The sequence below is a fragment of the Phyllostomus discolor genome, chromosome 6 (genome assembly GCF_004126475.2).
Source record: "Phyllostomus discolor isolate MPI-MPIP mPhyDis1 chromosome 6, mPhyDis1.pri.v3, whole genome shotgun sequence".
Taxonomy (NCBI): Eukaryota; Metazoa; Chordata; class Mammalia; order Chiroptera; family Phyllostomidae; genus Phyllostomus; species Phyllostomus discolor.
In genome coordinates this window covers 83,168,771-83,240,859 of record NC_040908.2, presented here as the reverse complement: position 1 = coordinate 83,240,859, position 72,089 = coordinate 83,168,771, and the positions used below count along the sequence as shown (strand labels likewise).

The following is a 72,089-nucleotide window of genomic DNA, read 5'->3' as shown; positions in this document are numbered from 1 at the left end:
GGGGTTTAGACCCTACATATCTCAGGGGGAAGCCCCCAGCCACTGAAATAATCCTCCAGCACTTCAGCTGCTTCCCGTGGGAGGCCAGCCAGTCCTCTTATGTCTCCTCCACACTCCCTACCATCCACGTTGTGCAGAAGGGTTTTCTTCTGTCTGTCCATGGTTGTAAGGCTTTTCTCCAGCTATTGCTCAAGATGATTGTTTAAGGTTTCAAATGTAATTCTCTGGTAGGTGTAATATTGGATATAAACTGTAATTGAAAAAATAAAATAAAAAATAGATTTTTCTATAAATCCTTCATTCAAACAACTATCTATTAGAACATGATATATGTGATGCTATATAATTGTTTTGGCACAACTAAATATATTGTCATTTCCATTGTGTTAATGTACCATAGTTTTTTGATCCATTCATTTACTGATGGGCACTTAGGTTGCTTCCATTACTTGGCTATTATAAATTGTGCTGCTATGTTGTTCTGAAAAATTTTGATAATAGTATATGTGGGCTTCCAGCCTTTTCATATAAATATTAAAGAGCAGTGAGCTTAAACAGCAAAACAAAGTAAAAAATAAGCAAATCAATGAACAAAACAAATGGGTAAGTTTTCTGTCTGGCTCATCCACTTCATTTTAGGTCACTACTTAATGTACCTATATGGGGCATTAGAAGACTGCTGGAACTGAACAGACTTTAAATCAGGGGTACATTTCCTCCAGTCACCTCATTGTCTAGATAAATATAATAGCCTTCATTTGGCCAAATATGTGTCTTAGTACTATTGCTAAGGAACATTGTTCATACCTGATACACTTTTTTTTTCTGCTGTGATGACCAATGAAACACAAAGTAGCGTGACAGGTAATTGTACACATTGCTGGTGGCAATATGAACTCTTATCTTGAGAATGTATTTGACAGTCAAGAATAATAAAAATGTCCATTCTCTTTGACTAATGTATTAGTATTTTCAATAATATATGTACAATTGAGGGACTACCGGTGAAGATGATAGAGGAGATAAATGCTGTGCTCACCTGCTCTTATGATTACATAAAAATTAAACTAAATTATAGAACTATTACCTTTGAGAACCACCTGAACACCAGTCCTATAACTAAGTATATATATATATATATATATATATATATATATATGCCATGTTAAGTGTCCTTTTCCCCTTTTCTTGTCTGATTGCTCTAGGTGGGACTTCCAATACTATGTTGAATAGAAGTGGTGAAAGTGGATATTGACTTTGTATCCCGCTATTTTGCCTAATTCATTTATAAAGTCAAGCAGGTTTTTTTGTGAAGTCTATAGAATTTTCTATGTACACTATCATGTCATCTGAAAACAGTGACAATTTTGTTTCCTTCTTTCCAATTTGTATGCCTTTTATTTCCTTTTCTTGTCTGATCACTGTGGCTAAAACTTTCAATACTATATTGGATAGAAGTGGTGAAAGTGGACAACCTTGTCTTGTTCCCAATCTTAGTAGAAAAGGTTTTAGTATTTTCCCATTGAGTATGATGTTGGCTGTAGGTCACTCACATATGGCCTTTATTATGTTGAGGAATGCTCCCTCTATTCCCACTTTGCTGAGTGTTATTTTCATAAATGAGTGTTGTACCTTATCAAATGCTTTTTCTGCATCTATTGATATGATCACGTGATTTTTGTCTTTGCTTTTGTTTATGTGATGTATTACATTTACTGATTTATGAATATTGAACCATCCCTGCATCCCTGGGATGAATCCCCCTTGGTCATGGTATATGATCTTATTAATGTATTGTTGGATGTGGTTTGCCAATATTTTGTTGAGGATTTTAGCGTCAATGTTCATCAGCGATATTTGCCTGAAGTTTTCTTTCTTTGTTGTGTCTTTATCTGGTTTTGGGATTAGGATGATGTTGGCTTCATAAAAAGAGTTTGGGAGTCTTCCATCTTGGATTTTTTTTTTAAGTCTGTGAAGGATAGGGGTTGTCTCTTCCTTAAATGCCTTGTAGAATTCTCCTGTGAAACCAGCTAGTCCAGAGCTTTTGTGTGTTGGGAGATTTTTGATTACTGCTTCAATTTCATCTGTTCAGCTGTTCTGGCTGTTATTGTTCTGTTCAGGCTTTCTGCTTCTTCTTTACTGAGTTTAGGAGGATTATATTTTTCAAGAAATTTGTCCATTTCACCTAGGTTTTTAAATTTCTTGGCATATATTTCCTTGTAGCAATTTCTTATAATGCTTTGCATTTCTGTGGTTTTGATTGTAATGTCTCCTCTTTTGTTTCCAATTGTATGTATTTGGGTCCTCTCTTTTTTTTTTTCTTGAGCCTGCTTACAGGATTATCAGTTTTGTTTATCTTTTCAAAGAACAAGCTCCTGGATTTATTGATCCTTAAAATAGTCCTTTTAGTCTCTATGTTATTTAATTCTGCTCTGATCTTGGTTATTTCCTTCCTTCTACTTGCTCTGGGCTGTCTTTGTTGTTATTTGAGTTGTTGTAGGTGTAGGATTAGGGTGTTTATTTGAAATGTTTCTATTTTTTTAGGTAGGCCTGTATCTCTACTAACTTCCCTCTCAGGACTGCCTTTGTTGTGTCCCATAAATTTTGGTTTGTTGTGAATTCATTTTCATTTGTTTCCAGAAACTTTTTGATTCCTTCCTTGATCTCATTTTGGCCCATTCATTGTTTAGTAGTATTCAATCTCCATGTGTTTGAGTGTTTTTGAGGGTTGTTTTTTTTTTTTTTTTTTTTGAGGTTGGTTTCTAGTTTCATTCCCCGTGGTCAGAGAAAATGCTTGGTATAATTTCAGTTTTCTTGAATTTGTTGAGGCTTTTTTTGTGTCCTATCATGTGGTCTATCTTTGAAAATATTCCATGTGCATTTGAAAAGAATGTGTATTTAGCTTCTTTGGGATGAATGGCTCTGTATATATCAGTAAAGTTCATTTGATCCATGACATGGTTCAATGCCACAATATCTTTGTTGATATTTTGTTTGGAAGATCTGTCCATTTTTGACAGTGGGGTGTTAAAATCCCCTACTGTAATTGTGTTGTTGTCAATATCTTTCTTGAAGTCCTCTAAGATTTTGTTTATGTATTTGGATGCTCCTATGTTGGGTGCATATATATTTACAATATTTATGTCTTCTTGGTGGATTCTTCCCTTGAGTATTATGAAGTGACCTTCTGGGTCTCTTTTTATGGCCCCCTTTTTTTGAAGCCTATTTTGTGTGATATTAGTTTTGCTACCCTGGCTTTTTGCCCTGTCTGTTTGCTTGGAAAATTTGTTTCCAGCCTTCACTTTTAGTCTATGTACATCTTTTGTCCTGAGGTGGGCCTCTTGTAAGCAGCATATGTGTGGGTCATACTTTCTTATCCATTCAGCTATTCTATGTCTTTTGATTGGAGCATTTAATCCAATTACAATTAAGATTATTATTGATGGGTACTTATTCATTGCCATTTTTTCATACCTGTGTTCCTCTCTCTGTAACTCTTTTCCTTCCTTTTCTTAAAGCAGGGCCTTTTGGCATCTCTTGCAGAGCTGGTTTGGTGAAGGTGTATTGTTTTAGACCTCTTTTGTCTGGGAAGCTCCTTATTTGGCCTTCCATCTTGATTGAGAGCCTCAATGGGTAAAGTAATCTTGGTTGAAGGCCTCTGGTTCTTATTACTTGGAATATTTCTTGCCATTCTCTTCTGCCTTGGAGTGTTTCCATTGAGAAGTCAGCGGAAAGCCTTGTCAGGTCTCCTTTGTATGTTATTTCCTGATTCTCCCTTGTTGCCTTTAAGATTCTCTCTTTGTCTTGGAATTTTGCCATTTTAATTATGATGTGTCTTGAAGTGGAACTCTTTGTGTTTCTCTTGATTGGGACTTTCTGTGTTTCCTGGATTTGTGTGACTTTTTCCCTCATCAAATTAGGGAAAAAGTTTTCTATCATTACTTTTTCAAACAGATTTTCTATTCCTTTCTGATCCTCTTGTTCCTCTGATATCTCTATTACATGGATATTATTATGTTCCATGGTGTCTGCAGCTCCCTTACCACCTCTTCATTCTTTGTGAATATCTTTTTCCTTTCTTTTCTATCTCCTTCTGGGTGTTTTTTTTCTACCTTGTTCTCCAGATTGCTGATTTGATCCTCTGTTCATCCAGTCCTCTTGTAATACCTTCCAATGTGTTTTTTTATTTCTGAGATTTTATTGTTCATTTCTTCATGGTTTTTGTTTATAGTTTCTATTTCCTTTTACATGCAGATGTACTCCTCACTCAGTTCTTTGTAGTTGTCTGTGAATTCTTTGAGCAGCTTTATAACCATTATTTTGAATTCTATATCTGATAGTAGGTTATTGTCTTTTGCCTCCATTTCATTTAGCTCTTTTAGCAGGTGGTCTTCCATTTCTTTTGATTGTATGTTCTTTTTTTGTCTCTCCATTTTAGATGACTCTTTTTGTTTGTTTCTGTGTTTCCTGATATTTCACTTTGCTGGCTGTCTTTGTAGGGTGAACTTCTATGTTAGGAATTCTATGAGGTTCAGTGGTGTGGTCTCTTTGATCTCCTTGTCTGGATTCTCTGGGTTTTCCCTTTCTCCTGTTTGTGTGGGCTGTCTTGTTGTACTTAGGCTTTTACTTTTTGGTGGTTCCTTTGTTGGTGGTTTTTCTCCTCTAGCAGGTATACTGATGTTTGCAGCTCCCACCTATTCTTGCACATGATCAGTGGTAGGGGGTAGGCAAAATGGATTTGGACAGCAGGAGAGTATTTTATGGGATTTAAAATACCAGCAAGTAGAGAAGAGATAGAAGATTCTTTTATTAAGTATAGCATTAACTGTGAGGTTTCACCCAACTAGCCACTTTTTATAAAATGTGAAAGAGAGATAAGACTCTTGTTAAAGGGAGGATGGTTGTGAGCTGAATCTAGAAAACAGAGCACTTGTGCAAGGTTAGATGATGAGACATAGTGAGAGTAAAGGATAGAAAGTAGGCAAAGTGTGAGAAAGAATAGAGTTAACCACAATAATAATAATGCTCAGGAGTGAAACGAATTGGGCTAAGATCAGAGAGGGTTGCTGTATCGTACATACAATTGTATGGAACAACAGTTATTTACAGTAGTACTGGAACAACAATAATACGACAAGAAATATATGATTTGGATAACCAGAATAGAAAGTACCCAATCAAGAGTTGTGTGTTATTGGAACATGGGTGAAGAGAAAGAAGGAAAATTAAAATGCAATAAAGAGAGAATAAGGAAAATCAAACAAACAATGTAATTGAATGGAGAAATAAAATGAGGAAAACTAAACCTAAGGAAGAGAAATAAAAAAATACTAGTAAAGTGGTAAAAGTAATGAAAAGGTAATAATAATACACATAAACAATAAAATGTCAGCTCTATGGATAGCAAAGTGACATTTATCTCAGTTTCTCAGTTTTGGGGGGGTTAGCCTTGTGCTCCCCCTTTCTATCTGTCTCTGAACACTTCATAACTCCATGTCTTATTGTCTCACTTGGAGGAAGAAAAAAAGGGGAAAAAAAGAGAGGATACAAAAAGAAAAAATAATAATAGTACTAAGCCTCCTGCTGACTTAAAACTTTTCAGTGAGTTCTGCTGGTCTTCCTAGATGCCACAGGGGGGCTGGGCTTCGCTTTTCTCCCTTCCTGTGGTTTTGAGAGGATGGGGACTAGGTCTGGGTTGCAATTTCCCAGTCTCCGCTGGCCCAGGTCCTCTGAGAGCTGCCAGGCTCAATGCAGCCACTCTGTCTCCAGGTACCCAGTGTGAGTCAATCTTGGGTGTGGAGTTTGAGACAGGCTGGGCACATGAGGTTCTGCTCAGCTATTTAGTATCCAGGAGTCTCCAGGTGCACAGCATGGGTGAACCTCAGGCACAAAGCCTGAGACAAGCAGGGCATGGAGGTTCTGCTCAGCTATTTAGTCTGTGGGAGTCTCCAGGCACACAGTATGAATGAATCTTGGGTGTGGAGCCTGAGACAGGATGGGTGTGTGAGGTTCTGCTCAGCTATACTGTCAGTCTTCAGGCACACTGAAATCTCCCTCCAGGGGCAACAGCAGCTGCTGAGAGTTTCTTAAAAAGCAGCTGCATGCCATTCTTAACAACTGCATGGCTTTTCACACAGCCCAACTTTCCAGCCTGTCCAGAGACCATCTGAGTCAGGGTCCAACATGGCCCAACTCCTCCCTTCTCCAGATGTTGCCTGGCTCCTCAATTTCTCTGGTGCTGGCATCCACAGTCCCAGCAGATTTGCACCACCTTTGTGTGTCTACCACTTTGTCTCTATTCCCCACAGTGACTTCCAGCATCCAGGTCCCTCCTCATGCCAGGCTGCCCTCCTTGCTCTGGTAGAGGAGGGAGCTGGTTCTCTAACTCTCGTCCCCTGTGCTGCGGTAGGCGCTGGGCCAGGGGCTGCAGCAGCTTTGGTCCCCATGCAGATTCCAGTGCAATCTCCTCGCCATCTGTTTTTCATCATCCTCTGCAATTTTTTTGCCTCCAAACTTCATACAAGCTGGGATTCCATTGGTTGTTCAATCTGTTCCTCAGAAGATCGGCTAGGTGTTCTAGCTCCTCATAGGGAGAACTAGGCTCTGCTCCCACCTACCTCGATGCCATCTTCCCCCCAACCCCATAATGCTTCTCAAGTGGACTATATTCATGGCAATAATCTCCTGATCTTGTTTTACTTACTAATAGATACATTTCCTTCCTGGATTTCTGGCTCTATTTAAACTGTCCAGTTTTTCCCCTACTGCACAGAGGTAGAGATTGTAATCTTCTCACAGGTGATTTAGTATATACATTAGGAATATTTGACTTCACAAGTGAGTCCATATCCAAGAACTCTCTTGGATCCAGGGTCCCTTTGCAGGCCCATGCCAGACTCTAGGACATCTTCCCCCCAACAAGTCCAGAGACTCAGCCTGTTTCCCTTTCATTTGTAACATAGGAAATGCATTTTCCCAGCAGGGTTCTCTCTCCCAATCCTGGCTACAGAATGAGATGCTATCTCCTTGATGAGGTGTATGATGGTTTACACCCACTTACTCAGAGTTAAAGTATTTTTTTAATATAAGAGTTTTCTAGATAATCATGATGGAAAAATATAAACCAGCAGCTACTATATGAGAAGACATTATACAGACAACAGAGTTGTTGATAATTCTTTCATTTTCTGTTATGGTCTAATTATGGGTGCCCTTCTGAAATATAATGTACACATATATACACACATGCATACTCAACTAAGACAAAACACATTGAAATAAATGCATTTATACCATAAGTACATATGTTTTCATTTTACTTTTTTAAAATTTATTTACTTTTTATTGTTGTTGAAGCACAGTTGTCTCCATTTTCCCCCACCCTCCAACCCTCACTCCTACCTCCCCTTGCATTTGTCCATTGGTCCTTTATACTTGTTCCTTGACAACCCTTCCTCTTACTTTCTCCGTTATCATTATTCCCCCTCCCCTCTGGTTACTGTCAGTTGGTTCTTTAAATCAATGCTTCTGGTTATATTTTGCTTGCTTGTTTTGTTTATTAGATTCCACTGATAGGTGAGATCATTTGGTGTTTGTCTTTATCACCTGGCTTATTTCACTTAGCATAATGCTCTCCAGTTCCATCTGTGCTGTCACAAGGGTAGGAGCTCCTTCTTTCTGCTATGTAATATTCCATTGTGTAAATGTACCAGTTTTTGACACACTCATTTACTGATAAGCACTTAGGTTACTTCTAGCACTTGGCTATTGTAAATTGTGCTGCTATGAACATTGGGATGCTAGGTTGTTTTGAATTGGTGTTTCAGGATTCTTAGGCTATAATGCCAGCAGTGGAATTGCTGAGTCAAAAGGTAGTTCCATTTTTAGGGTTTTTTTTTTAGGAAATTCCATACTTTTTTGCACAATAGCTGCACTGGTTTGAAGATGACATGATAGCATACATAGAAAATCCTATAGACTCCATAAAAAAACTACTTGATCTAATAAGTGAATTTAGCAAGAGTGGGATACAAAGTCAATATCCAGAAATCAAAGGCATTTTTGTACACCAATAATGAAATATCAGAAACAGAAGTCAGGAAAAAATCCCATTTGCTATAGCAACAAGGAAAATAAAGTACCTAGGAATAAACCTAACTAAGGAGGTAAAAGGACTGTACTTAGAAAACTACACAACACTGAAGAAAGAAATTAAGAAAGACTCAAATACCACAATATATGTTTCCATTTCATGGATTGAAAGAATTAACATTATCAAAATGTGCACACTACCCCAAGCAATTTATAGTTTCAACACAATTCCTATTAAAATACCAATGACATATTTCACACATATAGAAAAACATTAAAAAATTTATATGGAATCATAAACAACCACAAATAGCCTCAGCAATTTTCAGAAAGAAGAACAAAGTAGGAGAAATCACAATATCTGATACCAAACTATACTACAAGGCCATTGTAATCAAAACAGTCTGGTACAGGCATAAAAACAGAGAGATCAATGGAACAGAATAGAAAGCCCAGAAATAAACCCAAGTCTCTATGGTCAATTAATATTTGATAAATGGGGCAGCAGCATAAAATAGAGTAAAAATATCCTCTTTAACAAATGGTGTTGGGAGATCTGGACAGCCACATGCAAAAAAAAATGAAAATCAACAACTTATACCATACACAAAAATAATCTCATTTTACTTTTAATGTCTCAGCAAAATGTGGCTTTGGTAGCCACATTTACAAATCCAGGTATTGGTCTCTTTTGTCAACTTTAACCTTACCTGGAATAGATGTGGGAGAATAAATGTTTGACCCACTGAGATAAATTTTAATATTGTGCTAAAATAGGTCTGGTATGATCCTCAGTAAACCACTCTGTAATGATCATTATTATTCTCATTTTATATATGTGGATATTTAAGCACAGGCATATTGAGTAGCTTGGCCAAAGTCACATATCTAGTAAGTTGCGGAGTTAGAATTGGAATCCAAAACTACCTTATTATAAAGCCAGTGGGCTACAGCCTTAGCTTAACTTGAGAGCATGTTAAAAATGTTATTGAGGCATGATTGACAAATAAAAATTATATATATTTAAGGTTACAGTGTGATGTTTTGATGTACTTATATATTGAAATGGTTACCACATCATGAAATGGTTACCACATCAAGCTGATTAACAAATCTTCACACAGCATTTGTGTGTGTATTGAGAACACTAAAGATATATTGTCTTAGCAAATATTAAGTATAGACAACATCATTATCTATAGTTATTATGCTCTATATTAGGTTCCCAGATGGTTCAAGATGGTGTATTCATCCACACACCATTTTACTCTGTTTCTATGAGTTTGGCTTTCTGAAATTCAACAACAACAAAAAATAAGATCATGGAGTATTTATCTTTCTGTATCTGGCTTATTTTACTTAGCCTAATGTCCTCCAGGTTTATCCATATTGTCACAAATGGTAAAATTTCCTTCATTTTTAAAGCTGAATAATGTTCTATTTTATATAAACCACATTGTCTTTATCCATTCATCCACTGATGGACACTGTGTTCTTTCCATAATATGGCTATTGTGAATAATGCTGTTATAAACATGGAGGTGCAGATTTCCCTTCAAGCTCCCCAGAACTATTGAAGCAAAGCTCTGGAGATGAGAGGACCAGCAATCTGAGTGATAACAAGCAGTTTAGATCATTCTGATGTATGTTCAAGGTTGAGAAGCACTGGCTTAGGAAAAGGAGAATGAAAGCCTAAATTACTACAGGTGGCAAAGGTGCAGAGCAAGGCATGTTAAAAATATTAGAAGTAAATACAAAGAATATATAGTTTTTGTATATATTTGATTACTTGCACATGGAATGTGAGTGACTCTGGAGCTCTAAATCCTGCCATTAGCAGGAGAACAATTTTCCAGAATTTTAACCCATTTACTTCTCCAAAATGTCATATATAAATCAAAATTTTAAAAATTTGCATAGAAAGTTAAGAGTGGTTTAATCCATCAAAACCAGCAATTCATTCTTACTTTAATATTTAGAAAAATAACAGGCTAACTTATTTTTCCACTTTTTTGAAGGTCCAACATGAGGACTGAATTGATGAAAAACTTGACCTCCACTGAGGTCTTACAATGTAACAGTAGATCTATTGTGCTGTTGCCTGTCATGTTCAAAATGTATCCACTTAAAAGGCAATCTTATGTTAAGAGATATTTCTTTGACATATTAACCATTTTCATATCTCATTTCCTGGGACAAATAGTATCAATCATTTTGGGCTTTACAGAAGAGATGTTATTCTTGGAAATTCTTTTCATATCACTTTAAAACTGTTTTTGACCTGAGTCAGATATAAAAGTCCAGGCAACCCTTAATTTCAGCTACTTACTATCAAAATGTACAGGTTATTTGTATTAAAACTTGAGGTTTGTTTCTGAAAAGCCAATAATTGGGTACTGGTACTGTGTGAAAATGTTTCAGATAGATTACAGAGTTATGTGGTGTTTTCTAATGTCTTTCAGCCAAACCATCTCAGTCCAAGTTCTGAACTAGCACTTGCTATGATTTTTTTTTCAATTTTACCACATAAACTTCAGTGGTCAATACAAAGCTATCTTACTCATAAAAGTGATGTTTCTGCCCTACCAGAATTAAAGTGAATTCTAGAAAAGCAAAAGACTTCTGTTACAACAGTCAACAGTGTATACATTTACTCTTTTCATGCGTTCACCAAATGTTTATTGAGGATCTGCTCTAGGCAGAGAATTTTGCAAAACCCTGTGTAGAACATAGATATAAACAGATTATGAACCCAGTATAAAGCTCATAGTCAATGGAAAAGTCAGTTTTTTTTTCTGCCATGGCAACCATAATCCATGCCAAACATTGACACCAAAGAAAGTTCTTAAGATTCTTGAGACAACTTGAATCATCTTAATACCTGGTTTCTGTCTTGCCTGGACAATAATTTCTAGTAACGTAGGCCAATGGTCCCCAACCATTTTGGCACCAGGGATCAGTTATGTGGAAGATAATTTTTCCATGGATGGAGATAGGAGGATGGTTTCAAGATGGTTCAAGGGCATTACATTCAAGCTCATCTCCTGTTGTGTGGCCCAGTTCCTAACAGGCCCGGGCCAGTACCAGTCTGGGACCTGGGGGTTGGGAACCCCTGATGTAGGCAATTTCTTAGAGGATAGTGCCAGACTATTATTTTTCAGAACAATTTATAAACCTGGTATAATGCAAAATGGATAAATTTAAATTCCTAAACTTATACCCCATATCCCAACAATCTAGGTAGATAACAAAGAAGTCGTGGTTTTAAAATGGCACAAATATAAAATGGGCCAGGTCTTACCTGGTTGACATCTTGGTATGAATCAGGAAGTATAGCTTAAGCTCCTTTTATAGGAGAATTTGGAATAAGGAGGTAATGGTCCTCCCTTTTTGCTGCACTAATCAGACCACACTGAGAATATGTTATGTTCAGTTCTTGGCACAACAATGAAACATTTAAGGAATTTTAAAATTAACCAGAGAACATGATTCTGGTACACACAAAATAAAATATGTATGACACTTATATCATAAATGTGTTTGAGTTTTCTTCATGGCTAAGTAGTTTGGGGAGGAGGAGATTTACAATTCAGCAAGGCCAATGTCATCGGAATAATATTCAGCTGGGACAAAGAGTCCTGCTGTTTTGTGGTCATACATTTCCTCCTCATTGGGCTGGCTGTCTCACAGTTGAGTGGCCTTGGGGACAAGGTGGAGCCCAAGGAAACATTGTGAATAAGCAAGAGAAAACATATCCACACTCCAGGAAAAACTATTCAGAAAGAACTTTTATTCTTCCCTTTGATGTGATGTTAAATAAACATTTGTGGAAGAGAAGAGGACAGAAATAGAGAAGGTGGAGGGAAAAGAGGTAAAGGAGGGAGAAAATGAGGAAGGTGTTCCCATAATTATTTGTGGCAATAAAAATTACATACTGTGGGAATTTTTATTGCCAGAGTCAGAACATAGAAAAAAAATGTGAGGTTACAATGAAGACATATTTTCCCAGTGGTTATACTGTGGAAAATGTGGACTACAGCATTTTGCAAACAGATTGAGTTAAATGAATTAAAAATACAAATATCTGCTTGAAGGGAGTTACCTCATGGGAAATTTAATGTGGCATCAGTGGATTAACTACTTACATAAACTTCTGAAAAGTATGTATGTAATTTTATTTTCAAACTGAGTTGAATTTTGAGGTTGTTTTGACAATAATTAGAATTCTTTGCTTTCCTTTTCTGATGTTTGCTTTGTTAAATTTGCCAAACATTTGGATTTGGCCTTTTAATAAGTTATTTTTTTATTCACAAATATTAATATTTTTCTTTTTCATCTTATATTCTCATAAAGAGTTCAAAATTTTGTTAAGATTTTAATGTATCTGGTAAAGATCACTACCTCCCATAGACACCAATGCTATCATAGCTAGAAGTAATCTTGGATGGAATTTTATAAATGTCATGTGCATTTAAAAATTTTATCATCATTTTCTTTTTGTTAAAAGATTTGTCAATTTGTTTACCACCAGTCTTAAAATATTTTGATCATCATGGAACTGAGATCTTTAAAACACATATTTGATTCAGTGGAAAAAGCATGGTCATCCATGTACTGCCACAAATCTCAGTGAAAGATGTGAACTATATCTACAAGAAATTGATCAAGTATCAGGAGACAGTGACACAGCCATTGTCATTATCTTTGGGCAGCACTTCAGAACCTTTCTCATCAACATTTCATCTGTAGGGCCATCAATGTTCAAAAAGCCATTGAATGTCTGTTCTTGTGAAGCCCAAAGACCAAGGTGATCCTTAAAACTGAAAACACCAGGGAGGTTTATCTAAATGCAAAGATGTTGAGTGATTTTCATAGCTATATTCAGAATCTTATTGTGAGGGATATTTATGTGGATCTCAGAGTGAGTATTATTGATGCCTGGGACATGACTATTGCATATGGTATTAATAATGCCCATCCACTTGATTATGTGATTGGAAATCAGCTTAACATGTTTTTTAAAAAATATTTTTTAATTTATTCTTAGAGAGAGAGGAAGGGAGGGAGAAAGAGAAGGAAAGAAGCATCAATGTGTGGTTGCCTCTCACATGGCCCCCACAGGGGACCTGGCATGCAACCCAGGCATGTGCCCTGACTGGAAATGAAACTGGTGACCTTTTTGTTCACAGCCTGCACACAATTCACTGAGCTACACCAGACAGGGCAGATTAACATGTTTTTAAACTATATTTGCTAGAGCAAAAATACAAAAAAAATCAGCCCCAGCCATTCTTTATAGATGACCTCACTTACATTGCAAAGGTAGTTTAATGCAATCCAAGGTAGGAGCAAATAAAATTTAATAATGTTTTTATTCTAGTAAAATATGCATAACATAAAATTTGCCATTTAAACCATTTTAAATGTATAATGTGGCAATATGTACATTCACAGTGTTGTGTAATCATCACCACAATCCATCCTCAGAATATTTTCATCATTCTAAACAAAAATTCTGTGCCATTTAAACAATAACTCCCCATTCTCCATTTCTTTCAGTCCCTGACAACCACCACTCTACTTTCTGTCTCTGTGAATTAGACTATTATAGATAGCTCATATTAATGGAATTATACAGTATTTATCCTTTGTATTGGCTTATTTCACTTAGTATAGTATCTTTAAATTTCACACATGTTGTAGCATGTATCAGAATTTCCTTCCTCTAAAGACTGAATATTATTTCATTGTATGTATATAGCACATTTTGTTTATCTATTTATCTGCTGATGGATACTTGGGTTGTTTTTGTCTTTTGCACACTGTGAATAATGTTGCTATAAAGAGGAAACCAAATTTAAAGGAATGTCTCCAGGGCTGACTATGATAATAGAAGAGCAAAATGGCTTTATTCATAATTTAAATAAGTGTACAGACCAGAAAGTAATCTAACTGATTCATTTTCAGAGAAAATGTGATCTGCAGGAGACAACTAATCAGAATTGTAATAGTAGTTTTCTTGCTTACCAAAATTACTTGGAATTTATTCTCCAGGTTCCAGTGAGAATCAAGGATCACAGTCCAAAACTCACAAGCTCATTGAAAGAAACCAATTCAGTATTATGTCAATGTACAGACCCTGAAACCCTCATTCTTACTGATCCTAAAAATATGAGATGAGATCTCATCCAGAGGACCTCAAATTATTTTATAAGTTTGTCTCTAAATCTTTCCCTCAAAATAAAAGTATCTGCCCTTTACATTAACATGCCTGAGGTCTCAAGAGTGTAAATATTATTACTCAAGGATGATTCCCTTTGGGATGATACCCAAGAATGTTTGCAATGCATTTTTTAGTGAGTGGGAGTGAAATTATAATATGATAACATTAGTACAAAGACCAGGTTCCACAGTTTAGGACTGGGCTCTCTAAATAGGGAATGCACATTAGAAATCCCTTCCTTGTATCAAGCTACTCATTGATTCCAATTCTTCCTATATGGAACTTTCAAATTAAATCTAATTATTTTTCCAACCATTGCATTCCTAAGTGCTTACATGAGTTATCATTTTTCTCACCAAGGAACCATGTCAAATTCCTTTAACTTAGTTCTAATATAATGAACTTTCTAGATTTTTTTTATTGCACTTCTCCAAAAGCACTGAAATTAGTCTGTGTCACTCTTCAACATGCCTTGTACCCCATTTCTCACTGCAACAAATTGAACACCTAACTCAAATGTGATCAGTCAGCATGGAATAGTGAGAGTTTATTAATTCTCTTGTTCTAGAGCTTCACTGTACTATATAACAGAAGTTAGTCACATGTAGATATTTAAATTACAATTAAATTACATTAAATATTGGTGCCTTGGATGTATCAATCACATTTCAAGTGTTCGATAGCCACATGTGGCTAGTGGCATTGTACTAACAGTGCAATGCTTGTGTTTGTCTCTGGAGAGTATTTTTAATGTTTTGTTTTAGAATGTGTATGTTTCCAAAAATAATATTTTATGATTTTTTATAGTGAGTTAAAAAATCATGGAAGTTGCTAAGTGTCAAACTCTTGAGTTTTAAGCCATTTATTTCTGGTTTGGTCTTTTAAGAAATCTCAGTGCCCAAATGAGTAAATCAAAAAACTATGCTACATTTACACAATGGAATTCTATGCAGCAGAGAGAAAGAAGGAGCTTATACCTTGCATGCAAAGCAACAGCATTTATGGAACTGGAGAGCATTATGCTAAGTGAAATAAGCCAGGTGGTGAGGGACAAATACCATATAATCTGGAACACCTTTAACTGGAACATAATCAACAAAAGAAAAAAAGCAAACAAAATATAACCAGAGTCATTGAAATTAAGAACAATCTAACAATAGCCAGAGGGAAGCAGGGAGGGGACAGTGGGGAGAAGGGTTTTCAGGAACTACTATAAAGGACACATGGACAAAACCAAGGGAGAGGGTGGAAGCAAGGGAGGGAGGTGGGTTTGGAGGGGGTTGGGGGGAGGGGTGGGGAGAAAACACATACAACTGTAATTGAACAACAATAAAATAATTTAAATTAAAAATAAAACTAAAATAAAAAAGAAATTTTAGTATCTCTATATTTCATAAAGTTTTAACCTTGAAGTGATACTTTCAGGGTATTGCAGATATTCACTTTATTGTTAATAAGAGGTTTACAGCTGTGAGTACACAAAACAGAGTTTATCCTTGTATCATTATTTATCAATTATTGTACTATTTTCCATACAAAACACTGTAAATCTACTTTTGCCTACTCATGTATAAGTCTTGAGCAAGCAATTTGAAATTGTAGGGATGTACTTGACTGGTATTATCAAGCCTTTTTCAAAATCCCATATATACATAATAGCAGAAGAAAAACAGGAAAATTGACCAATATGTGGAAATTAAACCATGTACTCTTAAATAATTAATACACCAAAGAAGAAATGACATGGGAATTTAGAAAATACTTGGGGAAAAATTAAAACAAAAAAACAACATATTAAAATTTGTAGAATGATTGTTCTATATCTGTGAAATATGTCATTGGTATTTTAATAGGGAGTGTGTTGAACCTATAAGTTGCTTTGGGTAGAACAAACATTTCAAAAATTTATATGGAGACTTCTGACCAAGATGGAGGCATAGGTAGATACACTTTGCCTCCTCACACAGCCATGAGAAGGACAACAAATTTAAAAACAAGAAATAATCAGAACTTCTAGAAAATTGAACTGTGTGGAAGTCAGACAACCAAATAGTTAAAGAAGAAACATTCATCCAGGCCAGTAGGAGAGGTGGAGATGGACAACCGGGGTGGAGAGGGCTTGTGGCAAGACTGAGGCAGGAGGACCAGGTGGTCCTACATTTGTGTACAGATGAAATGGGAGGGACAACTGGGGACTATGACAGACCACGCAACCCAGGGTTTTAGCAAGGGGGAAAAAGCCTCAAAACCTCTGACTGTAAAAATCTGTGGGGGTTTCAAGGCAGAAGAAACTTTCATCCTCAAAGGAGAGTTCACTGGAGAGACCCACAGGGTCCTAGAATATAGACAAAACCACCTGCCCAGGAATCAGCACCAGAAGGGCCCAATTTACTTGTGAGTAGTGGGGGGAGTGACTGAAAGACCTCCAGGAGCCCAGCAAGCATCTTTGTTCCCTCTAAGACCCCTTCTCCATGTACAGCACCACAACGCAGCCAAGTGGGTTGACCCACCCTGGTGAAGACCTAAGGCTCTGCCCCTTACTACTTAACAGGTGGGCTGACTCTAAAAAAGATGGCCCAAATGAAAACAACAGATCAAAGCTCCAAAAATAGAACTAAGCAGTGAAGAGATACACAACCTACCAGATGCAGAGTTCAAAACACTGGAAAGTAGGATGCTCACAGAAATGGTTGAATATGGTCACAAAATAGAGGAAGAACTGTAGGCCATGAAAAGTGAAATAAAGGAAAATGTACAGGGAACCAACAGTGAAGGGAAGGAAATCAGGACTCAAATCAACAATATGGACCAAAAGGAAGAAATAAACATTCAACCAGAAAAGAATGAAGGAGCTCATATCCTTTGCAACAGCATGGATGGAGCTGGAAAGCATTATGCTAAGTGAAACAAGCCAGGCAGTGAAAGACAAATACCACATGATACCACCTTTAACAGGAATCTAAACAACAAAACAAAACAAAACAAAAAACTAGCAAAATATAACCAAAGACACTGAAATAGGGGATAGTCTGACAGTGGCCAGAGGGGAGAGAAGAGGGAATTTCAGGGGGGAATGGGTAGGGATTACAGGAACAAATTTGGAGGACACATGGACAAAAACTAAGGGTGGGGGGTAATGGGGGGAAGGGGGGAGGGTTGGGTGGAGGGGCTGGAACGGGAGTAGGGGGGAGAAAACTGTACTTGAACAATGATTGAAAAAAAAAAAAAGAAAAGAAAAGAATGAAAACAAGATCCAAAAATTGAGGAGAGGCTTAGGAAACTTAGGGACAACTTTAAAGGTTACAACATATGAATGATAGGGGTGACAGAAGGAGAAGAGGAAGAGCAAGAAATTGAAAAATTATTTGAACAAATAATGAAGGAAAACTTCCCCAGTCTGGTGAAGGAAAGAGACATGCAAGTCCAGGAAGCTCAGAGAATCCCAAACAAGTTGGATCCAAGAAGAAACACACCAAGGCACATAATTACATTAGCCAAGATTAAAGATAAGGAAAGAATCTTAAAAGCACAAGGGAAAAGGAGACAGTTACCTACAAAGGAGTTCCCATAAGACTCAACTGATTTCTCAAAAGAAACTTTACAGGCAAGAAGGGGCTGGAAAGAAGTATTCAAAGTCATGAAAGGCAGGGACCTACATCCAAGATTATTCTATACAGCAAAGTTATCATTTAGAATAGAAGGGCTGATAAAATGCCTCCCAGATAAGGTCAGGCTAAAGGAGTTTGTCATCATCAAGCACTTAGTATATGAAATGTTACAGGGAATTATCTAAGAAAAGGAAGAAGATAAAAATATGAACAGTAAAATGAAAACAAACTCACAACTATCAATAACTGAACCTAAAAATAAAAACAAACTAAGTGAACAACCAGAACAGGAATAGAATCACAGAAATGGTGGGTTATCAGCAGGGAGGGGGAAATACTATAGGAAATGGAGAAGCCAAAGAACTTAGATTTATGACTGATGGATGTGAATGAAAGAGGGGGGATATGGGTGGGAAGGAGGAGGTACAGGGCAGAGTAGAATAAAGGGGAGGAAAAAATGGGACAGCTGTAATAGCATAATCAAAAATATATTTTAAAACAAGAATAATAAGAATTATAAGCTCTACCTTAAATGTCAGATGCAGGTTTCATACGCTATAACTTTGATAAACTACTAATTAAAACAAATTATATGGGACCATAAATGACCCTGAATAGCCTCAGAAATTTTGAGAAACAAGAGCAAACAAGGGGGTTCACAATACCTGATATCACCCTATATTATAAAATGCCATTGTAATCATAACAGCCAGGTATTGGCATAAGAGCAGACACATAGGTCAGTGGAAGAGAATAGACAGCCTAGAAGTAGGCCAATGTCTCTATGGTCAATTAATATTTGACAAAGGGAGCAGAAGCACAAAATAGAGTAAAAATAGCCTCTTCATCAAATGGTGCTGGGAGATCTGGACAGCTACATGTAAAAAAATGAAACTCGAGCACCAACTTACACCTTATACAAAAATAAATTCAAGGTGAATAAAAGACTTAAATATAAACTGTGACAACATTAAAGTCCTAGAGAAGGACATAGGCAGGAAAATCTCAGATATTTCATGCAGCAACATTTTCACCTATATGTCCCCTAGAGCAAAGGACATAAAAAGAAGAATTAGCAAATGGGACTGCATCTAAATAAAAAAGCTTCTGCAAAACTACAGAAAACATCAGCAAAATGAAAAGGGAACCAATAGTGTGGGAAAATATATTTGTCAGTGGCACCTCAGACAAGGGTTTGATCTCCAAAATATATAAAGAACTCACATGACTCCACTCCAGGAAGACAAACAATCCAATTAAAAAATGGTCAAAGGACTTGAACAGACACTTCTCCAAAAAGGACACACAGAGGGCCCAGAGACATATGAAAGGAAGCTCAGCATCACTAGCCATCAGAGAGATGCAAATTAAAACCACAATGAGATACCACTTCACATCAGTCAGAGTGGCCATCATAAACAAATGAGCAATCAACAAGTACTGTTGAGGTTGTGGAGAAAATGGAACTCTAGTACATTGCTGGTGGGAATGAAGACTGGTGCATCCACTTTGGAAAACAGTATGGAATTACCTCAAAAAACTAAAAATGGAACTGTCTTTTGACCTGGCAATTCCATTGTTGGGATTACACCCCAAGAATCCTGAAACAGCAATTCCAAAGAATCTATGCACCCAAATGTTCATAGCAGCACAATTTACAATAGCTAGGTGCTGAAAGCAACCTAGATGCCCATCAGAAAATGAATGGATCTAAAAACTGTGGTACATTTACACAATGGAGTACTATGTATGCATCAGAAAGAAAGAAGGAGCTCCTACTCTTTGCAACAGCATGTATGGAACTGGAGGGCATTATGCTAAGTGAAATAAACCGGGAGGTGAAAGACAAATACCATATGATCTCACCTATAAGGGGTACCTAATCAACAAAACAAACAAGCAAGAAAAACATATCCAGAGACATTGAAATAAAGAACAAACTGGCAGTAACCAGAGGGGCGGTGGGAGGGAAAAATGAGGAGGGAAGGGAGAAGGGTTTTCAGGAACAATTATAGAAGACACACAGAAAAAACCAAGGTGGGTGGGAAGTGAGGATGGCTGGGGTGGGAGGAGTGGTTGGGGGAAATTCCAGACACCTGTACTTTAACAACAATAAAAAAAGTGAATATATATAAAGTAATAAAATATATATAAAAGAAAAGAAGGATGCCTCAAGAAAGCACTATTTAAAATAGCACAGAATTAGAAACAATATAAATGGCCACACTATTGAAATTTTTTAGGAAACTACTTGATACAACTATTTTATAGAGTATTCCAGTGCCATATAAAAGTATGTTTTTGAAGAAAACAGTGGTTTATAGTGATGCTATATGGGAAAAGAGACATTAAAAGCTATATCCATCACTATAAAATTTTGTTAAAATATACATGTTGACAAACAACAGAAAAAAACTTCAAATGCACTAAAGAGCATGTACGAATTACCCATGTACATGGACAACAGTGTGGGAATTGACTGTGGGGGTGTTGTGTAGGATGTGCAGAGGAGGGAAGAGGGGGAAAATTGGGACAATGGTAACAGAATAACAATAAAAAATATTAAATTTTTTTAAAAACCCAAAATTTGTTGAGTGAATTAAAAGCAATATTAAGACAGAAGCTTATAGTGGTAAATGCTGACATGAAAAAAGAAAAAAATATGTGAAATCAATATCCTAACTTCACACCGAAGGAACTAGGAAAAAAAGTAAAACTAAACACTAAGTAAGGAAAACTTACCCAAAGTAAGAAAAACAAACTAAATCCAACAAAAGGAAAACATGAAGATAAGAGCAAAGATAAATATAATAGAGAATAGGAAAACAGTAGGGAAAAAATCCACAAAACCAAGAGCTAGTTTTTCTTGTCAAGATCACAAAAATTGACAAGTCCTTACCTAGACTACTTAGGGAAATGAGAGAAGAATCAAAGAGATAAAGTTAGAAAGGAAATAAGAAATATTACAACTGATTTTATAGAAATAAAAAAGATTATTAGAGGCTGCTATGAACAATTATATATCAATAAGCTGGACAACCTAGAAGAAATGGATAAATTCCTGGAAATATACACCCTATCATGACTGAATCATGAAGAAATAATAAATCTGGACAGACTCATTGCTATATTGAATACAATGAGAACATGGAAGCAGTAATCAAAAACCTTCCAACATAAAAAAGCCCAAGACCAGGTGACTTCACTGTAAAATTCTACCAAACATTTGAAGAAAATGCATGCCAATCCTTAAACTACTCCAAAGAGCAGAAAGGATGCTTCCAAAACTCATTCTGTGAGGCCAGCATTATTACCTTGATACCAAAGACACAACAAGAAATTAAAAACCAATATCCCTGATGAATATTGATGCAAAATCCTAAACAAAATACTAGCAGACCAAACTCAGCATCATGTTAAAAAGATCATACCTCAGATCAAGTGGAATTTATATCTCGAAACAAGGATAGTTCAACATACAAAAAATCTATCAATGTAATGCACCACATTGACAAAATGAAGGACAAAAACTACATGATCATCTCAAATGATGCAGACTCAACACAGCCCTTATAAAAATTCCAGTGGCACTTTGTGCAAAAATGGATAAAGATCCTAAAATTCACACAGAATCTTAAGGGACTCTGATTTAAACAATCTTGAAAGAGAATGAAGTTGAAGAATCCAGAGTGCCTGATTTCAAAATGATACTACAAAACAACAGTAAGGTGGAAAACTGTACTTGAAAAGCAATTTTTAAAAATTGTAAAAACAAACAGAACAAAACATAAAAACAAACAAAAAGATATTGTGGCACTGGTATAATGATAGATATATAGACCAATAGGAGAGGATAGAGAGCCCAAAAATAACCCCTTGCATATATGACCAAATGATTTTTAATAAGGGTGCCAAGCCTACACAATGGAAAAGGACAGTTTCTTCAACAAATGGTGTTAGGAAAATTGGATATCTACATGTAAAAGAATGAAGTTGGACCCTTACCTCATACCATTTATGAAAATTAACTCAGAATAAATTAAAAACTTAAACATAATACTAAAACTATGAAACTTTTAGAAGAAAACATAAGGAAACATCTTCAGAACATTAGATTTGGCAATGAATTCTTTGATATAACACTAAAAGCATAGGCAATGGTATAAAAAATAGACAAATAGGGCTATACCAAACTTAAAACTTTGTATGTCAAAGGAAACAGTCAATAGAGTGAAAAGACAAATTGCAGAATGGGAGAAAATTATTACAAATCATATATGTGATGAGGGTAATATCCAGAATATATAAGAAACCCCTACAACTCAACAGCATCAACAAAACAACTTGATTTAAAAATGAGCAAAGGACTTAATAGACATTTTTACAAAGAACATATATGAAAGGTTAACAGATACATGAAAAGATATTCAACATCACTAATCATTAGGGGAATGCAAGTCATAACCACAATCAGATTATTACCTACAACCTTCAGTATGGTGACTACCAAAAGGACAAGAAATATCAAGTGCTGGTGAGGTTGTGGAGAAGTTGAAACCCTTGTGCAGTGTTGGTGGGAATGTAAAATGGTGCAGCTATTTGGGAAAACAGTATGGAGATTCCTCAAAAAAAAAAAAATAGAACTATAATATGACACAACAATCCTGCTTCTGGGTATATATCGAGGACTAAAATCAGAACATCAAGGACAAAATATGCACTCCCTTGTTCACTGCAGCATTATTCACAATAGTGAAGACATGGAAACAGCCCAAATGTCCATTGACAAATGAAAAAAATGTGGTGTATACATAAAATGAAATATAGTGCAGTCTTTAAAAAGAAGAAAGTCTTGTTACATGCTACAGCATGGATGAAACTTGAGGGTTTTATCCTAAGCAAAGTAAGCCAGTAACAAAAGGACAAATGTTATATGATACTCTTCACATGAAGAATCTGAAGTAGTCAAAATTATAGAAACAAAATTGGTTGTCAAGGGCTGGAGTAGTCCTTGGTGGGTTTAGAGTTTTAGTGTTGCAATGTGAAAGTTTTAGAGATCTATTGCATAACAATGTGAATATAGTTAATGCTACTGAACTGTACATTTAAAAATGGTTAAAATAATAAATTTATGTGTTTATTCACCACACACACACACAACCTGATGTATGTTTTTTCCCTTTCATAGCAAGTAAACTTCAATGCAGAGAACAAGAACATGTCATTTCTTTGCCCAACCTTCTGAGAGGTGAGGAGAGCCTAGAAGAGGCTGGAATTTTTTTTCCATAATGAGTCATATCGTTTTCAAAAACCTGTTTGTTCCCTGTTAATAAAGCAGTATGTGAACTGGCTTCAGGTATAAGTGGAGAATTAATAGTATTTAATTATAATACTACTATATTATACCTGAATTAATTCAGGTATAAATGGAGAATTGTCTCCTGATACCCGGCAGTATATTTTTCCCCTTCCCCTGCACTTTTGTAATTTAATTTGAATAATTTTATGAGTACCATTTCCTCTTCATATTTTACTTTTGTCTGGAGAATCTTTAAAGTACTTCAGAGGAATCCCACACTTTGAAAATCACGACTCCAGTCCAAATGTGTACTCTATAATAAGGAAACTGAGGCGCAAAGAGGTTAAGTGGTTTGTGCAGGTCGCAGCTATTTAAATGTCAACTCCAGGTAATGAAATTACAATCAAAGCAATGCTAGATGACAGCCAAAATATCCTTTTCTTTAATCTAGAAATAGATTGTTTAAAATGTATAAGAGCAAAGACCTTGCCAGGGCATCTCAATTTGGGTTTCCCAATAAGCAATCTCTGAGATAAGAATTGGAGTACAAGAAGCTTATTCGGAAAGGAATCCCAGGAAACATCATTAGGGGAATAGGAAGACAATACAAGATAGCTGCTGTGTTGGTAGGAATAACCCCAATGCTTTCTTCCATTCCATACCATAGCTCACCAAATAACTTACATGAACATTCTTCCTCACAGGGATATTAAACCTTTTGGTGTCTCTGAGCCACACTGGAGTAAGAAGAGTTATCTTGAGCTACACATTAAATAAACAAACACTAATGAAAACTGATGAGAAAAAAAAGGGTTTTAAGTAAATTTACAATTTTGTATCAGGCCTCATTCATAACCATTCTGGGCCACATGTGGCCTGCAGGCTATGGGTTGGACACCCCTGCCTACAGCGAGTTTTCAATGACAACCGGAAGCAAAAAATCAAGTGCTTCAGTCTCTTATAAATGCTGCACAGCTGCAAAGAGCTTATTCATATTCTGCATAACAATCACTTTGACCTACTAGAAAGCAAAAGGTGTTCAAGAACACACCTTTCAAGTCATATTTATGTTAATGACATTGTGTTTATACAGCAGTATCATTTAATAAAGGAGTTTTGCCAACAATTGTTCTTGATTTGACACTAACTATATTTGTCATTAAATATGGTAGTTGCCTTGTTAGCTTTATAAACTTCTCATCAGTGGTTGACTTGTAACTTTTTTTATTATGAGGAATGCAATGCTGAGTGGTACATTGGAAATCTTGGTCTTTATTCATAGAATTCATAAAGTTTATACTGGAAGGTCATATTTTTTCTTGCCCTGAAAAAAAGCAGATTGCTTTAGCAGAATGTTGACTGTACCTTGCCTGACAATTATATAAAATCTCTTTGTTAGACAGGGCTTTAATACAGGTGGTAGAAATCCACTTCAAATTAGCCTAAGGAGGGGTGGGAAGGAATATATTAATTCATAACTGAAATTGCAAAGAGGGCAGAAAAGTTGAAGGATGTCTCATCCAGATGCTTAAAGAACATTGTCAGGCCTCCATCTCTCCCTTGCCACCTCTTGTGTCTGTGTTTTTCTGTTTGTTTCATTTTCAGGCAGGTTCTTTACATATGACAGCTGAAAGGTTGCATCATTCTTATGACTTGTGATCCCAGAGAAACAGAACCTTCTAGTAGTGTCTATAGATAAAGACATGGAAAGGACTCTGTCCCAGTTTGGGTCATGTGCCCATGTTGGAACCAATAACAGTGGCCAGGAAGATAGATGATTTTGATTATGAAGTTTAGACCATATGCTCACTTCTGTGGCCAAGATCCCATTGCCCCAAGTGAAGGAAAGAATATAGACATAAAATATTTTTCTTCTGCTGTAGATGTATTTAGCAAAATCTCATAAAGAGGCAAATAGATTACTGATCCCATAAAATTTAATTACTTGAGATTCAATGTTGTATTCTTTTTTATACTTTATTTTTTACTTAATGGTATAAAATCACATTTACAGATATTTGAAAAGTTCTTTACTTTGTGTTTTAAAATTAATTTGTGTTAAAGTATTTGTTATTGATTTTATCACTCCTCTCCAATAGTCAACTCTTAAGCCTTTGATTAATTTATTTTGTGGTGAAGATATAAAATCATATAATAGAGACCAATAAAATGTAAATTTAACCCATATAAACAAAACTTGTATGATGTAAAAATATGTTCACAGAGACCAAACTGTTCCATGTTAACTGAATACTAGTCAAGATTAATTGACCAAATATAGAGAAAGTTTGGGAAAATCATAATTTTATCTAACAATTATCAAAAGCCTTTTATGGCTTGAGTTCTTCATGTTAGAAAAGACTTTTTTTTCAGTAGATAGAAATGTACCTCAAAATAGCTTAACGAGAGGTTTTCATTTTAAATTTATGAAATATAAGTAAACAAAATATTTAAGTGTTTTTCTTTGTGAACTACCAAAGTACCTCCTGACCCCTTGATAAACTACTGCAGGCCATGCTGTGAGAACTAGCACATTCTCCCACAAGGACATTTTCAGAGTCAGCTTCCCCCATGAGCCAGAGCACCACACAAGTTGGGAAGACTTTTCAAAAGATGGATTGCCCGCCTAACTTCTGATGAATCAAGTAAGATAAGAATTTTTCCAGGTGATGCCCAGGAATCTTCTTTTTTTTAGTATTTCAGTGCAATTTGAGTACATATATCCTGGCATCTCGCAATAGGATTCATTTAGGAATCACACCGTAAACTCTCCCCTCCCCTCTATATTCCCTGAGGTCAAACAGCTTATCATGTCTATTTTCCTTGTTCATATCCCTCCTGAGTTCTCACACAGAATGCTGTTGGAAGCAGAGGGAAGCAGCTCCCAAGATAGGAACTCATAACTTCCTGAGCAATACAGCTCTGACTGTTGGGGACCGCACTGCCTGGTATCAGAAGCTGTAACCCCCTGCCAAGGCTAAGGCTGATGAAGTGACCTTGGACCATAAGCCAGCAAGAAAACAAAAGCTTATCTCCCTGGCAGGAGCACTGCTTCATTCATAACTGACCCCCAATGCTTGGTCGGTTAGCCAATGACGGGTAAGATTCCCCAAGGGGGGAATGATCTAAGACAGGCACGATCATGTGGGAGGCCCCCAAGAAAGGACTTTGGGGGCTACAGCAAAAGGGGGTGATGGACCCTTGCTCCTCGGCTTTGACATAGCCTGAGTCCTCATGTCTGGGAGGAAATCTCCTTATCTCTTGGCTGTCTTACTTCCCTTGCTCCACCTAAGCCTGAAACAATAACAGGGTGGTGTAGCTCTGTGCTGAAAAGGGCGGGTTCCCTGGGTGATCAGGCCTAAGAAAGAATATGTAAAATCCTGTGAAACCTGCTTTGTTTAGAATGCTCTGTTAAATAAAAAGGGTCCAAGGAAGAAGTAAGTTTGTTCCTTAAAGTTTTATAGCTCTTTGATCCTGACTCAAAATAACCCCTCAGACTTCCTTGTTATCTATTATTTGATCCTTACTTCCTTGCAATGAGTAATGAGCTTTTACCTGAATTCTTATTCAAACAAAACCAATAAAAAGCCTCTCCAGAGGGGGAATGGGGTGCTCTCCCCACCAGAGAGAGTGGCTATTCTGTTCCTACTTCCCCACAGGACCTGGTTGTCTCTGTGTATGTTTTTCTTGTGTGTTGACGAGCCATCCACAGCATTCTGTGATCACTGCAGGCAGGTGAGCATGCGTCATCTGACCCCCAAAGCTGCATATCCTAAGCCAAATAAAAGCCTGTGATTGAAAAGACCTTCTATACACAGAAGGCAATTTTGTATTAGGTGATTGTCACCTGATTATACCCTTTAGAGGGTAGACCAGTTGTATTTCAGTGTTCTATACTCTAAGCAGTGGCTGAAAGTATTCACAAAGAGCATATTCTTGAAGAATAATTGGTGCTAGTTTCTAGCAAGGGTCAGCAAACTAATGGCTGCCAGCCAAATTCACCCTATGGCATGCTTTTATACTATCTCTGAGCTAAGAATGGTTTTTTAAAAAATGTTTTTAAAAGTTTGTAAAAATAAAATAAAGAAGAACCTGTGGCCATCAAAGCCTAAGATAGTCACCATCTGGCCTTTTATAGAAAAAATTTGCTGATCTTTGGCTTAGAGTCCATTTAGACTGGTGCACCTGGTTACTACGTGGCTGTCCCTCCTCTTAAAGTAACTCATTCAGGTGAAGGTTTCTTATTCCTTCCATTTTCTCATCTGCTTTCTCTGCTTAATCTAGGACTGGATGTGGCCAAGTGGATTTTCCCTCTGAGTCTGTTGTGGAGCTGAGGGTCACCAGAGGTGTTTGGACCCCAGAAAATATTTGAAGTCTGAGAGTGTTGGCTGGGGCCTTAGGAACAAACTCAGAACCTTGGGAGGGTGGCCCTGAGAATAAGTCTGTCCAAGGAGAAAATTTTCACTAGGTGCTACTTTAAGGGCTGAGTTATAGACTTATTTTTACTGTATCTACAATGCTTGGATAATTATATGGGATTTAGGAGCCATTGAATATGAGAGGGGACCTCCAAAAAACAAAATTTATTTATAAAAAATTGTGTATTTATTCTTATATGTTTCAACTTCAGTCACCTTCAAAGTACTCTCTGTTTCATGCAATACCATCTATTGAGACTTTTTTCCATTGCTCAAAACAGTTTTTGAACTCATCAGTTTTGATGCCTTTTAGAGCTTCTGCCATTTTTTAAAATTCTTCCACATTGGCAAAGCATTTCTCTTTGAGGACTATTTTCATCTGGGTAAACAAACAAAAAAGTCACTCAGGGTGATATCAGGTGAATAGGAAGAGTGGGACATGGGGGTCATGCCATTACTGGTAAAAAACTTCTCAACACTCAGCACAGTGTGGGTGGGTGTACTCATAAATCACCCATCATGAAATGGGCAAACTTGTTGAAAGAGTCTTCAAAGAAATTCACTGAAGTAGAAGGCAGCCTCTCACAACAATGCCAGCTGGTATACTGATACAGATGGGTTCCTAGAATACTCAACTAGCAGGGAAGCCTATATTACAAGGGCCCCACCCTTCAGAAGAAGATAATTCTGTTTTATGGGGGGTCCCCCCTCTATATAATTGCTGTATGAATGAATGAATGATGAATGTATATGCTAATAAATGGATGCAATCATGATCAAATAGTGATTAAGATAATGGGTTCTGACAGCCTGAATTTGAATCTTAGCTTTGTTTCTTATTAGTAGGACAACTTATTTAACCTCTCTGTACCCAACTTTCATTATCTGTAAAATGGGTAAAAATAGTGTCCATATCACTGGATTGATTTAAAGTACTTAGTAAAATAAGACTGGGACAATGTAAGTATGTAATAACATAAGCTACTATTATTTTTATCATTAAGGTCAACATTAACAGTGGACCCTCATTGATGTCTACCATGCATTATGTTCTTTTTCTAATCTATCACTTGGATCATCATTTCAAGGAAAGAAAGCACACCACAGTATAATAGTTCCACTTTAATATGTCAAGATGCCTACATTTAATAACCCAGCTTCATGGTAGGGAAATAGTTCTATTCTTTTGGTCCCTTGTGTTCATCAGATTAAAGGGGAAAAGACTGCAGTGCAATCAAGTCAAGTCTGAATTATAGTAGGAAAGGAAGATCTTAAATCTTCAAGGCCTACTCTTGCCTCTGAAATGTTCTCTGCCTCAGTCACATTCACTCCTACTTGTGCTTAATTCTTAGATTTTATAAGATATATGATGAGAAATAACGGTTTAGAAATGTAATGTTTTGATGTAAATATTATATTGGGTCAATTTGATCCTTTCTGGAAGTGGTGGTATGGGGTAGATTCAACTTTTGTCTTTATTTTTTCCAGCAACTGATGTGAAAAATGAGTACTGTCACAGCACTGCCAGCCTTCTCTCTTGAACATAATCTCATTCTTGAGCCTTGCCCACGTATTTAGATGGTGCCAACTTTGCTGTGGGCAATTTTATAGGGAACCGTTCCTCATGGCAGTGGCAAATGTAGCCCAGCCCCTGATTCAGAAAACCAGCAGAGTGATTCGGTGCACAGCAACTGAGCCCACAGATCAGTTTTCCTGTGGGGAATCAGGCTTGCATGGTACCTAGGCTGCTTTGAGGCTTGCTTTTTGCTAAAGCTCCCTCACCCTGAATTGAGGCAGCAAATGTTTACTGCATATCTTTAAAGTAGCTTTCTAAAATCTGTGCTAAACCTCCCAAGTATGAAGTGTAACAAATTTGACCACTTTTCCCCTTGATTTGCAAACATCCTTTTCTTTGAAGTAATTAGCAACATTCTCTCTGTTGTTATCTGTAAAAGTAATCACCTAAAGCGAAACTGTGCATACTAAATGAGGACCATCCTTGATGTAATGCTCCCAGAAAAGCAATAAAACCCTGTCCAATCAGGGGTTGGGGCCCTCTATCACTTGGAGAGTGGCCATGCCATCCCTTTTTCTCCACAGGACTTCTGTAGTTTGTGTGAATTTGTTCATCGCAGCCACAACACACGGACCCCGAGGGCCAGAGTCCACATCACAATTTGCTGCTAAACCCTGCAGTTAAATTTTGGTTTTACAGTTAGGTAAGTAGATTTAGATCCTGGCTTAAGTGTGTGGCTTTATTGCTCTTGAGTTGAGCTGTACTTTGTGTAACAACTGTCATCATAAAATACCTAATTTTTGGACTTCCGGCAAGATGGAGGCATAAGTGGATGCACCATACCTCCACACACAACCAAGATTAGAACAACAATTTAGAGGCAGAATAACACCCAGAACTGACAGAGAATTTATCTGAATGGAAGTCGGACAGCCAAGAAGTTGAAGTAGACCTGTTCATCCAGACCGATAGGAGGGTTAGGGTAAGCCATCTGGGGTGTGCAAGATCACAGTGGGTGGACCATGAGTACGCAAGTGGCAATTGGCAGACCCAGTGAGGCTGCGACTGTGAACCAGGGCAGAGCGCACAACCCAGGATCCCAGGGAAGGGACTGAGATCCCAGGAGAATGGAGCTGTGGCCATTGTTCCCTCCTGCCCCAGCTCCCACATACAACACCACAATCTAGCCACTGGGGTGCCCAGCCCCGGGGAACACCTAAGGCTCCATCCCTTACTGTAACAGGAGTGACCAGACCCCCCCCCCCACCAAAGAGAGAGAGAGAGAGAGAGAGAGAGAGATGTCTCAAACAGAAAAACAGATCAATGCCCCAAGGCTCATCCTTTTGAGTGACCAAGAGATAGCCAATCTATCAGTTCAAAACACTGGTGATCAGGAAGCTCACAGAATTGGTTGATTTTGGGCTCAAATTACATGAAAAAATGCAGGTTACCATAAAAGAGATGAAGGAAGATGCACGGAGAACCAATAGTGATGGGAAGGAAACTGGGACTCAAAACAATAGAGTGGACCAGAAGGAAGAAAAAAAACAAACAAACAAACAGGAAAGAATGAAGAAATAAGAATTCAAAAAACAAGGAGAAGCTTAGGAACCTCCAGGACATCTTTAAATGTTCCAACATCCGAATTATAGGAGTACCAGAAAGGGAAGAGGAAAAGCAACAAATTGAGCACGTATTTGAACAAATAATAAAGGAGAACTTCCCCATTCTGGCAAAGGAAACAGACTTCCAGGAAATCCAGGAAGCTCAGAGAGCCCCAAGGAAGTTGGACCCAAGAAGAAACACACCAAGGCACATCATAATTACATTAGCCAAGGTAAAAACGAAGGAGAGAATCCTAGAAGCAGTAAGAGATAAGGGGACAGTAACCTACAAAGGAGTTCCCATCCGACTGTCAGCTGATTTCTCAAAAGAGACCTTACAGGCAAGAAGCGGCTGGAAAGAAATATTCCAAGTCATGAAAGACAAGGACCTACATCCCAGATTGCTCTATCCAGCAAAGCTCTCATTTAGAATGGAAGGGCAGATAAAGTGCTTCTCAGATAAGGTCAAGTTAAAGGAGTTCATCATCACCAAGTCCTTATTTTATGAAATGTTAGAGGGACTTATCTAAGAAAAGAAGATAAAGAAAAAACATGTATAGTAAAAGGACAGCAAACTCACAGTTATTAACAACCACACCTAAAGCAAAACCAAAAGAAACTAAGCAAACAACTAGAACAGGAACAGAACCACAGAAATGGAGGGCACATGGAGGGTAAGCAACAGAGGAGTGGGAGGAGGAGAGAGGGGAAAAGGGTACAGAGAATAAGTAGCATAGATTGTAGGTTGAAAATAGATAGGGGGAGGGTAAGAATAGTATGGGAAATGTAGAAGCTAAAGAACTTATAAGTATGACTCATGCACATGAATAAAGGGGGGGGATATGGGTGGGAGAGGGGGTACAGGATAGAGGGGAGTGAAGAGGAAAATGGGACAACTGTAATAACATAATAAATAAAATATATTAAAAAATAAAATAAAATAAAATACCTAATTTTCTGAATGACTTGGACTTGGGAGAATTGTCTGCTCTGTTAGCAAAACAGTAGACAATATTCTGGGAAACATGGCATAATTCCTTAAATTTTCATCTCACCAAATAGAAGAAATAATCTTTATTAAATAAAATTAATGAAAAATAGAAAAGAAGTCAAAAGCCATTCCAAAATTAAGAAACAAATCAGGAGTCAGACATGGAGCAAAAATAAGGGCAAGGCAACTCTCAGAGGTAGTACTCACAGGTGCGATTCAGCTGATGGGTGGACTTGGCGGCATTGTGCTCATACCTCAATGTTTTTGGAAGAACCAAACCACTCTTTCTCTCTCTTTGGCTCTCTTTCTATTTCTCTCTCCCTGCTCCTCTTTTCTTTTGTTAGAGGGTGGATAGATTATATATAAATATCAAAATGTAGCCTAAAGACATATGCATCAATATTTCATTGTAAAAGTGATCCTGAGGTTATATGTCTGCCTTTTGATTTACTTATATCCAATTCTTTTCCACTCCCATAATGTCTAACTGACATTTCTACATTTTTTTTCCTAGTCCCCTACCCTCAGATTCACAGAATTCTTTTTCTTTTTTACATTGGAAGGTAATTCTGAGTTCACTGCTTTTATTTTTTTTTTTCTGGCTTCTAGCAGCCGTGGATGAAGTTTCACGTGTAACATTTAGTCTTTCTGCAAACAGAAATTGTGGGATAAAAGCAGAGGTCTCCTTGCATTTGGGGGTCAGGAAGTAACTCAAGGGGGCTTTCACTGGTCAAATATGGACACTTTGAGCACTTGAAATAATGATTGAGATTGTTTGGAATACATTAAATGTATGAAAGTCCTCGAGTTTATGGGAAAAGGAGAGAGCAAATCTCACCATCATTGAAGGTAGTTAGTACATAAATACCTTACTCTAAAAATTGATAATTAAGGCAAAATTATTCATCAGTATTCACCTCACTTTTCCTGTGTGAGCTGTATTTTGAGAAGCCAAAGATCTCAATTGATGGAAGTGAGCTCTTCTTAACAGCTAATAAATGTTTAAAGAATTAGAAAACTGCCAGTTTTTAAACTCCTATTGAATTTATCTATTTATAAAGTAGTTATTAGTAGTTGCTAAGGCAATTATAGGCATTCACAAGATGCCCAAATATCACCACCTGGCTGTAAGAGGAAATTGTGTCTACAATGGGGACATTGGCCTGCCACCACCTAAACCCACTCAGCATCAATAAAATTGAGACAATTCATACTACATGTCTTCTGATGTGATGTAATATGAGGTATTTTTTCCAAAATGTTGTAACAGGATCTAATAGAGACTTCAAATTTAATTTCTAGTTTAAATGAAAAATAGAAACAAAGGAACAAATTAAATAACATCATGTGGAAGAAATAATAAAACTTCAGAAAATGAAGTATTCTGTAAAATATTTATTCTACATTCATGCCTTGTTTATTCAGCAAGCCAATATCAAGGAAAAAGGGGAGTTGGGAGATGACTCTTCTAGATTAAGAGATTTAAGAAGTAGAATGGTGGTTGCTAAGGTGGGGGGGGTGAGGAAATCAGGAGTTGTTCAATAGATGTACATTTTCAGTTATGCTAGATGAGTAAATTCTAGAAAACTTCTGTGCAACATTGTGCCTATAGTTAACAAGACTGTATTGTGCACAAATTGTTAAGAAAGTAAGTTGATGTCATGTTGAGTGTTCTTGCCACACACAAAAAAAAACCCACCAAAGAAAAATACTTCCCATTAAGATGAAGGCATAGGGAGACACAGCTCTTCGCACAATCACATCAAAATTACAACTAAAATATAGAACAAATATCAGTCAGAACCATCAGAAATTGAGTTGAATAGAAGTCTGACAACAAGGGAATTAAAGAAACCACATCCATCGAGACTGAACCAGCAAGCTAGTGCCATATGTGAGACTCCATCAACCTGGCAAATACTGTTTGACCCACCTTGGAGATCCCCAGAGACTACATCCCACCCAACTTATGGCCCCAGCCAAACTGCTTTTCCACATGAATGGCTGGTCTTGGATCATGCTTCCCAACTTTCTAAATCCTCTCAAACAAGCAACAGCTGGCCTCAGTGAGCCCCAGGCCCTGCACTAGTGGCAGCCAGCCTAGATTCACAGCTTGGCTTCACCTGGGGCTCTCTCCAAGCCCAGTACAAGTAGCAGCCATCTCAGCTTGCTTTATGGCTCAAGCAGGGTGGCCCTGGGCAAAACACAGGTGGGAGCAGACCTTGGCTTTTATCACCTGGGAAACCCCAGGGCCAGTGCACCCAGAGGGCAGCTACAGACCATTTCAGACTCCACTACCACCCTGCCCCTGCACAGCTGATCCTCCATGGAGGGCAGAAGTTGGTGGTAAGTGGTCACAGCCAGTCCTTGAAGCTGTCTGGTCTAGGTAAATCCCTCCCATTGATCTGACAACAGCAACCAAGGCTCAACTACAAGAGGAGTGTGTACTCAAACCACACAAAGGATGCACCTCCAGTACCATCTTTGGTGAGAGGAAAGGAGTGCCACCATCCACTACAGGACACCTACTACATTCGGCCATACTACCAAGACACAGAGTCAAAGCAGCTCTGGCTGATACATAGAAACAAACATAGGGCGGCTGCCAAAATGAGGAGACAAAGAAACAGGGCCCAAACGAAAGAACACATCAAAACTCCAGAAAAAGATCTAAATGAAATGGAGATAAGTTATCTATTGGAAGCAGAGTATAAAAGTGGGTTCCAAGGATGCTCAAGGAGCTTAGTGAGGACCTCATCAACATAAAAAATTACAGTCAGAAATGAAGGATACACTAAGTGAAATAAAAAACAAGTTACAGGGAAACAACAGTAGAGTGGATGAAGCCGAGATTTAAATGAATGATGTGAAACATCAGGAAACAAAAAACAACCAATCAGAACAACAAGAATCAAAAAAAAAATGAGGATGGTATAAGTAGCCTCTGGGACAACTTTAAGCATTAAAACATTTGCATCATTGGGGTACCAGAAGAAGAGAAAGAGCGAGAAACTGGAAATCTACTTGAAAAAATAATGAAAGAAAACTTCCCTAATTTGGTGAAGGAAATAGACATACAAGTCCAGGAAACACAGAGAGCCCCAAACAAAATGGATGCAAAGGGGCCCCTTCCAAGACACATCATAATTAAAATGCCAAAGGATAAAGATAAAGAGAGAATCTTACAGCAAGAGAAAAGAAGTCAGTTACTACAGGGGAGTTCCCATAAGACTGTCGGCTGATTTCCCAAAAGAAACTTTTGAGATACAAGAGATTGGCAAGAGATATTCAAAGTCATGAAAAGCAGGAACCTACAGCCAAGATAGCTCTATCCAGCAAAGCTATCTTTTAGAATCAAAGGGCTGATAGAGAGATTCCCAGACAAGAAAAAACGGAAGGAATTCATCATCACCAAATCATTATTATATGAAATGTTAAAGGGACTTTTTTTTAAAAAAAATATTTTAATCATTGTTCAAGTACAGTTTTCTCCCTTTCACAGGCAATCCAGCCAACCATCCCAACCGTCCCCACTTCCCTCCCATTACCACCCTCCCCCTAGTTTTTGTCCATGTGTCCTTTAAATTTGTTCCCGTGAACCCTTTCCATTGTCCCCTGAAATTCCCTCTTCTCTCCCCTGTGGTCACTGTCAGCCTGTCCTCTATTTCAGTGTCTTTGGTTATATTTTGTTTGTTTCTTTGTTTTGTTGTTTAGGTTCCTGTTAAAGGTGAGATCATATGGTATTTGTCTTTCACTGCCTGGCTTGTTTCACTTAGCATAATGCTTTCCAGCTCCATCCACGCTGTTGCAAAGGATAGGAGCTCCTTCTTTCTTTCTGCTACATAGAATTCCATTGTGTAAATGTACCATAGTTTTTTGATCCATTCATTTACTGATGGGCATCTAGGTTGCTTCCAGCAAATAGCTACTGTAAATTGTGCTGCTATGAACATTGGGGTACATAGGATCTTTTGGGTTGGTGTTTTAGTATTCTTAGGATAGAGTCTCAGCAGTGAAATTGCAGAGTCAAAAGGCAGATCCATTTTTAGTTTTCTGAGGAACTTCCATACTGTTTTCCATAGTGGTTGTACCAGTCTGCAGTCTCACCAACAGTGCACTAGGGTCCCCTATTCTCCACAACCTCTCCAACACTTGTTTGTTGCTTTGTTTATGATGGCCATTCTGACTGGTGTGAAGTGGTCTCTCATTGTGGTTTTAATTTGCATCTCTCTGATAGCTAGCGATATTGAACATCTTTTCATGTGTCTCTGGATCCTCTGTATGTCGTCCTTGGAGAAGTGTCTGTTCAAGTCCTTTGCCCATTTTTAGTCCGTTGCTGGTTTTCTTAGAATGGAGTCATGTGAATTCTTTATATATTTTGGAGATTAAACCCTTGTCTGAGGTATCATTGGCAAATATGTTTTCCCATACAGTTGGTTCTGTTTTTATTTTGATACTGTTTTCTTTAGCTGTGCAGAAGCTTTTAATTTTGATGAGGTCCCATTTGTTTATTCTTTCCTTTATGTCCCTTGCTCTAGGGTACAAGTCAGTAAAAAAAGTTTCTGCATGAAATATTTGAGATTTCCCTTCCTATGTTCTCCTCTAGGACATTATTGGTGTCACATTTTATATTTAAGTCTTTCATCCACGTTGAATTTATTTTTGTGTATGGTGCAAGTTGGTGCTCAAGTTTCATTTTTTGCATGTGGCTGTCCAGTTCTCCCAACACCATTTGTTGAAGAGACTGTTTTTACTCCATTTTATGTTGCTGCCTCCTTTGTCAAATATTAATTGACCATAGAGACTTGGACTTATTTCTGGGCTCTCTGTTCTGTTCCATTGGTCCATGTGCCTGTTTTTATGCCAGTACCAGGCTGTTTTGATTACAGTGGCCTTGTAGTATAGTTTACTGTCAGGTATTGTGATCCCTCCTACTTCACTCTTCTTTCTCAAAATTGCAGCTGCTATTTGGGTTGTTTATAATTCCATATAAATTTTTGAGAGTGTTTGTTCTATGTCTGTGAAATAAGCCATTGGTACTTTAATAGGAATTGCACTGAATGTGTAAATTGCTTTGGGTAGTATGGACATTTTGATGATATTAATTCTTCCAATCCATGAACACGGTATATGTTTCCATTTGTTTGTGTCTTCCTTGATTTCTTTCCTCAGTGTTATGTAGTTTTCTAAATACAGGTCTTTTACCTCTTTGGTTAGGTTTATTCCTAGATATTTTATTTTTCTTTTTGCAATTTCAAATGGGATTTTTTCTTTGATCTCTGCTTCTGCTGTTTCATTGTTGGTGTACAGAAATGCCTTTGATTTCTGGATATTGACTTTGTATCCCGCTGTTTTGCCAAATTCATTTATTAGGTGAAGCAGGGTTTTTGTGGAGTCTATAGGACTTTCTATGTACATTATCATGTCATCTGCAAACAGTGACAGTTTCGTTTCCTCCTTTCCAGTTTGGATGCCTTTTATTCCTTTTCCTGTCTGATCACTGTGGCTAAAACTTCCAGTAATACATTGAACAGAAGTGGTGAAAGTGGACAGCCTTGTGTTGTTCCTGATCTTAGTGGAAAAGATTTTAGTTTTTGCCTATTGAGTATGATGTTGGCTGTAGGTCTCTCATACTTGGCCTATATCATGTTGAGGAATGCTCCCTCTATTCCCACTTTGCTGAGTGTTTTTATCATAAATGGGTGCTGTACCTTATCAAATGCTTTGTCGGCATGTATTGATATAATCACGTGGTTTTTGTCTTTGCTTTTGTTTACATGATGTATTACATTTACTGATTTGCGAATATTGTAGCATCCTTGCACCCCTGGAATGAATCCCCCTTGGTCATGGTGTATGATAATTTTAATGCATTGTTGGATGCGGTTTTCCAGTATTTTGTTGAGGATTTTAGCGTCAATGTTCATCAGCAATGTTGGCCTGAAGTTTTCTTTCTTTGTTGTGTCTTTATCTGGTTTTGGAATTAGGATGATATTGGGGTCATAAAAAGAGTTTGGCAGTCTCCCATCTTTTTGGAAGTTTTGGAATAGTCTGTGAAGGATAGGGGTTAGCTCTTCCTTAAATGCTTTGTAGAATTCTCCTGTGAAACCGTCTGGCCCAGGGCTTTTGTGTATTGTGAGTTTTTTGATTACTGCTTCAATTTCTTTTGCTGTTATTGTTCTGTTCAGGCTTTCTGCTTTTTTTATTGAGTTTTGGAAGATTATATTTTTCTAGAAATTTGTCCATTTCACCTAGGTTTTCAAATTTCTTGGCATACAGTTCTTTGTAGTAATTTATTACAATCCTTTGTATTTCTGTGGTATCTGTTGTAATCTCTACTCTTTCATTTCTGGTTGTGTTTATTTGGGTCTTCTCACTTTTTTTCTTGACGAGTTTGCTTAAAAGATGGTCAATTTTGTGTATCTTTTCAAAGAACCAGCTCTTGGCTTCATTGATCCTTAGAATTGTGCTTTTAGTCTCTATGCCATTTAATTCTGCTCTGATCTTGGTTATTTCCTTCCTTCTGCTTGCTCTGGGCTGTCTTTGTTGTTGTTCCTTGAGTTCTTGTAGACATAGGGTTAGGTTGTTTGTTTGGAATGATTCTAACTTTTTTAGGTGGCCCTGTATCGCTATGAACTTTCCTCTCAGGACTGCCTTGTCTGTGTCCCATAAGTTTTGGGTTGTTGTGAGTTCATTTTCATTTGTTTCCAGAAACCTTTTGATTTCTTCCCTAATTTCATTCTTCACCCATTCATTGTGTAAGAGCATGCTATTTAATCTCCATGATTTTGAGCGTTTGGGGTTTTTTTCCTTGGGGTTGGTTTCTAGCTTCAGTCTGTTTTGGTCTGAGAAAATGCTTGGTATGATTTCAATTTTCTTGAAATTCTTGAGGCTTGTTTTGTGTCCTATCACGTGGTAAATCTTTGAAAATGTTCTGTGTACATTTGAAAAGAATGTGTATTTAGCTTCTTTTGGATGGAGGGCTCTGTATATATCAGTAAACTCCATTTCATCAAGGTAATTGTTCAATGCCACAATATCTTTGTTGATATTTTGTTTGGGAGATCTGTCCATTTTTGATAGTGGGGTGTTAAAATCCCCCACTATATTTGTGTTGCTGTTCATATCTTTCTTGAAGTCCTCTAAGATTTTCTTTATGTATTTGGGTGTTCCTATGTTGGGTGCATATATATTTACAATATTTATGTCTTCTTGGTGGATTCTTCCCTTTAGTATTATGAAGTGACCTTCTGGGTCTCTCTTTATGGACCTTTTTTGGAAGTCTATTTTGTCAGATATGAGTATTGCTACCCCAGCTTTTTTCCCTGTCCAGTTGCTTGGAAGATTTGTTTCCAGGGCTTCACTTTCAGCCTGTGTAGGTCTTTAATCCTGAGGTGGGTCTCTTGCAGGCAGCATATATGTGGGTCATTTTTTCTTATCCATTCAGCTATTCTATGTCTTTTGATTGGAGCATTTAATCCATTTATGTTTAAGGTTATTATTAATAGGTACTTATTCATTGTCTTTTATATACATGTGTTCCTCTCTTTCTCTCTTTTCCTGCCCTTCCTTAAAGCAGTCCCTTAAGAATCTCTTGCAGAGCTGGTTTGGTGGAGGTGTATTCTTTTAGACTTCTTTTGTCTGAGAAGCTTCTCATTTGGCCTTCTATCTTGATTGAGAGCCTTTCTGGGTAAAGTAGCCTTGGTTGCAGACCTCTGGTTCTCATTACTTGGAATATTTCTTGCCATTCTCTTCTGGCTTGAAGTGTTTCCATTGAGAAGTCAGCTGTTAGCCTTATTGGGGCTCCCTTGTATGTTACCTCCTGTTTTTCCATTGCTGCCTTTAATGATCTCTCTTTGTCTTGAAATTTTGCCATTTTAATTATGATGTGTCTTGATGTGGCTCTTTGGGTTCCTCTTGATTGGGACTCTCTGTGTTTCCTGGATTTGTGTGACTTTTTCTCTCATCAAATTAGGGAAGTTTTCCTTCATTACTTTTTCAACTAGGTTTTCAATCCCTTGTTCTTCTTCTCCTCCTTCTAGTATCCCTATTATATGGATATTATCATGTTTCATATTGTCTTGCATTTCTCTTAATCCCTCTTCATTCTTTCTGAGCTTCTTTTCCTTTTCTTGCTCTTTTTGGGTGTTTTCTTCTACTTTGTCCTGTAGCTCACTATTCTGATCTTCTGCTTCATCAATCCTGCTTTTCATTCCTTCTACTGTGTTCTTCAGTTCAGAAATGACATTCTTCATTTCCTCTTGACCTTTGTTGAGAGTTTCTATTTCCTTTTTCATGTTTATATAGTTTGCAGTGAGATTGTTGTAGCTTCTCTCTAGTTTCTGATACCTCATTGTGAGTTCATTGAACTTCCTGATAATCATTGTTCTGAACTCAGTATCTGATAATTGAGTTGCCTCTATTTCATTTATCATTTTTCCTGAGGCTTCCTCCTTTCTCTTCAATTGTGGATTGTTTCTTTGTTTTCTCATTGTTCGTGGGTTTCTTTTTGTTAGCCTCTGTTTCTTAAATTGATCTGTTCTGGTTCCCTGTAATTATGGTGTGAACTTCTGTGGTAGAATACTTTTGAGATTCAGTGGTGCAGTCTCCTTCATGTATCCTGGTGTTCACAGCTTCCCCCTACTCTTTTTTGTGATCAGTTGGAGGAGTAAAGCAAAATGGTTTAAGACAGCAAGACAGTATACTATGATATTTACATTAGCAGGCAGTAGAGAAGGGATAGGTTATCCTTGGGCTCCTTATAGTGTTAACCGTGATCCTCCACCCCACTATCCGTGTTTTAGAAAGGATGGAAAGAAGGTAAGATTCTTATTTGGGATGAAAGAATTGTTAGTTGGATTTAGGAAGCTGTGAGGCTGTGGGAGGTCAGATTCTAAGGTAGGATTGGAATAAAGATTAGTAAATAGGAGTTGTGTGTAAAGGAACAGAGACAACCCCCCCCCCAATAGTATAGTTCAGGAAATTGCAAAGTGGGCTGAGATCAGGTAGGGGTGTTGAGTAGTATTTACAATTGTATTAACAAGGTCTTATTTACAGTAATAGTAAAGCAACAGTCTTGTGGAAGAATCGATGAGGTCTAGATAACAAGAATAAGGAGTATAGAACCTTGAGAGGTGTATTAATGGAACACAATTGAAGGATAGTAACTTATCAACACATTGTGACTGAGATACCAGGGGAAACCTATCAAATGACAGTATAACCATCCAAGCAAAGAAGATAATACAGAAAGAAAAAGAATACCAAAATACCATTAAAATAAAAAATGTCAGAAAAGTGAGAAAAAGATAATACAAATTTGCCATAACTTGCAAGCTAAAAAAAAAAAAAGGAAAAAAAAGCAGAAGATGGAGTGTAGGAGAGATAAATTTGGAGTGGAAGGAATAATACTAGGATGAATGGAAGAGAAACATAAGGGATTTAGAGATATAAATATAATAAAAATTGAAAAACAAAATATCACTTAAAACACAAGATAAAATCAATCAACCAACAACAGCCAAAAAAAAAAACAAACCAAACAAAAAAAATCTCTTGTTGGTTTCTAACTGGCCAGACCAGTTTTTCTGATCTTGCTGGCTTCAGCTGGCTGAGGGACATTTGAAATGCTTACCACTCTTTCCAACCAAATCTCAGTGAGCCTCTCAGGTTCCATCCCCAGGACCAATCTGACTTTCCCATACAGGACCCTTGGCGCTCCCAAGCAGGCTTGCTCTCCAGAGCTCACTGTCATGGTCTCCTGGGATCTGGGGGCCCCCCGCAGGGCTCTTGAGACTTTTCAGTTTCAGGATGCAAGCTCCCAGGTCTTGCTCTTCCCCCAAATTACACCACAGCGAGCTCTATGATATCAGGAATCACCGGCAACATTTTGGGATTCACTGTGCCATCTCTGGGGGATTGTAAAAGGACACAACCACCCACCAAATTTTTGAGTTTCAGGCTCTAGGAATGCACTAAGTGCCACATTCTTTCTGAATTCACAGCATGAGAGTTAGGATTCCCAAGGGGGTGCGCGCTTCCACAGTGCAGCACCACAGGCTCCAGCAACCTGAGAATGTCCTCACCCTCTCCTGGATCAGGGCTGCGATGTCTGGGTTTTCCACCCACCCACACTCCCACTGGGCTGGGGGTGCGGGCACACTTGCAGGCTGCCCCTGATTGTGCTGGCTAGAGGCACTCACTCCTCCCAGGGCTATAGGTGGGTGCTCACAGTCCCTGGGCGATTTTCTCCCATTCCAACTGGCCTCTCTGTGCCTTCAAGCAACAAGGTCTTCCCTGGTGTTGCTCAACCCCCATAGTCCAGGGAGGGAGCAGTGACTCCCCTTTCCCGAGAGCCCTGAGGTAGACCCAGGAGCACCGGGCCTGGGGACTATTCCCCACGCTGATCCCTGGGTCCCTTTTGTCCTGAAGCAGTCTCCTTACCATCTGGTTTTTCAATGATCGCTATAATTTTTGATGTCCTGTTTTCAAAAATGTTTCAGTAATCTAGGTCACTTGCTCTGTTCCTTCACCAATCTGCAAGTTTCCCTCCTCACAGAAGCCCAGAATCACACTGCCTAGAGTAAAGCCACCATCTTTCCTCCCAAATGTTAAAGGGACTTATTTAAGAAAAAGAATATTATCAAAACTATGAACAATAAAAACTATGGCAATAAATGCATACCTATCAATAATTGAATCTAAAAAACAAACTAAGCAAACAAGAACAGAGACAGAATCATGGATACAGAGAGCATTTTGATGGTTGCCAGATGGGAGCAGTGTGTGGGACAATAGGTAAAGAGGCGAGGAAATTAAGAAGTACAAATTGGTAGTTACAGAATAGCCATGAGGTTGTAAAGTACAGTATAGGAAATGGAGTAGCCAAAGAACTTATATGTGTGATCCTGGATGTGAACAATGGTGTGGAGATTGTCTGAGGGAATAGGTGGGTGCTGGGTGAAAGAGTCAGTAAGGGGAAAAATCAGGACAACTGTAATAGCATAATCAATATAATATTTTAAAGAAAAGAAAACCAAACAAAAACAAAAATAAAGGGCACAAGTAAACTTTTGGAAGTAATGAATATGTTTATTACCTTGACTGCGATGATGATTTCATAGGTGTAGGCATATGTCCAAACTCATAAAATTGTATACATTAAACATGTGCTATTTCTTTGTATATCAAGTATACCTTAGTAAAGTTGTTTAAAGAGAGAGACAAGACAATATCAAATTATCAAAATGTGCAATCATTTATTGGATCCTGTCTCTCTTGCCTCTATTCTTTCTCTTTTTCCCTCTTCAGTATTATCCTTTACAGTGTAAAAGATATGGGGGAGAAGACAATTGGGGAATGTTGAATATGAACAGGTTATTAGATGAAATGAAGACATTATTATACAGCTAGTTAGAAAAGATAATGGCATTGTCCTTGTGTAAGAAAGGCCCTCCTGTTTAAAAGAGTGACTCATGAAGGAAGGTGGCAGAGGAGTGAGTGAATGGAAGTCACACTGACCTCCTCTCAGGGCCAGCTTGGAATTACAACTCAGTTGTGGAGAAACCACCTAAAATAAAAACTGAGCGATAGCCAGAGAGAAGCATGTAACTTTGGACATACAGAACCAGCTTTGGTACAACCAGTCTAGTTAGGAGTGCATTGGAGACTCGGGAGGGCTGGCTGGGTGTCCATGGGAGGCAGAGCCAGTGGGACAATTAAGCAGCTGGTTGGATCCCCTAGAGAAGATTGGGGCCTAAACCTTAAGCTAGGATTCCAAGCCTAGAACACCAGAGCCCAAAAAGGACACAGATAACGACCAGTGGAAAAAGCATCAGAGTTGGTCTCTGCCAGAGATAGACAGTTGGAGACACAAGGGCCATTTAAAGGGCCAACACACACATTTTCATTTGCAGCCACTTACCCAGGGCTCAGGCAAAGGCAGGGGCAGTGTGGACTAGAGATGCTTGAGGGGAGACTGGGTGCAGAGGCTTTGGGGAGAGAACCGAGAGAGGAGCCTCTGGGATCCTGGTGCTGAGTCATCCCCCAGACAGCAGCTGCCTCTGTGCTCAGGCAGACCATTCCCCACTGAGAGGCAGTAGCCTGAGGGGAAGAAATAGCCCCTACCCAAGGAGAGTCTCTGCCCTGGCCCTTTGGTGCTTAAACCTGCTGCTGAGTTCTAGTGACCAGATAAGCAACTTAAGGAGACAGCCAGAGACAGTAGATCACTGGCAAAGGAGGCATAGAGTAAACTAGAGAGACTTGAGGAGAGACTGGGGGTGGAGGCTTTGGGGAGAGAAATGAAAAAGTAGCCACCAGGATCCAGTGCTGAGTCAACACCCATACACAGCAATCATCCTGCTCAGGCAGACTACTCCCCTCCAAGCAGTAGCTACCTGAGGGGAAACTATAGCCCCCATTGCAGGAGGGATTCAGCCCACCCTACGGTGCTTAAACCTGACTGCTGAGTGCAGAGGGACCACATTAACAATGGAAAGAGAGCCAGTGACAGCAGATCACTGTAAGTATCAGACAGGGTGTCTAAGATCAGACAAGGTCAACATCTGACATCACCAGAGGTAGATCCAGAAAGAAAAAAAAAAACAGTGGTAAATACAAAAGACTACTGATATGAAAGCCACTGTGGTTTCCTTCATGATTTGTGATATTTTTTTCCTGCATAGCTTTATAACATTCATTTCTTGTCCAACGAATTTGTATAGAATAAGTCACTAGATTTTATACTATAGTGTATTTCAATCCACATAGTTTCCCCTCCTTTCTCTTAGCTTATCTTCTGTTCTTTCCTAGCAGTATTCTCATTTCAAATTTGGTTTTATCTCCAGCTACAACTTGTTTCCATTCCATACTCTTACTGTTTCTGGACTATTATTGTCCAGATACTGAAAATGAATTCTCTTACCAAGGGTCATTTCATATGCTTTTGTCCAGCTATTAAAATACCATGTTCTCTCTCTACACCTGTAACAAACTTTGCTAGTTGGTTGTGGGTAGGGTAGTTGTTGCATTATTTTTTCAAGGTTATCTCTAGAGCTTCACTAATTCTGTATTTCAAATAACAAATTTTACTGGATTCCTCTTCTACTCTCTTTCTCTCTCCCTTTTTTTGACACAAATTTTTATAATGCCGTCTTAGCCTTTTTTTCTTTTTCTTCTTTGTCTTTCTTCTATTTCTCTTTCATCCTGCCCTTTTACTTTTCTTTATTCTCCTCTTTTTAAATTATCTTTCGCATCCCAAATTTTAATTTTTCCCTCGCTTAGTCAAGTTTTTGTCTCTCACTCTTAGTAGTCCCTCTCCCTCTATCATTACAAAATCATTTCCCATTCCTCTAAACATCTCTTACACTTTACTTTCTTGCTTTTTTCCCTTCATACTCCCATACCACCTATATTAATTTTAGCTTATTTGCAAGGATCTTTCTTCCCAAATTGGCTCCTACATTTTTATTCATTATTTAATATTTTTTTCCTTTTTCTTTCCCTCTCTCACTTTATTTTATTTTATACTATTTTAATTTCTGTTTAAATCTAATATTACATGCTTCCCTTCTCATACTCCATTCCACATTCTTCATTCCTTCTTTTTAAAAAATATATTTTATTGATTATGCTATTACAGTTGTCCCATTTTACCCCCTTCATTCCCCTCCACCCTTCACACCCTCTCCCACCCACATTCCCCCGATTTAGTTCATGTCCATGTGTCATCAGTTCTTTAGCTTCTACATTTCCCATACTACTCTTGCCCATCCCCTATTTTCTACCTACCATCTATGCTACTTATCCTCTGTAACTTTTTCCCCTCTCTCCTCCTCCCAATCCCCTGTTGCTAACCCTCCATGTGAACTCCATTTTGTGGGTCTTTTCCTGTTCTAGTTGTTTGCTTAGTCTGTTTTTATTTTCATTTTAGGTGTGGTTGTTAATAATTGTGAGTTTGCTGTCCTTTTACTATACATGTTTTTTATCTTCTTTTTTTTAGATAAGTCCCTTTAACATTTTATAAAATAAGGGCTTGGTGATAATGAACTCTTTTAACTTTATCTGCCTTTCCATTCTAAATGAAAGCTTTGTTGGATAGAGTAATCTTGGATGTAGGTCCTTGCCTTTCATGACTTGGAATACTTCTTTCCATCCCCTTCTTGCCTGCAAGATCTCTTTTGAGAAATCAACTGACAGTCTGATGGGAACTCCTTTGTAGGTAACCGTCTCCTTATCTCTTGCTGCTTCTAGGATTATCTCCTTCATTTTTACCTTGGCTAATGTAATTATGATGTGCCTTGGTGTGTTCCTTCTTGGGTCCAGCTTCTTTGGGACTCTCTGAGCTTCCTGGACTTCCTGGAAGTCTATTTACTTTGCCAGATTGGGGAAGTTCTTTATTATTTGTTCAAATAATTTTTTCACTTGTTACTCTTCCTCTTCCCCTTTTGGTACCCCTATGATTCGGATGTTGGAACATTTAAAGATGTCCTGGAGGTTCCTAAGCTTCTCCTCATTTTTTTTTTTGAATTCTTATTTCTTCATTCTTTTCTGTTGGGTTGTTTCTTTCTTCCTTCTGGCCCACTCCATTGATTTGAGGCCAACTTTTCTTCCCATCACCGTTGGTTCCCTGTGCATTTTCCTTCATTTTCACTGCATTTAGCCTTCATTTTTTCATCTAATTTGAGACCAAATTCAACCAGTTCTATGAGCATCCTGATCACCAGTGCTTTGAACTGTGTATCTGATAGGTTGGCTATCTCTTGGTCACTTAGTTGTATTTGCTGTGGAGCTTTCATCTGTTCTTCCATTTGGGCCACTTTTTTTGTCTTGTCATGCCTGATATGTATGAGGGGCAGAGCCTTAGGTGTTCACTAGGGCAGGGCAATTCAGTCACTGGGTTGTGACATTGTATGTGGGAGCAGGATCCAAGTGGGAACAATGGCACTTGCTCCACTCTCTGTTGGATTTCAGTCACTTCCGCTGCTTCCCCCAAGCAAACTGAGCCTTTCTGGGGCTAACTCCCATATGGGTGGGCTTGTGCACATTCTAGGACTCTGTTAGTCTCTCCAAAGAACTCTCCTATGAGGCTAAGAGTCTCCCGGCACCTCAACCCCCACAGGTGTTTTCAATAAGTGCCCCAGGCTCTATTTCCTGGCACTGGGACCCTGGGTTGTGTAGTCTTTCTCGCTCCCCAGTTTCACCTGGTTTATCTGTGCAAGAATGTAGGACCACCCAGTCAGCCTTGCATGCAGTGCCTCACTTCACAATCGCCACCTTGCTTGATCTGCCCATAGCCACCCCGTGCCTGGGGTCTGCCAGCCACTACCTTCACACCCAGTGTCTGCCCGCTGTGATCTTGCGCAGTTGGGATGCCTTATGCACCCAATGCCACTGCTTTTTGTGTTGTGACCCCTCTTTGCCCAGCTGCTCGACTCCACCCTTCCTATTGGTCCAGATGAATGTGTCCATTTTAACTCCTTGGTTGTCAGACTTCCATAAAATTCAATGTTTCTGTCAGTTCTGATTGTCATTTTGTTTCTAAATTGTTGTTGTTCTTATTTTGGTTGTGCAAGGAGGCACAGTGTGTCTACCTACACCTCCATCTTGGCTGGGAGTCCTCATTCTCTTTCTTTATTCAAGAGGTAAACTTAACCTTCTCTCCTTCCATTGCTCCAACTTCCAGCTCTTATTAGTGGTCCTCCCTCTACCCTCTCAATATCACTTGTCTTTCAGTAGCTCATCTCATATATACTCTCTTTTCTTATAATAGTCTTAATCTCATTACACAATTATTAATTCTGGTTAATTGCTATTGATAGTCAGATCTTTGGGGGAGCTATATTTGTGGGTGTGGGTTTGTTTCTTGGGCTCTGTTGTTTTGTTCAGGCAGTGCCTGCACTACAGCATATGAGGCATGGTGGGCTAAGTGAGCCTCAGTCAACCAGCGATGGGGGAGGACTGACAAAAGAATGACCCAACAATAATCAAAACCCAATTACACCTGAAAAACCAGCATAAAAGCCATAAGGGACATCCCAAGAACATCAAGTTTAGGTAATCAAGGAGACTGCACGACTGTATCTCACAGGCCTCTGACCACAGAAGTTCACACCAGAAAGTCAGAAAGGCAAAACAGATCAATCTAAGAAAGAGAAGCAAATTAGAAGAGTCCCACAAACAATGGGAAGACAAAGAAACAAGCCCAAATCTAAAGGAAAGGAGGAATCCTCTGAAAGAATGCTAAATGAAATAGAGGCAAGTCAACTGTCAGATATTGAGCTCAAAACAATGGTTACAAGGAAGCTCAATGAACTCAGTGCAAACTACCAAAAACTACAGGGAAATTATGAGGAACTTACTGCAAATTATATCAGCATAAAAAGGAAAAAGAAATAATCAACAAGGGCCAAGAACAAATAAAGGATACAATTTGAAAATTAAAGAACATAGTAAAAAAAATCAAAAGCATGCTTGATGAAGCAGAGGATCCAGTCAGTGAGCTGGAGGACAAAATAGAAAAAATCTCCCAGTAAGAGCAAGAAAAGAAAAAAGACTGAAAAAAAATGAGGAGGGGCTAGGGGAAATGCAGGACAACATGAAATGGAATCTTATTAGTGTAATAGGGATAACTTTACACAGAAGAAGAGGAGGAAGGGATAGAAAACCTATTTGAAAAAATAATGGTGAAAAACTTCACTAATATGATGAGAGAAATAGTCACACAAATCCAGGAAACACAGAGACCCCCAATCAAGAGGAACCCAAAGAGTCCCACTTCAAGACATATAATTAAAATGGTAAAATTCCAAGACAAAGAGAGAATCTTAAAAGCAGCAAGGGAAAAACAGGAAGTAACATACAAGGCAGCTGTGATAAGGCTAGCAGCTGACTTCTAAACAGAAACATTACAAGCCAGAAGGGAATAGCAGGAAATATTCCAAGTAATGAAAAACAAAGGCCTGCAAGTGAGGCTACTCTATCCAGCAAGGCTCTCAATTAAAATGGAAGGTCAAATAAGGAGATTTCCAGACAAAAAAGAAAACCTCAAAGAATACACCTCCACCAAACAAGCACTACATGAGATGCTAAAGGTAATGCTTTAAGAAGAGGAAGAAAAACAGTGAGAAAGGAAAAAGGGCTCAAAGGGAAAAAAATGGCAATAAATAAGTACCTATCAATAACAACCTTAAATGTAAATGAATTAAATGCTCCAATCAAAAGACATAGGGTAGCTGAATGGATAAGAAAATATGACCCACACATATGCTGCCTACAAGAGACACACCTCAGAACAAAAGAAACACACAGACTTAAAGTGAAAGGCCAGAAAAAAAAAATCCGTACAAATGGATAGGAAAAAAACCCAGGGTAGCAATACTCATATCTGACAAAAAATAGACTTCAAAAAAATGGGGGTCCATAAAAGAGACCCAGAAGGACACTTCGTAATACTCAAGGGAAGAATACATCAAGAAGACATAAATATTATAAGTACATATGCACCCAACATAGGAGCACACATGTAAGGAAAATCTTGGAGGATTTCAAGAAAGATATAGACAGCAACACAATTATAGTAGGGGATTTTAACACCCAACAGTTAAAAGTGGATAGATCTTCCAAGCAAAATATCAACAAAGATATTGTGGCATTGAACAAGGTCCTAGTTCAAATGGACTTAACTGATATATACATATATATAACCTTTTATCTCAAAGAAGCAAAATACACATTCTTTTCCAATGCACATGGAACATTTTCAAAGATAGACCACATGATAGGACACAAAACAAGCCACAAGAAATTCAAGAAAATTGCAATCATAGAAAGCATCTTCTTAGACCAGAGGGCCTGAAACTGAAAACCAAGTGCAAGGAAAAAACTAAAAACACTCAAACTCATGAAGACTGAATACCATCTACTAAACAATCAGTGGGTTGAGAATGAGATCAAGAAAGAAATAAAAAAGTTTCTAGGAATAAATGAAAATGAACTCACAACAGTCCAAAACTTATGGGACACTGTGAAGGCAGTCCTGAGAGGGAACTTCATAGTGATAAAGGCCTACCTCAAAAAAAAAAAAAATAGAAACATTTCAAATACATGAACTAACTCTACATCTACAAAAACTGGTGGAACAACAACAAAGAAAGGCCAGAGCAAGTAGAAAGAAGGAAATAACCAAGATCAGAGCAGAATTAAACAACATAGAGACTAAAGAAACAATTCTAAGGATCAATAAATTCAGGAGCTCATTCTTTGAAAAGATAAAATCAACAAGCCTTTAAGCAGACTCATCAAGAAAAAAAGAGAGAGGGCCCATATAAACACAATCAGAAATGAAAGAAGAGAAATGACAACTGACACCATAGAAATACAAAGGATTGCAAGAAATTACTATGAAGTACTATATGCCAAGAAAATTGGAAACCTAGGTGAAATGGACAAATTTCTAAAAAATTATAATCTCCCAACACTGAATGAAGAAGAAGTAGAAGGCCTGAACAGAACAATAACAGCTGACAAAATCAAAGCAGTTATCAAAAAACTCCCATTACACAAAGGCCCTGGACCGGACAGTATCACAGTAGAATTTTACAAAACATTTAAGGAAGAGCTAACCCCCTATCCTTCACAGACTTTTAAAAAAATATCCAAGAAGAGGGAAGACTCCCAAATTCTTTTTATGAAGCCAGCATCATCCTAATCCCAAAACCAGATAAAGACACAACAAAGAAAGAAAACTTCAGGCCAATATCGCTGATGAACATAGATGCTAAAATCCTCCACAAAATATTGGCAAACTGAATCCTGCAATACATTAAAACGATCATACACCATGACCAAGTGGGATTCATCCCAGGGATGCAAGGATGGTATGATATTTACAAATCAATAAACATAGTATATCACATGAACAAAAGGAAAGACAAAAATCACATGATCATATCAATTGATGCAGAAAAGCATTTGATAAGGTACAGCACACATTTATGATAAAAACACTTGACAAATGTGGAATAGAGGGAGCATTCCTCAACATAATAAAGGTCGTATATGAGAGACCTACAGCCAACATCATACTCAGTGGGCAAAAACTAAAAGCTTTCCCACTAAGATCAGGAACAAGATGATGTCCTCTTTCACCACTTCTATTCAACATAGTATTAGAAATCCTAGCAACAGCAATCAGACAAGAAAAGGGGGAAAAGGGCATCCAAATTTAAAAAGAGGAAGTAAAACTGTCATTGTTTGCAGATAACATGATAGTGTACATAGAAAACGCTATAGACTCCACCAAACAACTGCTTGACCTAATAAATGAATTTCGCAAAAACAGCAGGATACAAAGTTGATATTCAGAAATCAAAGGCATTTTTGTACACCAACAAAGAAACGTCAGAAACAGAAATCAGGAAAAAAAAATCCCATTGCTATAGCAACAAGAAAATAAAATACCTTGGAATAAACCTAACTGAGGAGGTAGAAAACCTGTACTCAGAAAACTACACAACACTGAAGAAAGAAAACAATGAAGAAACAAACAAATGGAAGCATGTACCACGCCCATGGATTGGAATAATTGGCATTATCAAAATGTCTATACTACCCAAAGCAACTTATAGATTAAACACAATCCCTATTAAAATTCCAATGACATATTTCACAGATATAGAACAAACACTTCAAAAATTTATATAGAACCATGAACGACCCCCAATAGCTGCAGTAATTTTGAGAAAAAAGAACAAAGTAGGTGGGATCACCATACCTCACATCAAACTATATTACAAGGCCACGGTAATCAAAACGGTCTGGCACTGGCACATAAGAACAGACAGTCTATTGATCTATTGATTAATAGAACAGAATAGAGAGCTCAGAAATAAACCCAAGTCTCTATGATAAATTAATATTTGACAAAGAAGGCAGAAACATAAAATGGATCAAAATAGCCTCTTCAACAAATGGTGTTGGGAGATCTGGAGAACTACATGCAAAAAAAAATGCTTCTCGACCACCAACTTACACCATACACAAAAATAAGCTCAAGATGGCTAAGAGACTTAAATATAAGTCATGAAACCATAAACGTACTGGAGGAGGCAATAGGCAGGAAAATCTCAGATATTCCATGAGGTGATATTTTCACCTATATGTACCCTAGAGCAAGGGACATAAAAGGAAGAATTAGCAAATGGGACTACATCTAAATAAAAAGCTTCTGCAAAACTACAGAAAACATCAGCAAAATGAAAAGGGAACCAACTGTATGGGAACACATATTTGTCAATGATATCTCAGACAAGGGTTTGATCTCCATATTATATAAAGAATTCACCCAACTCCACTCCAGAAAGACAAACAATCCAATAAAAAATGGTCAAAAGACCTGAAGAGACACTTCTCCAAGGAGGATATACAGAGGGCCCAGAGAGGTATGAAAAGATGCTCAGCATCACTAGGCATCAGAGAGATGCAATTTAAAACCACAGTGAAATACCACTTCACACTGGTCAGAATGACCATCATAAACAAATCAACAAACAATAAGTGCTGGAGGTGTTGTGGAGAAAAGGGAACCCTAGAGCACTGTTGATGATAATGCAAACTAGTGCAGCCTCTGTGGAAAACAGTATGGAATTTCCTCATGATACTAAAGATGAAATTGCTCTTTGATCCAGCAATTCTACTGCTGGGATTATACCCTAAGAATCCTGAAACACTAATTCAAAAGAATCTATGTACCCCAATGTACATAGCAGCACAATTTATAATAGCCAAGTGCTGGAAGCAGCTTAGGTGCCCATTGGTAAATGAGTGGATCAATAAACTATGGTATATTTATACACTGGAATACTATGCAACAGAAAGAAAGGAGCTCCTACCCTTTGCAACAACATGGATGGAACTGGAAAGTATTATGCTAAGCAAAGTAAGCCAAACAGTGAAAGACAAATACCATATCATCTCACCTATAAGTGGAACCTAATTAACAAAACAAACTGGCAAAATATAACTAGAGACATTAAAATTGACAATGAACTGACAGTAACCAGAGTAGAGGAGAAAGGGAAAAACATGGGTAAGAAAGAAAAGGGATGTAAATGAACATTAATGAGGGACCCATGGATGGAACCAAGATGGGTGGGATTAAGGGTGGGAGGTGGGCATGGGTAGGGCAGGGGATAATGGTTGTAGGAAAATGAAGACAACTGTATTTGAACATCAATAAAAAAAGGAAGAGGGCTAAGATGGTGTTGGAGTAGGAAGGAGCAGATTCGGCTTCCCTCTGCTCAGGGGAGAAAATCCTGACTGATCTATGGAGTAGAGAAGCAAGCAACCAACATACTTCAGCATATGTGGAAATAGAGGACCAAGGATTGTGGCAGAATGAAAAAACCAGCCCCTAAGAAGAGTGCTGCAACAAGGTAGGGCCCCAGGGACCAGCATGTGGTCCCGGGGCTGCAGCCCTAAGCCCAGCACCTGCTGCTGGGTTTGCCACAGAGTCCTTGGGAGAGAGCCGGGACAACTGCTTCCTTCCCAGCCAAACAACATCTGTGTGGCACTGGGAGGAATCCAGGTGCTAGCAAACGCAAGGGCTGTGAGCACCCTGAGGCTGTGGACACCGGAGGGGCTGGGTCACACTGCGGGCCCTGATCCCCATAGTCACTGGTCTGGCTGGAGACTTTGGCTGTAAGAAGCCAGGCCATTGTGTGGAGCGGCAGGCTTGAACAGCAGGAATTTCTCAAGAGGAAGGAGTGAAAAAACAGACACTGGGGAATTTTCCTAAAGTGATCAATCGCTCCAGCCTCCCTGCCACCCACCCAAGGGTGCATAGGCATGTGTGCAACACGGTGGGAGAGCATCCCCACACCCCAGTCCACAGCAGTAACCCTGAGAAAAGTCCTAATTCCCACACCCAGGGCACAAGGCTGAGGAGCTATGTTAGCTTCTCAGACAGTGCTGGAGCCAGTGCGCGCACAGCTGACCCAGGAAGAAAAACCATACCAATCACCCCTCAGCCTGCTGCAGCCAGCAACAGAAGAAAAACCGGTTTGGCCACTTTGAAGCCAAGAGACTTTTTAATTTTATTCTATTTTATTCTAATTAAATTCTTATTTTTAAATTTTATTCTTTTTATTCTATTTTAATTTCTTTTTCCTCTCTTTCCTGCTTTCTTGTTTTATTCCTTCCTCCTTCCTTTCCTCCAATTTTATCTCTTTTTCCTTCCTTCGTCTGCCTTTTCTATTTTTATTTTTTAAAATTTTTTCTAAATACCTACAAGGGAGACAAAATCCTGGATCTGTGAAAAGACCAAAGTTGAACCCAAAGAAGGGGCATCACAAAAGCTGGAACAGTGAGACAAATTTCACTCTGCTATTACCGAGAACCAGCAAGTTATTGCATATTTATATTATTATTATTTTTCCAGTATTCTTACATTTTTTAAATAGTATTTTTGTATCCCTCTTCTTTTTGTATAGTCTGCTTTGCTAGGCTGGTTATATTGTATCATTTGCAGGTTTCCCTGATACCTCTTTCATAGTGTATTGCTAATCTACTGTCCTTTAACTCACCCATGTCCCATTAGCACACTACTCGAGGTTCTGTACTCCCTATTCTTGTTACCTAGATCTCATAGATTCCGTCATATGATTGTTGCTATAATATTTTTGTAAATAACTGCTGTTCCATGCAATTGTAATTACTTCACAACACCGCCCCCCCCCCCCGCCAGATCTTAGCCCATTTCAAAGTTTCCTGAACTCTATCACTACAGTGGTTAACTCTATTCTCTCAAACACTACACCTAATTACTATCCTTTACTCTCACCTTACCTCAGAATCTGACCTCCCACAACCACACTGCTTCATAGATCCAACTCACAATCCTTCCTTCCCCCCAAAGAGTCTTATCTTCTTTCCATCCTTTCTAAAAATCAGCTAGCTGGGTGGAAGATCACAGTTAACACTATACATAGTCAAAGGATCTCCTATCTCTTCCCTATTTGCTGCTACTGTAAATATCATAGAATTCTCTGTTGCTGTCTTAAACCATTTTGCCTTCCCCCTCCAAGTGATCACAAAAAAGAGTAGGTGGAAGTTGTGAACACCAGGATACCCACTGGAAGAAGGAACCCAACAACAAAGGAACCACTAACAGATAACAACAGAAGAAGGTGAAGGAGGGAGTGGTAACCACACAAACCTCAATCCAGGACCTATTTGTAAATACACCTAAACAGCAGAGACAGTACCCAATACAAACAACTAAATAAGAGCAAGAGAGAATTCTTAAAACCTTATACACACAAAAGAGCCAGCTTCAACACAACCTGCCTTCACCAGCACAACAAAATACAGGAGGTGGTGGACAGACTGACCCTCATTTAAGCAGATGGTGGGAAGGAATGACCAAAGAAAGACCCAACAACAATCAAAACCCAAAGCCAAACACAAAGCCAACTTAAATGACAGCCCAAGACAAGTGAGCTTGGGAGATCAGGGAAACTGCACCACTGAAACTCACTGCTATTCTACTAAAGAAGTTCACACCACAAACCCAAAGAGCCAGAACAGATCAATTTAAGAAGCTGAGGCTAACAAGAAGAGTCTCAGAAACAATGGGAAGACAAAGAAACAATCCCCAAATGAAGGGAAAGGAGGAAGCCTCACAAAGAATGCTAAATGAAATAGAGGCAATTCAACTATCAGATATTGACTTCAAAGCAATGATCATCAGGAAACTCAATGAGCTCACAACGAGTTAGCAGAAACTACAGGGAAGCTTGAATGAACTCACTGATCAACTCATGTTGATGTAGTTTTCATCAACATGAAAAAGGAAATGGAAACTCTCAACAAGGGCCAAGAGGAAATGAAGAATGCCATTTCTGAACTGAAGAACACAGTAGAAGGAATGAAAAACAGGATGGATGAAGCAGAAGATTGGATCAGTGAGCTAGAGGAAAAAGGAGAAGAAAACAACTAGAAAGAGCAAGAAAAGAAAAAGAGGCTCAGAAAGAATGAAGACAGATTAAGAGAAATGCAAGACATTATAAAACATAATAATATTCATATAATAGGGATACCAGAAGGAGAAGAAGAAGAGCAAGGGATAGAACACCTATTTGAAAAAGTAATGATGGAAAACTTCCCTAATTTGATGAGAGAAAAGATCACACAAATCCAGGAAACACAGAAAGTCCCAATCAAGAGGAACCCAAAGAGGGTGACGTCAAGACATATCATAATTAAAATGGCAAAATACCAAGTCAAAGAGAGAATCTTAAAAGCAGCAAGGGAGAAACAGGAAGTAACATAAAAGGGAGCCCCAATAAGGCTAACAGCTGACTTCTCAACAGAAGCACTCCAAGCCAGAAGAGATTGGCAAGAAATATTCCAAGTAATGAGAACCAGAGGTCTACTTCACCCAGCAAGGCTCTCAATCAAGATAGAAGGCCAAATAAGAAGCTTCCTAGACAAAAGAAGTCTAAAAGAATACACCTCCACCAAACCAGCACTGTAAGAGATGCTAAAGGGACTGCTTTAAGGAAAAGAAGGGAGAGAGGGAGAGAGAGAGAGAGAGAGAGAGAGAGAGAGAGAGAAACAGTTACAAAAATGGCAATAAATAAGTACCTATCAGTAATAACCTTACACGTAAATGGATTAAATGCTCCAAATAAAGACAAAGAATAGCTAAATGGATAAGAAAGCATGACCCACACATATGTTGCCTACAAGAGACCCACCTCAGGACAGAAGATCTACACAGACTAAAAGTGAAGGGCTGGGAACAAATTTTCCAAGCAAACAGACAGGGAAAAAAGGCAGGGTAGCAAAACTAATAGCACACAAAGTAGACTTCAAAAAAAGGGGACCATAAAAAGAGACCCAGAAGGTCATTTCATAATACTCAAGGGAAGAATCCACCAAGAAGACATAAATATTGTAAATATATATGCACCCAACATAGGAACACCCAAATACATAAAGAAAATCTTAGAGGACTGTAAGAAGGATATTGACAGCAACACAATTATAGTAGGGGATTTTAACACCCCACTATCAAAAATGGATAGATCTTCCAAACAAAATATCAACAAAGATATTGTGGCATTGAACAATGCCCTATAGGAAATGGACTTAACTGATTTATATAGAGCCCTTCATCCCAAAGAAGCTAAATACACATTCTTTTCAAACACACATGGACCATTTTCAAAGATAGACCACGTGATAGGACACAAAACAAGCCTCAAGAACTTCAAGAAAATTGAAATCATACCGAGCATTTTCTCGGACCACAAGGGACTGAAGCTAGAAACCAACCCCAAGAGAAGAAACCCAAAACACTCAAAATCATGGAGATTGAATAGCATGCTATTAAACCATGGATGGGTCAAGAATGAAATAAAGGAAGAAATTAAAAAGTTTCTGGAAACAGGGGATGGAAGATGGCGGCTTTACTCTAGGCAGCATTTTTCACGGCTCCTGTGAAGAGGAGGGAAACTCGCGGATCGGTGGAGAAACAGAGTAAGTGGACTAGGTTACCGAATCACTTTTGAAAGCAGGACATCAAAAATTATTGCAATCACTGAAAAACCAGATTGTAAGGAGACTGCTTCAGGACAAAAGGGGCCCAGGGATCAGCGCGGGGTCTAGGGGTATGCAGCCCCCAGGCCCAGTGCTCCCGGGTCTGCCTCAGGGCTCCCGGGAGAGGAAAGTCACTGCTCCCTCCCCCGAATACGGGAGGTGAGCAACTCCAGGGGAGAACGTGTTGCTAGAAGGAACAGATTGGCGAGTTGGACTGGGAAAAAATCGCCCAGGGACTATGAACACCCGCCCAGAGACCTGGGAGAAGTGAGGGCCACTAGCTGACATGACCAGGGGCAGCCTGGAAGAGCGCCCGCACTCCTAGCCCGGTGGAAATGCAGATCGGTGGAGAGCACAGAGCTGGGCCGCGCTCAGCTCGCGCCCCATAGGGAGGCCTGAATTGCATGCTGTGACCCTGGAAGGGAGGTGGCACTTGGTGCGTTCCTACAGTAGTGGCTCAGAAATTTCCAGCCAGCCCTACTGGGGGAGCTGGGAAAGGCACCAACACCCGGTCAGAGTGCAGTTTGGCAGGGAACATGGAGCTGGAAAGGGCTTGGCTCGCACACCATCGGGCACGCTGTGAACCCGGAAGGGTCACGACAAGGCGCTTAGGGCAATCCTAGACCCCAAATCTCAAAAGTTTGGGGGAGGGGCGCACCCTTTTATGATTCCCAGGGAGGGCGCAGGGAATCCCAAAATGTCGTAGGTGCCTCCTGAGATCATAGAGCTGGAACCCTGCAGGACCCCGGAGTCTGGAAGATTGTGGAAGTCAGATCCAGAGAGCCAGTGTGCTCAGAAGCGCCCAGGGTACCTGACAGATGTGCTGAGATCTGGCTGGGAGAGAGAGAAGCATTTCAAAGATCCCTTAGCCAGCTGAAGCCAGCAAGATCAGAAAAACTGGTCTGGCCAGTTAGAAACCAACAAGAGGTTTTTTTTTATTTTGTTTGGTTTGGTTTGGTTTGGTTTGGTTTTTGTGGCTGTTGTTGGTTGATTAATTTTATCTTGTGTTTTATGTGACATTTTATTTTTTCAATTCTTATTATTTTTATCTCACAATCCCTTACGTTTCTCTTCCATTCATCCTAATATTATTCTTTCCACTCCAAATTTATCTCTCCTGCACCACTTCTTCTGCGTTTCTTTCCTTTTTTTTTAATCTTGCACATTACTGTAAATTTGTATTATCTTTTTCACACTGTTCTGACATTTTTTATTTTAATAGTATTTTGGTATTTTTTTCTTTCTGTATAGTCTTCTTTGCTTGGCTGGCTACACTGTCATTTGATAGATTCCCCATGGTATCTCAGTCACAATGTGTTGATAAGTTACTATCCTTCAACTGTGTTCCATTAATACACCTCTCAAGGTTCTATACTCTATATTCTTGTTATCTAGACCTCATCGATTCTGCCACAGGACTGTCACTTTACTATTACTGTTAGTAAGACCTAGTCTATACAATTGTAAATACTACTCAATACCCCTACCTGATCTCAGCCCACTTTGCAATTTTCTGAACTATACTATTGTGGGGGTTGTCTCTATTCTTTTACACACTACTCCTATATACTAATCTTTAATCCAACCCTACCTTAGAATCTGACCTCCCATGGCCTCACAGCTTCCTAGATCCAACTAACAATCCTCTCATCCCCAATAAGAGTCTTACCTTCTTTCCATCCTTTCTAAAACACGGATAGTGGGGTGGAGGATCACGGTTAACACTATAAGGAGCCAAAGGATAACCCATCTCTTCTCTACTGGCTGCTAATGTAGATATCATAGTATACTGTCTTGCTGTCTTAAACCATTTTGCTTTACTCCTCCAACTGATCACAAAAAAGAGTAGGGGGAAGCTGTGAACACCAAGATACATGAAGGAGATTGCACCACTGAATCTCACAAATGTTCTACCACAGAAGTTCACACCATAATTACAGGAAATCAGAACAGATCAATTTGACAAACAAGAAGAAAAAAGAAGAAACCCACGAACAATGAGAAAACAAAGAAACAATCCCCAATTGAAGGGAAATGAGGAAGCCTCAGGAAAAATGCTAAATGAAACAGAGGCAACTCAACTATCAGATAGTGAGTTCAAAATAATGATTACCAGGAAGTTCAATGAACTCACAATGAGGTATCAGAAATTAGAGGGAAACTACATCAATCTCACTGCAAACTATATAAACATGAAAAAGGAAATAGAAACTCTCAACAAAGGTCAAGAGGAAATGAAGAATACAATTTCTGAACTGAAGAACACAGTAGAAGGAATGAAAAGCAGGATCAATGAAGCAGAAGATTGGATTAGCGAGCTGGAGGACAAAGTAGAAAACAACATCCAGAAAGAGCAAGAAAAGGATAAGAGGCTCAGAAAGAATGAAGACAGATTAAGAGAAATGCAAGACAATATGAAACGTAATAATATCCATATAATAGGGATACCAGAAGGAGAAGAAGAAGAGCAAGGGATCGAAAACCTAGTTGAACAAGTAATAAAGGAGAACTTCCCTAAATTGATAAGAGAAAAAGTCACACAAATCCAGGAAACACAGAGAGTCCCAATCAAGAGGAACCCAAAGAGCCCCACCTCAAGACACATCATAATTAAAATGGCAAAATTTCAAGACAAAGAGAGAATCTTAAAGGCAGCAAGGGAGAAAAAGGAAGTAACATACAAGGGAGCCCCGATAAGGCTAACAGCTGACTTCTCAGTGGAAACACTTTAAGCCAGAAGAGAATGGCAAGAAATACTCCAGGTAATGAGAACCAGAGGTCTGCAACCAAGGCTACTATATCCAGCAAGGCTCTCAATGAAGATAGAAGGCCAAATAACAAGCTTCCCAGACAAAAGAAGTCTAAAAGAATACACCTCGACCAAACAAGCTCTGCAAGAGATTCTAAAAGGACTGCTTCAAGGAAGGGAAGGAAAAAAGAGAGAGAGAGAGAGGAACACACATACATAACAGACAATGAATAAGTACCTATCACTAATAACCTTAAATGTAAATGGATTAAATGCTCCAATCAAAAGACATAGAACAGCTGGATAAGCTACTTTTCTTATCCATAGAATGGATAAGAAAAAATGACCCACATATATGCTGCCTACAAGAGACCCACCTCAGGATAAAAGACCTACACAGGCTGAAAGTGAAGGGCTGGAAACAAATCTTCCAAGCAAATGGACAGGAAAAAAAAGCCGGGGTAGCAATACTCATATCAGACAAAAAAGACTTCCAGAAAAGGTCCATAAAGAGAGACCCAGAAGGTCACTTCATAATACTAAAGGGAAGAATCCATCAAGAAGACATAAATATTGTAAATATATATATGCACCCAACATAGGAACACCCAAATACATAAAGAAAATCTTAGAGGACTTCAAGAAAGATATGGACAGCAATACAATTATAATGGGAGATTTTAACACCCCACTATCAAAAATGGACAGATCTCCCAAACAAAATATCAACAAAGATATTGTGGCATTGAACAATTACCTTGATGAAATAGAGTTTACTGATATATACAGAGCCCTCCATCCAAAAGAAGCTAAATATACATTCTTTTCAAATGTACACGGAACATTTTCAAAGATAGATCACATGATAGGACACAAAACAAGCCTCAAGAATTTCAAGAAAATTGAAATCATACCAAGCATTTTCTCAGACCACAAGGGACTGAAGCTAGAAACCAACCCTAAGGAAAAAAACCCCGAACACTCAAAATCATGGAGATTAAATAGCATGCTATTAAACAAAGAATGGGTCAAGAATGATATTAGGGAAGAAATCAAAAGGTTTCTGGAAACAAATGAAAATGAACTCACAACAACCCAAAACTTGTGGGACAAAGCCAAGGCAGTCCTTAGAGGGAAGCTGATAGCATTACAGGCCCACCTAAAAAGGTTAGAAACATTCCAAACAACCAACCTAACACTAGGTCTACAAGAACTTGAGGAACAACAAGAAAGGCAGCCCAGAGCAAGCAGAAGGAAGGAAATAACCAACATCAGAGCAGAATTTAATGACATAGAGACTAAAAGCAGAATTTTAAGGATCAATGAATCCAAGAGCTGGTTCTTTGAAAAGATAAACAAAATCGACAAGCCTTTAAGCAGACTCATCAAGAAAAAAAGGGAGAAGACCCAAATAAACATAATCAGAAATGAAAGAGGAGAGATTACAACAGATGCCACAGAAATACAAAGGATTGTAAGAAATTACTACAAAGAACTGTATGCCAAGAAATTAGAAAACCTAAGTGAAATGGACAAAATACTAGAAAAATATGATCTTCCAAAACTCAATGAAAAAGAAGCAGAAAGCATGAACAGACCAATAACAGCAGATGAAATTGAAGCAGTAATCAAAAAGCTACAACACACAAAAGCCCTGGGCCAGATGGTTTCACAGGAGAATTCTACAAAGCATTTAAGGAAGAGCTTACTCCTATCCTTCACAGACTTAAAAAAAAAATCCAGAATGATGAAAGACTCTCAAACTCTTTTCATGAAGCCAGCATGATCCTAATTCCAAAACCAGATAAACACACAACAAAGAAAGAAAACTTCAGGCCAATATCGCTGATGAACAGTGACACTAAAATCCTCAACAAAATACTGGAAATCCGCATCCAACAATACATTAAAAAGATCATACACCATGACCAAGGGGGATCCATCCCGGGGATGCAAGAATGGTTCAATATTCACAAATCAGTAAATGTGATACATGACATAAACAAAAGCAAAGACAAGAATCACAGGATCATATCAATAGATGCAGAAAAAGCATTTGATAAGGTACAGCACCCATTCATGATAAAAACACTCAACAAAGTGTGAATAGAGGGAGCATTCCTCAACATAATAAAGGCCATATATGAGAGACCTACAGTCAACATCATACTCAATGGTCAAAATCTAAAATCTTTTCCACTAAGATCAGGAACAAGACAAGATTGTCCACTTTCACCACTTCTATTCAGTATAGTATTGGAAGTTTCAGCCACAGCGATCAGAGAGGAAAAGGAAATAAAAGGCATCCAAATTGGAAAGGAGGAAACAAAACTGTCACTGTTTGCAGATGACATGATTGTGTACCTAGAAAATCCTATAGACTCTGCTAAAAAACTGCTTGACCTAATAAACAAATTTGGCAAAACAGCAGGATACAAAGTCAATATCCAGAAGTCAAAGGCATTTTTGTATACCAAGAATGAAACAGCAGAAACAGAAATCAGGAAAAAAAATCTCACTTGAGATAGCAAAAAGAAAAATAAAATATCTAGGTATAAACCTAACCAAGGAAGTAAAAGACCTGTATGCAGAAAACTATACGACACTGAAGAAAGAAATTATGGAAAACACAAACAAATAGAAACATGTACCATGTTCAAGGACTGGAAGAATTAATATCATCAAAATGTGGATACTACCCAAAGCAATTTACAGATTCAATGGAATACCTATTAAAGTACCAATGGCATATTTCACAGACATAGAACAAACACTTCAAAAATTTATATGGAATTACAAACGACCCCGAATAGCTGCTCCAATTTTGAGAAAGAAGAGTAAAGTAGGAGGGATCACAATACCTGACAGTAAACTATACTATAAGGCCACTGTAATCAAAGCAGCCTGGTACTGGCATAAAAACAGGCACATGGACCAATGAAACAGAACGGAGAACCCAGAAATAAGCTCAAGTCTCTATAGTCAATTAATATTTGACAAAAGAGGCAGCCACATAAAATATAGTAAAAACAGTCTCTTCAACAATTGGTGTTGGGAGAACTGGACAGCCACATGCAAAAAAATGAAACTGGAGCACGAAGTTACACCTTATACAAAAATAAAGTCAAAGTGGATAAAAGACTTAAACATAAACCATGACACCATTAAAGTCCTAGAGGAGAACGTAGGAAGTAAGATCTTAGATATTTCACGCAGCAACATTTTACTGATATGGTCCCCAGAGCAAGGGACATAAAGGAAAGAATAAACAAATGGGATCTTGTCAAAATAAAAAGCTTCAGCACAGCTAAAGAAAACAGTATGAAAGGAAAAAGAGAACCAACAGTATGGGAAAACATATTTGCCAATGATATCTCAGACAAGGGTTTAATTTCCCAAATATATAAAGAACTTACACAACTCCACTCTAAGAAGACAAGCAACCCAATTAAAAAATGGGCAAAGGACTTGAACAGACACTTCTTCAAGGAGGACATACAGAGGATCCAGAAACACATGAAAGGATGCTCAATATCACTAGCTTTCAGAGAGATGCAAATTAAAACCACAATGAGATACCACTTCACACCAGTCAGAATGGCCATCATAAACAAAGCAACAAACAAGAAGTGTTGGAGAGGTTGTGGAGAAAAGGGAACCCTAGTGCACTGTTGGTGGGATTGCAGACTGGTTCAACCACTTTGGAAAAGAGTATGGAATTTTCTCAGAAAACTAAAAATGGAACTGCCTTTTGACCTGGCAATGCCACTGGTAGGATTATATCCTCAGATCCCTGAAACACCAAATAAAAGAACCTATGCACCCCAATGTTCATAGCAACACAATTTACAATAGCCAAGTGTTGGAAGCAACCTAGATGCCCATCAGTAAATGAATGGATCAAAAAACTATGGTACATTTACACAGTGGATTTCTATATAGCAGAAAGAAAGGAGCTCCTACCCTTTGCAACAGCATGCATGGAACTGGAAAGTATTATGCTAAGTGAAATAAGCCAGGCAGTGAAAGACAAATACCATATGATCTCACCTTTGACAGGAACCTAAACAAAAAAGCAAAGAAACAAGCAAAATATAACCGAAGACACTGAAATAAAGAACAGACTGACAGAGTTCAGAGCGGAGAGGAGAGGGAATTTCTGGGGAATTTCAGGGGAAAAGGGGAAGGGTTTACAGGAACGATTATAAGGACACATGGATACAAACTAGGGGTGGGTGGAAATGGGAGGGAGGAGGGGAGGGGAGGGTGGGTGCGTTGGGATGGGAGTAAAAGATAGAGACTTGTACTGCAACAAGAATTTAAATAAATTTTTTTTAAAAAGGAAAAAAGAATGACTCATAATTGTGTGGTCTTAATTACATAAAAAAGGAAGCTTAGCTGTGTAGATGCACAGGGGAGTTAGAGGGACATGTCACACTGTAAACTGCTATGGTTATGGATGATGTTGTTCTTTGCTTCCAGTATTTTTCAGTTTCCTATTTTATATACATGTTAACTTAAAAAAAATATATGTTATTTTTAAAAACCTTAAAAATAAATAGAAGAGAGGTACACATATACATTTGGAAATAAAGTATCCTTTCTCTGACATTTATTTTTAAATACTTTAGCTGAAACAAAATGAATGTGAAAATATAGTAAAATGTTAGTCATTCTTGAAACCAGGTGAGAGGAGAGGTATCTGAGGATTCCCAATAATATTCCATTCTACCTACTTAATATAAATATTTTTAAATCTTTAAAATAAAAAGTGACAAAGAGTGTGAGTTTCCATGATTCTGATGGCACAGGGAAACAAAGAAATCTCTTCCATCATTGATACTTTCCTCTCAGTCAGGAGAAATCCATGAGTGCTAAATCTGGTAGAATTTCCCATGAAACTTCTGTGATTTGTGACTATTAGTGCAACTGGTATGTTCAGGTTTCATGAATTGGTGATAAAACTAAATACCACAATTCTACTTTTTATTTCTAAATAAAAATTATGTACATTATATATTATATATTGTTATATATTATATACTACATTATATACTGTATCTAATACAATGTATAAACTTATATATAATATATGATATATATATAATATATTAATAATATACATATATTAAAACAGGGTGTCATACTCATTTTCACCAGGAGCCACATCAGCCTCACAGTAGACTTCAAAGTACTGAAATAATTTTAGGACTGTTTAAATGTAACTTCTCCTTAACTGTTAAGGAGTTGAAATTACATTTGGCCCTTTGAAGGCAACTGTGAGGCTGAAGTGGCCCCTGGTGAAAATGAGTTTGACACCTCTGTTAAAGCAAGCTCAAGGACAATGGAATGGTATTAATGGAAAGTGCTTTGCCATAGCCACTCCCCTTAAAGAATAAATCATTGCTGGTTTAGGTCAGCAGGTGGTGGTATAGCATAAATTCAATTCACACTTAGACTTATTGATCATACTGACAGTAGATGAATCCATTGAATCACCATTGGGAAAGAGGAATCTAGATCATTTTCAACTCTACTCCACTGTGAGATTTGTTCCTTACATTATTGCTTTGCGTGCTTTGTTGATCATTTTTATTACTTTAGGTAATATACTCAAACCTCTATTTTGTGTTAGGTTATCTGTAGTCAGTATGTCTTTACTGCCAGCATGGATGACAAATAGTAATACCCCTCCTTCTCTACTTCTGCCTCCCTTTTACCTCCCTCCCAACCAAACCAAAGAAACGACAAAAATAATATTTTCAAAGAATAGATTTATAACAAGATTAGGAAACAAGGAAGAGTATCAGTAGCAGATGAGAAATATTGAATACTTCCTGAAAGTGAGAAAATTGTCAGTTGTGAGGTATGGGGAGGCAGCAGCTGAGTGTGGCAGAAGACTGGGTACCTTGGAGGGTGGGAGAGCTGTCTGGTTGTGACTTTGCTTTTTTCCACGTTGCTCTGGGTGGGCTGTTTCCTATTTTGTTGTCAGTATAGGCCCCTGGTGTATAGAACCACTGAACTCCCACTCCTCACATACGTGTGGAAGAAAAGGAGTTTAGACCAGTAAGAAGTCAGACACTCTCTGACTCCCCAAGCCTCAAGGAGGCTGTAAGGAAGCAGCTGCTGTCAGCCCCAAGTACCCAGCTGGCCCAGGGGCTCAGCCTACTTCTGATGGCTGTGCCAGTGAGGGTATTGGGCCAAGATGTGTCAAATGTCTCTTCTGAAGTATTTTCTTGACCATGTTCCTCTGCTGGGAACCTCTCAAGGCAGGTGGAGCATGAGGGGGAATTCAGGTTGCCTGGCCTCTGGCCTGGCCTTCCATACCATCCTCCTCCTCAGGTCTTGCTGGAAGCCTGTATAGTATATTCTCATCAGTGCTCAAGCAGCTGCACCAAAAGAAGGCAACACACTGAGGAGAAAGACTGTGACAACTGTGAGCAAGCCTGTGCCCTGTATTTGACCCTCTCATGGCTTTGCATCATTCCTGGAAAAGGAGGAAGCCTACAAGATCAAGAAGCTGTGCGGATGCTGAGTGTGATTTCAGGCCATGGGTGGCCAGAGCCTACTCTCTCATTTCCCTACTCTTGCCCAACATGTGTGTCTCCCTTGAGGTTCCTTCCTTTCTTGAAAATCTCCAGTGTTCCCTCTTCCTAAGCATGTAAGATACTGTGGCTGGTGTTCAGGGCCTTGAAGACACTACCCTGATTCCCCTTCATTACTCCCTGTTACTCCTACCACCACCTAATTTTTTTTTGTTCCATTCTAATGCTCTTCTCACCTTAAAAGCCAATTCAAGTGCCCTCTCCTGCCTGGGCTCTTAGCAGCATGGACATGTCTGTCTCAGCCTGCAGTTGAGTTCAGGCTCTGTCTGCTCATGGGCTGGGGGACAGATGGGGTTGTCTCCGACTTCCTCAATGATTTGATCTCAATTTTTACTTATCAACAGTATTTGAGAGTTTAATAACCATTCTTCCTTGAAACTCTTTGACTCAACTTTTAGGGAGCCTGCTTCTCTGGGTGTTTACTATTAAAAAGCCTTTCAGGGACATGAGGTCAGAGGTGTGCAAGTATAATGAATGGTTTCCTACAAACCCAGTTCAGGTGACCTGAAGGACACTGAGCTTATGAATCTGTTGAACCTACCTGAAGGGTTCTGATATGGGTCTAGCCCCTTCCTTCTGCATTTCCTGATGAAGGCCTATTTATCTATAGAGCAAATGTTTTTGTCTGAAACTAAGTAAACACGAGTTGCCAATCCTACTCTTCATATGGGCCAAGGCCATTGTCAAGTTTTGTGCAGTAGAAGGCTGCAGTATCTAATTCAGTAGCCACCGTCTACATGTGGCTATTAAACACTCAAAATGTGATTGGTCCAAATAGAGGTATACTGATAGTGTAAAATGCACACATGATTTCAAAGATTTAGTATTAAAAAATCCCAGAGTTATTTTACGATAGCTCATTAATAATTTTTATATTGAGCCCTGGCTGGTGTAGCTCAGTGGATTGAGCTCAGGCCTGCCAACTAAAGGGTTGCCAGTTCAATTTCCAGTCAGTGCACATGCTTGGGTTGTGGGCCAGGTCACTAGTAGGGGGCAGGTGAGGGGCAACCATACATTGATGTTTCTCTTCCTCTCTTTCTGCTTCCCTTCCTCTGTCTCTCTCTCTATAAATAAATAAATAAATAAATAAATACATAAAGTTTGTATTGATTGTATGTTAAAATGATAATATGATAATATGGGTTAAATATAATCATTAAATTGATTTCATCTGCTTTTATTTTTTAATACAGCTGCTAAAATTTGAAATTATGGGAATGGCTGATTACAAGATGGAGGAATAGGTGGATGCATTGTACTTCCTCACACAACCAAGATTAGAACAACAATAATTTACAGATAGAATAACACCCAGAACTGACAGAGGATTTATCTGAATGGAAGTCGGACAGCCAAGAAGTTGAAGTAGACCCATACATCCAGACTGGTAGCAGAAGACGAGCCAGGCGGGTGCAGGGCTGGCGCAGGTCAGAGGTGCACGGAGGTCGGGGAAAATTTGGCACAAAATCAGTGCGACAGCCATCCGGGGCACAAGAATGTAGTGGTGATCCCTGAGTACGCAAGCTGCAGCTGGCAGACCCAGTGAGGCGGCAATTGTGGACCAGGGCAGAGCTCGCAGCCCAGGATCCCAGAGAAGGGTCTGAGCCCAGGAGAACGGAACTACCGCCATTGTTCCCTCCCGTCCCCGCTCCCGCCCCCGCCCCCACATATAACGTCACAATCTAGCAACTGGGGTGCCCAGCCCCGGGGAACACCTAAGGCCCTGCCCCCCACCATAACAAGATCAACCAGAGCGGGAAAAAAAAAAAGGAGAGACAGGGAAAGATATGTTTCCAACAGAACAGATCAGTCCCCGGGACTCATCCTTTTGAGTGACTAAGAAATAGCCAATCTATCAGATGCACAGTTCAAAACACTGGTGATCAGAAAGCTCACGGAATCGATTGATTTTGGGTGCAAATTAGATGAAAAGATGCAGGTTACCATAAAAGAGATGCAGGAAGATATACGGAGGAGAGCCAATAGTGAAAGGAAGGAAACTGAATCTCAAAACAATACAGTGGGCCAGAAAGAAGATAGAATCAACCAAGCAGGAAAGCATAATGAAATAAGAATTCAAAAAAACAAGGAAAAGCTTAAGAGCATCCAGGACATCTTTAAACGTTCCAACATCCAAATTATAGGGGTACCAGAAGGGGAAGGGGAAAAGCAACAGATTGAGCACGTATTTGAACAAATAATAAAGGAGAACTTCCCCAATCTGGCAAAGGAAATAGTCTTCCAAGAAATCCAAGAAGCTCAGAGAACCCCAAAGAAGTTGGACCCAAGAAGAAACACACCAAGGTACATCATAATTACATTAGCCAAGGTAAAAACGAAGGAGAGAATCCTAGAAGCAGCAAGAGATAAGGGGACAGTCACCTACAAAGGAGTTCCCATCAGACTGTCAGCTGATTTCTCAAAAGAGACCTTACAGGCAAGAAGGGGCTGGAAAGAAATATTCCAAGTCATGAAAGACAAGGACCTACATACCGGATTGCTCTATCCAGCAAAGCTCTCATTTAGAATGGAAGGGCAGATAAAGTGCTTCTCAGATAAGGTCAAGTTAAAGGAGTTCATCATCACCAAGCCCTTATTTTATGAAATGCTAAAGGGACTTATCTAAGAAAAGAAGATAAAGAAAAAACATGTATAGTAAAAGGACAGCAAACTCACAATTATTAACAACCACACCTAAAGCAAAACCAAAAGAAACTAAGCAAACAACTAGAACAGGAACAGAACCACAGAAATGGAGGTCACATGGAGGGTTAGCAGCAGGGGGGTGGGAGGAGGAGAGAGGGGGAAAAGGTATAGAGAATAAGTAGCATAGAATGTAGGTTGAAAATAGATAGGGGGAGGGCAAGAATAGTACGGGAAATGTGGAAGCTAAAGAACTCATAAGTATGACACATCAACATGAACTAAAGGGGGGGGAATGTGGGTGGGAGAGGGGGTACAGGGTGGAGGGGAGAGAAGGGAGGAAATGGGACAACTGTAATAGCATAATCAATAAAATATATTAAAAAAACAAAAAAAGAAATATGGGAATGGCTAATATATCTCTATTTTTAATGCATCTAAGTCCAGGCAAAGTTGAACTTGTCTTTTTGTCCTGAGGCCATCACACTCAGAGAGAATGTCAGGAAGATATGATAAAGGGTTTCTTGCCTCTATGAAGCAGTCACACCTTTATTTCTGTGGGGAGAATGAATACAAGAGACAGTGACCCAGCCATCCTAAAGTAGAGTGAGCTTGATATTGTTGAAATTGGTACCCTTCCTGAAGAACTTGCCTTCAGGTACTGGCCTTTAGAAAATTTCTGCTGTACTTTTTCCTTTTCCCACATGTTCACTCACCTGCAGCAGGACTTCAGGTGACTCTGAGAGACATCCTGAGGTTAAGGATTGTCAGTACACTGAGATCTGAGCTGGCAGTTGTGTTCACATGAAATCATCTGATTTGGCTTATTTGTGATTTCTTTTAAATTCTTGAATCAGTTGCTGTTGCTCCATGTGCCTCAGGGCACAATAAATGATCCTTCAGATCAGAACTGTAAAGGAATGATAAAGAACATTCTTAAGTGCTTTGTGAAGATCACAAAGCTTGTCTCAAAGTTATTATCTATGTTGGTGGGTTTATAACTTTACTTATGTAACCTGCTGCTGTTTCTTGTCTGGATTATGCCTGTTTCTAGATTCTATTGTTAAAAGAAAGATAGCCTGAGGGCACCTGTGATAGAAATCAGGGAGTCAGGAGTAGTGAGATGAATAAAAAGAAGTGAAAATTAGCTGACAAAAGATGGAACAGAGTGGAAAAAATGGAGTAAAAGACAGTGATAATATTTAATAGCTTTTGTGAGTTAACCATGTGTCAGCCATATGAAAGGTTTTTAGTATTGATATTATTTCTCCAGTTCCCATAATAACTCCCAAGTAAGGTAATAAAATCATACCATTTTACCAATGAGAAAAGTGGGACAGAGAGAGGTTAAACAGTCTGCTAAAACCACACCAATGATCAGTGGCTGGACTAGGATTTGAACACATGTCTGACTCTAAAGCTCATGTATTGTATGGCCCATAAGTAGAATCAAGATGGAGAATATAAGTAGAAAAGAGAAAGGCATGTTAACAGAAAAAAAAAAATAGAGTAAAATAAGGATACCCTAGAAATGTGAGTTGCATAGAGGAAGAGAGAATTAGAAAAGCATTGTTACACAGCAAACAAGGGGGGCCTGGGACGATATACTATTATTGAAAAAAAACCCCAGGTTCGTTATGTCCGCCGCCCGAGGAAAGATGTCTCTTAATGCCAGAGATTCGTGAAAAGGAAAGGAAATGTTTATTTAATCCTATACAAACTTAAAGTAGTGACCTAATGTCTTTATCAAAAATCCTAAAGTCCCTTTTAAAACACCCACAAACAGACAGTCCTTCCTTCCTCCCCCCTTTGCCCAGTCCAGAGTACCATATCTCAGGAAAGGAAATAGAAGCCTATGGCTCAGGCAGTCCTCTGGTTCTTCCCAGTTAGTACTCCATCTTGACTGGGAGACCTCCCTGGGTTCCCGGCACCCTCAGCTGAGTTGCTGGAATCTCTGCTAAAACCAGGTGGTGGTTCCCCCTTCTAAAGCTGTGGGGGTCCCCATTCTGGCAAAGGCATGTGGTCCTCTCTCCCAGGGCCACGGGAGTCCCCACTCTGCCAAAGCCACGTGGTTCTCTCTCTCAGGGCTGCTGGAGTCTCCACTCTATCAAGGCCGCGTGGTTCTCACCTCAATGGCTGCTGTGTCTGGGTTTAAATCCCCGTGCCAATCTTCCTCAGCAGCCCCATTTCTGACTCCTCCTACACTCAGGCACTCTTGCCCTCAATCTGCTGTCTACTCCAGCTTTTCTGGTCACCATCATGGGTCTGGGCAGGTGTCACCCCATGTCATGGAGCCAATCTTCTCCGAGCTCCCATGCAGGTGCTGTAACTCAGGGGACCTGCCCCCCAGTCCCATCTTGGGGGGAGGTCCCTTTCCATCCCCCTGGCCTAGAGCATGGCCATAGCTATTTAGGATATCTAAGTGACCAGCCAAAGGCTATAGGTATGTTAAATGACCATGCCATGGATTAGCTGCAAAGCTGCCCTGCATGTTCTTGCTCTGTGTGCCCCTTCCCCCAAATCACACCTGTGGGGGAAGGGGTGGAGACATCTTAAAATCTCCTGGACACCTTGAGTTCTGGACCTCATTTCAAACACCTATTTGGGGTCCCCCCTCTTGGCTGCACCCTGTAACAGCTTGACTTGAAATAGATAATATTAAAAACAGGAGGCGATAGGAAGGTATATTGAAAGACAACAAATTATAGTTTCACCTGGGATTTTTGTTCTCACATTTCTCTGA

The 72,089-nt window shown here is 38.7% G+C and overlaps 1 pseudogene; it reads right to left on the bottom strand.

Annotated features, from left to right (window-relative positions):
• LOC114498781 overlaps positions 1 to 161 on the bottom strand; it is a 5,113-nt pseudogene extending 4,952 nt beyond the window's left edge.
• Between the last annotated feature and the right edge of the window lie 71,928 nt (positions 162 to 72,089).